A 72,089-nucleotide genomic window follows, 5' to 3' on the forward strand; every position below is an offset into this window, starting at 1 on the left:
TAGATGGACGGTAACTTTAGTGTTTAACCCCTCTGTGTCCAAGGACCAAACTTTTTTATAATATTTTCGGGCGCCCCAAGGTTTTTATTGTTTGTAAAACTTTAGTGGAGAGCTCTCAATTTGCCGGATTTTAGGTATATAAAGTGCCTTCAGAAAGTATTCACACCCCTTGACTTTTTCCACATTTTGTTATGTTAAAGCCTGAATTTAAAATGCATAAAATTCAGATTTATTTGGTCACTGGCCTACACACAATACCCCATAATGTCAAAATGGAATTATGTTTTACGAAGTCTTTACAAATGTAATTAAAAATGAAAAGCTGAAATGTCTTGAATCAGTAAGTATTCAACCCCTTTGTTATGGCAAGCCTGAAAAGGTTCAGGAGTAGAAATGCGCTTAACAAGTCACATAATAAGCAGTAGGAGTGCGTGGGTGAAATCACTGGGGAAGACAAGCCAGGAAAATACATATTACAATCTACAGTTGAAGTCTGAAGTTTACATACACCTTAGCCAAATACATTTAAACTCAGTTTTTCACAATTCCTGACATTTAATCCTAGTAAGAATTCCCTGTCTTAGGTGAGTTAGGATCACCACTTTATTTTAAGAATTTGTAATGCCAGAATAATAGTAGAGAGAATGATTTATTTCAGCTTTTATTTCTTTCATCACATTCCCAGTGGGTCAAAAGTTTACATACACTCAATTAGTATTTGGTAGTGTTGCCTTTAAATTGTTTAACTTGGGTCAAACGTTTAGGGTAGCCTTCCACAAGCTTCCCACAATAAGTTGGGTGAATTTTGGCCCATTCCTCCTGACAGAGCTGGTGTAACTGAGTCAGGTTTGTAGGCCTCCTTGCTCGCACACGCTTTTTCAGTTTTGCCCACACATTTTCTATAGGATTGAGGTCAGGGCTTTATGATGGCCACTCCAATACCTTGACTTTGTTGTCCTTAAGCCATTTTGCCACAACTTTGGAAGTATGCTTGGGGTCATTGTCCATTTGGAAGACCCATTTGTGACCAAGCTTTAACTTCCTGACTGATGTCTTGAGATGTTGCTTCAATATATCCACATAATTTTTATTCCTCATGATGCCATCTATTTTGTGAAGTGCACCAGTCCCTCCTGCAGCAAAGCACCCCAACAGCATAATGCTGCCACCCCCGTGCTTCACGGTTGGGATGGTGTTCTTTGGCTTGCAAGCAACCCCCTTTTTCCTCCAAACATAATGATGGTCATTATGGCCAAACAGTTCTATTTTTGTTTCATCAGACCAGAGGACATTTCTCCAAAAAGTATTATCTTTGTCCCCATGTGCAGTTGCAAACCGTAGTCTGGCTTTTTTATGGCGGTTTTGGAGCAGTGGCTTCTTCCTTGCTGTGCGGCCTTTCAGGTTATGTCGATATAGGACTCGTTTTACTGTGGATATAGATACTTTTGTACGTGTTTCCTCCAGCATCTTCACAAAGTCCTTTGCTGTTGTTCTGGGATTGATTTTCACATTTCGCACCAAAGTACGTTCATCTCTAGGAGACAGGACGCGTCTCCTTCCTGAGCGGTATGACGGCTGCATGGTCCCATGGTGTTTATACTTGCGTACTATTGTTTGTACAGATGAACGTGGTACCTTCAGGCGTTTGGAAATTGCTCAAGAGTGTGCAAAGCTGTCATCAAGGCAAAGGGTGGCTACTTTGAAGAATCTCAAATATAAAATATTTTTTGATTTGTTTAACACTTTTTTGGTTACTACATGATTCCATGTGTGTTATTTCATAGTTTTGATGTCATCACTATTATTCTACAATGTAGAAAATAGTAAATATTAAGAAAAACCCTTAAATGAGTAGCTGTGTCCAAACCTTTGACTGGTACTGTATATATGGATTTATTTTTACACATACACTATATATACAAAAGTATGTGGACACCCCATCAAATTAGTGGATTCGGCTATTTCAGTTGCACCCGTTGCTGACAGGTGTATAAAATCGAGCACACAGCCATGCAATCTCCATAGACAAACATTAGCAGTAGAATGGCTTTACTGAAGAGCTCAGTGACTTTCAACGTGGCACGGTCATAGGATGCAACATTTCCAACCAGCTCGCCGCCATTGGACTCTGGAGCAGTGGAAACACGATCTCTGGAGTGATGAATCACGCTTCACCATCTGGCAGTCCGACGGACAAATCTGGGTTTGGCGGATGCCAGGAGAACGCTACCTGCCCTAATGCATAGTGCCAACTGTAAAGTTTGGTGGAGGAGGAATAATGGTCTGGGGCTGTTTTTCGTGGTTCGGGCTAGGCCCCTTAGTTCCAGTGAAGGGAAATCTTAACGCTACCGCATACAATGACATTCTAGACGAGGCTGGTATAGCAGCAAAGGGGGAACCAACTCCATGTTAATGGCCATGATTTTGGAATGAGATGTTGGACCAGGAGGTGTAATGAGATGTTGGACCAGTAGGTGTAATGAGATGTTGGACCAGTAGGTGTAATGAGATGTTGGACCAGCAGGTGTAATGAGATGTTGGACCAGCAGGTGTAATGAGATGTTGGCCAGCAGTTGTAATGAGATGTTGGAACATCAGGTGTAATGAGATGTTGGCCAGCAGGTGTAATGAGATGTTGGCCAGCAGGTGTAATGAGATGTTGGACCAGCAGGTGTAATGAGATGTTGGACCAGTAGGTGTAATGAGATGTTGGACCAGCAGGTGTAATGAGATGTTGGACCAGCAGGTGTAATGAGATGTTGGACCAGCAGGTGTAATGAGATGTTGGACCAGCAGCAACGCTTCACTCTCAACAGTTTCCCGTGTGTATCAAGAATGGTCCACCACCTAAAGGACATCCAGCCAACTTGACACAACTGTGGGAAGAATTGGAGTCAACATGGGCCAGCAAGGACAGTGTAGAGAATCATTTAATAATCTAAACCAATGTGAAATATCTTTTCCATAACCAAAAATGTTGTATTCATAAAAAAAGGGCTTTGTAATTTAACAGAATGCAATGTTTCGACCTACACGAATCACAATATATAAAACATATAGTAACATTTTATGACAACAGCGTTGATATTTGCAGTTTGTTTGTAACACCAAATCATTTTCCTTTAATGCATTTAGTGGTTACACACTAACAACTAAAGGTTCTATATAGTGCCAAAAAAGGGTTCGCTATGGTTACAGCCCTTTTTGTGGCTATAAAGAACCCTTTGTTATGGTTCTTTATAGAACCTTTATAGAGAATGGTTCTATAAAGAACCTTCCTCAATCTCAAAGGTTCTTCGTAGATCCTTTTGAAGAACATTACATTTCTTTGGTATTCTGGTTAGCCATATACTATATTGTTAAAATTCCATAGGTGTTATATTTAACAGTTTAGTCATTTAGCAGACGCTCTCATCCAGAACAACATACAAGCACAATTAGGGCTAAGTGCCTTGCTCAAGGGCACATCGGCATATTTTTCACCTAGTCGGCTTTGGGATTCAAACCAGCGACCTTTCAGTTACTGACACTTAATGCTAGGCTACCTGCCGTGACAAGTTGCTCTCAACTAGCTCTCAAACTGCTGCGGGTCACTGTAGTGATGGAAAAACAAAGCTTCCTGAAGCAATGAGACTTTCCAACCAATTGTGTCAAATAGGTTAATTGCTCTGAGCTTCTTTATTCATTCACACAATGCACATTAGTGACATCTGCTGGTCAGCAATAAATAGCAATGTGTGATTATCAGATAGAGGTCTTTTTTTTCTCCACTGATTTTATCAAAACTCTGTGGTGGTAAGTCGTTGGCTTTAATAGCCTACAGTCAGTTCACATCTTTACATCATGCTTCGTTTTCTGCCTTCAAGTGGACTATTTAAAAAAAAATTGAATCTATGGCATTATTGAGGATGTTTAAGAGAGAAGCTTATACTATATTAAATAAAACAAATTATTTGAACAACAGTGCAGAAAGTGTGGTTTCACAAAACTATTTTCTAAATAGTGTCTCTTCAACGGGATTCGAACTCATACCCCCACATCCTGGAATGTTCCATAGTTCCCTACTCTATGTGCTAAGACACCAGTCAGTTGAAATTACTTGTACAAAATCCTAACTAAATGTATAAGTATGATATCCAGTAGTGGTCGGTGTTTGAAAGCAGCTCAATCGAAGAAAGCACCAGAACCACCAGGAAATCAGTGGGATCTCACATTTTGCAACATATGGTTTGAAAAAGCATGTGATCAAACGAAGCTTCGGACATCATTGATGACGTAATTCTGATAAAGTGATACACGCATCGGCACACTGATTCGAAGTTAGCTGCTTAGCGATTTCAACGCATGCCTTGGAGCTCCAGTATGAAACATAACATCACTAGATCACTGAGGAGAGAATTGAGAACCACTGACTTAGTCAACCGTTCTCAATTGACACAAGGCCATACGTGAGTCGTTCACAAGACACAGTCACTGGCCATAGTCCTACATAACTGTGTGTATTAACAGTCATTGCATAACACAACACATTAGATAAACGTCAATGGCACTCACTCACTGTTACACAAAAAGAGCTTTGAACAAACCACTCCGCAAAATATTCCAATGAGCCACCGCCCCTACATTTTAATTATCACTAAAACACAAATAACCCTTTTTGTGAACTGCAAAGAACCATTGAATGGCTTGAAGGGTTCTTTGAGTCATTATGGTTCCACATAGAACCATCACCCTTCCCAAAGAACCCTTGCGGAACCCTCTTTTCTTAGTGTGTACATTCTATACTTTTGAAGATTTCTACAATCTGAGTTCATATAGTTTAGTAATACCACTGTGGACATGTTTCTACAACCTTCTGAGTTCATATAGTTTAGTAATACCACTGTGGACATGTTTCTACAACCTTCTGAGTTCATATAGTTTAGTAATACCACTGTGGACATGTTTCTACAACCTTCTGAGTTCATATAGTTTAGTAATACCGCTGTGGACATGTTTCTACAACCTTCTGAGTTCATATAGTTTAGTAATACCACTGTGGACATGTTTCTACAACCTTCTGAGTTCATATAGTTTAGTAATACCACTGTGGACATGTTTCTACAACCTTCTGAGTTCATATAGTTTAGTAATTCCACTGTGGACATGTTTCTACAACCTTCTGAGTTCATATAGTTTAGTAATACCACTGTGGACATGTTTCTACAACCTTCTGAGTTGATATAGTTTAGTAATACCACTGTGGACATGTTTCAACAACCTTCTGAGTTCATATAGTTTAGTAATACCACTGTGGACATGTTTCTACAACCTGAGCTCATATAGTTTAGTAATACCACTGTGGACATGTTTCTACAAACTTCTGAGTTCATATAGTTTAGTAATACCACTGTGGACATGTTTCTACAACTTTCTGAGTTCATATAGTTTAGTAATACCACTGTGGACATGTTTCTACAACCTTCTAAGTTCATATAGTTTAGTAATACCACTGTGGACATGTTTCTACAACCTTCTGAATTCATACAGTTTTGTAATACCATTGTGGACATGTTTCTACAAACTTCTGAGTTCATATAGTTTAGTAATACCACTGTGGACATGTTTCTACAACCTTCTGAGTTCATATAGTTTAGTAATACCACTGTGGACATGTTTCTACAACCTTCTGAGTTCATATAGTTTAGTAATACCACTGTGGACATGTTTCTACAACCTTCTGGGTTCATATAGTTTAGTAATACCACTGTGGACATGTTTCTACAACATTCTGAGTTCATATAGTTTAGTAATACCACTGTGGACATGTTTCTACAACCTGAGTTCATATAGTTTAGTAATACCACGGTGGACATGTTTCTACAACCTTCTGAGTTCATATAGTTTAGTAATACCACTGTGGACATGTTTCTACAACCTTCTGGGTTCATATAGTTTAGTAATACCGCTGTGGACATGTTTCTACAACCTTCTGAGTTCATATAGTTTAGTAATACCACTGTGGACATGTTTCTACAACCTTCTGAGAACATATAGTTTAGTAATACCACTGTGGACATGTTTCTACAACCTTCTGAGTTCATATAGTTTAGTACTACCACTGTGGACATGTTTCTACAACCTTCTGAGTTCATATAGTTTAGTAATACCACTGTGGACATGTTTCTACAACCTTCTGAATTCATATAGTTTAGTAATACCACTGTGGACATGTTTCTACAACATTCTGAGTTCATATAGTTTAGTAATACCAGTGTGGACATGTTTCTACAACCTTCTGAGTTCATATAGTTTAGTAATACCACTGTGGACATGTTTCTACAACCTTCTGAGTTCATATAGTTTAGTAATACCACTGTGGACATGTTTCTACAACCTTCTGAGTTCATATAGTTTAGTAATACCACTGTGGACATGTTTCTACAACCTTCTGAGTTCATATAGTTTAGTAATACCACTGTGGACATGTTTCTACAACCTTCTGGGTTCATATAGTTTAGTAATACCACTGTGGACATGTTTCTACAACATTCTGAGTTCATATAGTTTAGTAATACCACTGTGGACATGTTTCTACAACCTGAGTTCATATAGTTTAGTAATACCACGGTGGACATGTTTCTACAACCTTCTGAGTTCATATAGTTTAGTAATACCACTGTGGACATGTTTCTACAACATTCTGAGTTCATATAGTTTAGTAATACCAGTGTGGACATGTTTCTACAACATTCTGAGTTCATATAGTTTAGTAATACCACTGTGGACATGTTTCTACAACCTTCTGAGTTCATATAGTTTAGTAATACCACTGTGGACATGTTTCTACAACCTTCTGAGTTCATATAGATTAGTAATACCACTGTGGACATGTTTCTACAACCTTCTGGGTTCATATAGTTTAGTAATACCGCTGTGGACATGTTTCTACAACCTTCTGAGTTCATATAGTTTAGTAATACCACTGTGGACATGTTTCTACAACCTTCTGAGTTCATATAGTTTAGTAATACCACTGTGGACATGTTTCTACAACCTTCTGAGTTCATATAGTTTAGTAATACAACTGTGGACATGTTTCTACAACCTTCTGAGTTCATATAGTTTAGTAATACCACTGTGGACATGTTTCTACAACCTTCTGAGTTCATATAGTTTAGTAATACCACTGTGGACATGTTTCTACAACCTTCTGAGTTCATAAAGTTTAGTAATACCACTGTGAACATGTTTCTACAACCTTCTGCGTTCATATAGTTTAGTAATACCACTGTGGACATGTTTCTACAACCTTCTGAGATCATATAGTTTAGTAATACCACTGTGGACATGTTTCTACAACCTTCTGAGTTCATATAGTTTAGTAATACCGCTGTGGACATGTTTCTACAACCTTCTGAGTTCATATAGTTTAGTAATACCACTGTGGACATGTTTCTACAACCTTCTGAGTTCATATAGTTTAGTAATACCACTGTGGACATGTTTCTACAACCTTCTGAGTTCATATAGTTTAGTAATACAACTGTGGACATGTTTCTACAACCTTCTGAGTTCATATAGTTTAGTAATACCACTGTGGACATGTTTCTACAACCTTCTGAGTTCATATAGTTTAGTAATACCACTGTGGACATGTTTCTACAACCTTCTGAGAACATATAGTTTAGTAATACCACTGTGAACATGTTTCTACAACCTTCTGCGTTCATATAGTTTAGTAATACCACTGTGGACATGTTTCTACAACCTTCTGAGATCATATAGTTTAGTAATACCACTGTGGACATGTTTCTACAACCTTCTGGGTTCATATAGTTTAGTAATACCACTGTGGACATGTTTCTACAACATTCTGAGTTCATATAGTTTAGTAATACCACTTTGGACATGTTTCTACAACCTGAGTTCATATAGTTTAGTAATACCACGGTGGACATGTTTCTACAACCTTCTGAGTTCATATAGTTTAGTAATACCACTGTGGACATGTTTCTACAACCTTCTGGGTTCATATAGTTTAGTAATACCGCTGTGGACATGTTTCTACAACCTTCTGAGTTCATATAGTTTAGTAATACCACTGTGGACATGTTTCTACAACCTTCTGAGAACATATATATTTTAGTAATACCACTGTGGACATGTTTCTACAACCTTCTGAGTTCATATAGTTTAGTACTACCACTGTGGACATGTTTCTACAACCTTCTGAGTTCATATAGTTTAGTAATACCACTGTGGACATGTTTCTACAACCTTCTGAGTTCATATAGTTTAGTAATACCACTGTGGACATGTTTCTACAACATTCTGAGTTCATATAGTTTAGTAATACCAGTGTGGACATGTTTCTACAACCTTCTGAGTTCATATAGTTTAGTAATACCACTGTGGACATGTTTCTACAACCTACTGAGTTCATATATTTTAGTAATACCACTGTGGACATGTTTCTACAACCTTCTGAGTTCATATAGTTTAGTAATACCACTGTGGACATGTTTCTACAACCTTCTGAGTTCATATAGTTTAGTAATACCACTGTGGACATGTTTCTACAACCTTCTGGGTTCATATAGTTTAGTAATACCACTGTAGACATGTTTCTACAACATTCTGAGTTCATATAGTTTAGTAATACCACTGTGGACATGTTTCTACAACCTGAGTTCATATAGTTTAGTAATACCACGGTGGACATGTTTCTACAACCTTCTGAGTTCATATAGTTTAGTAATACCACTGTGGACATGTTTCTACAACCTTCTGAGTTCATATAGTTTAGTAATACCACTGTGGACATGTTTCTACAACCTTCTGAGTTCATATAGATTAGTAATACCACTGTGGACATGTTTCTACAACCTTCTGGGTTCATATAGTTTAGTAATACCGCTGTGGACATGTTTCTACAACCTTCTGAGTTCATATAGTTTAGTAATACCACTGTGGACATGTTTCTACAACCTTCTGAGTTCATATAGTTTAGTAATACCACTGTGAACATGTTTCTACAACCTTCTGCGTTCATATAGTTTAGTAATACCACTGTGGACATGTTTCTACAACCTTCTGAGATCATATAGTTTAGTAATACCACTGTGGACATGTTTCTACAACCTTCTGAGTTCATATAGTTTAGTAATACCGCTGTGGACATGTTTCTACAACCTTCTGAGTTCATATAGTTTAGTAATACCACTGTGGACATGTTTCTACAACCTTCTGAGTTCATATAGTTTAGTAATACAACTGTGGACATGTTTCTACAACCTTCTGAGTTCATATAGTTTAGTAATACCACTGTGGACATGTTTCTACAACCTTCTGAGTTCATATAGTTTAGTAATACCACTCTGGACATGTTTCTACAACCTTCTGAGTTCATATAGTTTAGTAATACCACTGTGGACATGTTTCTACAACCTTCTGAGAACATATAGTTTAGTAATACCACTGTGAACATGTTTCTACAACCTTCTGCGTTCATATAGTTTAGTAATACCACTGTGGACATGTTTCTACAACCTTCTGAGATCATATAGTTTAGTAATACCACTGTGGACATGTTTCTACAACCTTCTGGGTTCATATAGTTTAGTAATACCACTGTGGACATGTTTCTACAACATTCTGAGTTCATATAGTTTAGTAATACCACTTTGGACATGTTTCTACAACCTGAGTTCATATAGTTTAGTAATACCACGGTGGACATGTTTCTACAACCTTCTGAGTTCATATAGTTTAGTAATACCACTCTGGACATGTTTCTACAACCTTCTGGGTTCATATAGTTTAGTAATACCGCTGTGGACATGTTTCTACAACCTTCTGAGTTCATATAGTTTAGTAATACCACTGTGGACATGTTTCTACAACCTTCTGAGTTCATATAGTTTAGTAATACCACTGTGGACATGTTTCTACAACCTTCTGAGTTCATATAGATTAGTAATACCACTGTGGACATGTTTCTACAACCTTCTGGGTTCATATAGTTTAGTAATACCGCTGTGGACATGTTTCTACAACCTTCTGAGTTCATATAGTTTAGTAATACCACTGTGGACATGTTTCTACAACCTTCTGAGTTCATATAGTTTAGTAATACCACTGTGGACATGTTTCTACAACCTTCTGAGTTCATATAGTTTAGTAATACAACTGTGGACATGTTTCTACAACCTTCTGAGTTCATATAGTTTAGTAATACCACTGTGGACATGTTTCTACAACCTTCTGAGTTCATATAGTTTAGTAATACCACTGTGGACATGTTTCTACAACCTTCTGAGTTCATATAGTTTAGTAATACAACTGTGGACATGTTTCTACAACCTTCTGAGTTCATATAGTTTAGTAATACCACTGTGGACATGTTTCTACAACCTTCTGAGTTCATATAGTTTAGTAATACCACTGTGGACATGTTTCTACAACCTTCTGGGTTCATATAGTTTAGTAATACCACTGTGGACATGTTTCTACAACATTCTGAGTTCATATAGTTTAGTAATACCACTTTGGACATGTTTCTACAACCTGAGTTCATATAGTTTAGTAATACCACGGTGGACATGTTTCTACAACCTTCTGAGTTCATATAGTTTAGTAATACCACTGTGGACATGTTTCTACAACCTTCTGGGTTCATATAGTTTAGTAATACCGCTGTGGACATGTTTCTACAACCTTCTGAGTTCATATAGTTTAGTAATACCACTGTGGACATGTTTCTACAACCTTCTGAGTTCATATAGTTTAGTAATACCACTGTGGACATGTTTCTACAACCTTCTGAGTTCATATAGATTAGTAATACCACTGTGGACATGTTTCTACAACCTTCTGGGTTCATATAGTTTAGTAATACCGCTGTGGACATGTTTCTACAACCTTCTGAGTTCATATAGTTTAGTAATACCACTGTGGACATGTTTCTACAACCTTCTGAGTTCATATAGTTTAGTAATACCACTGTGGACATGTTTCTACAACCTTCTGAGTTCATATAGTTTAGTAATACAACTGTGGACATGTTTCTACAACCTTCTGAGTTCATATAGTTTAGTAATACCACTGTGGACATGTTTCTACAACCTTCTGAGTTCATATAGTTTAGTAATACCACTGTGGACATGTTTCTACAACCTTCTGAGTTCATAAAGTTTAGTAATACCACTGTGAACATGTTTCTACAACCTTCTGCGTTCATATAGTTTAGTAATACCACTGTGGACATGTTTCTACAACCTTCTGAGATCATATAGTTTAGTAATACCACTGTGGACATGTTTCTACAACCTTCTGAGTTCATATAGTTTAGTAATACCGCTGTGGACATGTTTCTACAACCTTCTGAGTTCATATAGTTTAGTAATACCACTGTGGACATGTTTCTACAACCTTCTGAGTTCATATAGTTTAGTAATACCACTGTGGACATGTTTCTACAACCTTCTGAGTTCATATAGTTTAGTAATACAACTGTGGACATGTTTCTACAACCTTCTGAGTTCATATAGTTTAGTAATACCACTGTGGACATGTTTCTACAACCTTCTGAGTTCATATAGTTTAGTAATACCACTGTGGACATGTTTCTACAACCTTCTGAGAACATATAGTTTAGTAATACCACTGTGAACATGTTTCTACAACCTTCTGCGTTCATATAGTTTAGTAATACCACTGTGGACATGTTTCTACAACCTTCTGAGATCATATAGTTTAGTAATACCACTGTGGACATGTTTCTACAACCTTCTGGGTTCATATAGTTTAGTAATACCACTGTGGACATGTTTCTACAACATTCTGAGTTCATATAGTTTAGTAATACCACTTTGGACATGTTTCTACAACCTGAGTTCATATAGTTTAGTAATACCACGGTGGACATGTTTCTACAACCTTCTGAGTTCATATAGTTTAGTAATACCACTGTGGACATGTTTCTACAACCTTCTGGGTTCATATAGTTTAGTAATACCGCTGTGGACATGTTTCTACAACCTTCTGAGTTCATATAGTTTAGTAATACCACTGTGGACATGTTTCTACAACCTTCTGAGAACATATATATTTTAGTAATACCACTGTGGACATGTTTCTACAACCTTCTGAGTTCATATAGTTTAGTACTACCACTGTGGACATGTTTCTACAACCTTCTGAGTTCATATAGTTTAGTAATACCACTGTGGACATGTTTCTACAACCTTCTGAGTTCATATAGTTTAGTAATACCACTGTGGACATGTTTCTACAACATTCTGAGTTCATATAGTTTAGTAATACCAGTGTGGACATGTTTCTACAACCTTCTGAGTTCATATAGTTTAGTAATACCACTGTGGACATGTTTCTACAACCTACTGAGTTCATATATTTTAGTAATACCACTGTGGACATGTTTCTACAACCTTCTGAGTTCATATAGTTTAGTAATACCACTGTGGACATGTTTCTACAACCTTCTGAGTTCATATAGTTTAGTAATACCACTGTGGACATGTTTCTACAACCTTCTGGGTTCATATAGTTTAGTAATACCACTGTAGACATGTTTCTACAACATTCTGAGTTCATATAGTTTAGTAATACCACTGTGGACATGTTTCTACAACCTGAGTTCATATAGTTTAGTAATACCACGGTGGACATGTTTCTACAACCTTCTGAGTTCATATAGTTTAGTAATACCACTGTGGACATGTTTCTACAACCTTCTGAGTTCATATAGTTTAGTAATACCACTGTGGACATGTTTCTACAACCTTCTGAGTTCATATAGATTAGTAATACCACTGTGGACATGTTTCTACAACCTTCTGGGTTCATATAGTTTAGTAATACCGCTGTGGACATGTTTCTACAACCTTCTGAGTTCATATAGTTTAGTAATACCACTGTGGACATGTTTCTACAACCTTCTGAGTTCATATAGTTTAGTAATACCACTGTGAACATGTTTCTACAACCTTCTGCGTTAATATAGTTTAGTAATACCACTGTGGACATGTTTCTACAACCTTCTGAGATCATATAGTTTAGTAATACCACTGTGGACATGTTTCTACAACCTTCTGAGTTCATATAGTTTAGTAATACCGCTGTGGACATGTTTCTACAACCTTCTGAGTTCATATAGTTTAGTAATACCACTGTGGACATGTTTCTACAACCTTCTGAGTTCATATAGTTTAGTAATACAACTGTGGACATGTTTCTACAACCTTCTGAGTTCATATAGTTTAGTAATACCACTGTGGACATGTTTCTACAACCTTCTGAGTTCATATAGTTTAGTAATACCACTCTGGACATGTTTCTACAACCTTCTGAGTTCATATAGTTTAGTAATACCACTGTGGACATGTTTCTACAACCTTCTGAGAACATATAGTTTAGTAATACCACTGTGAACATGTTTCTACAACCTTCTGCGTTCATATAGTTTAGTAATACCACTGTGGACATGTTTCTACAACCTTCTGAGATCATATAGTTTAGTAATACCACTGTGGACATGTTTCTACAACCTTCTGGGTTCATATAGTTTAGTAATACCACTGTGGACATGTTTCTACAACATTCTGAGTTCATATAGTTTAGTAATACCACTTTGGACATGTTTCTACAACCTGAGTTCATATAGTTTAGTAATACCACGGTGGACATGTTTCTACAACCTTCTGAGTTCATATAGTTTAGTAATACCACTGTGGACATGTTTCTACAACCTTCTGGGTTCATATAGTTTAGTAATACCGCTGTGGACATGTTTCTACAACCTTCTGAGTTCATATAGTTTAGTAATACCACTGTGGACATGTTTCTACAACCTTCTGAGAACATATATATTTTAGTAATACCACTGTGGACATGTTTCTACAACCTTCTGAGTTCATATAGTTTAGTACTACCACTGTGGACATGTTTCTACAACCTTCTGAGTTCATATAGTTTAGTAATACCACTGTGGACATGTTTCTACAACCTTCTGAGTTCATATAGTTTAGTAATACCACTGTGGACATGATTCTACAACATTCTGAGTTCATATAGTTTAGTAATACCAGTGTGGACATGTTTCTACAACCTTCTGAGTTCATATAGTTTAGTAATACCACTGTGGACATGTTTCTACAACCTTCTGAGTTCATATAGTTTAGTAATACCACTGTGGACATGTTTCTACAACCTTCTGAGTTCATATAGTTTAGTAATACCACTGTGGACATGTTTCTACAACCTTCTGAGTTCATATAGTTTAGTAATACCACTGTGGACATGTTTCTACAACCTTCTGGGTTCATATAGTTTAGTAATACCACTCTAGACATGTTTCTACAACATTCTGAGTTCATATAGTTTAGTAATACCACTGTGGACATGTTTCTACAACCTGAGTTCATATAGTTTAGTAATACCACGGTGGACATGTTTCTACAACCTTCTGAGTTCATATAGTTTAGTAATACCACTGTGGACATGTTTCTACAACATTCTGAGTTCATATAGTTTAGTAATACCAGTGTGGACATGTTTCTACAACATTCTGAGTTCATATAGTTTAGTAATACCACTGTGGACATGTTTCTACAACCTTCTGAGTTCATATAGTTTAGTAATACCACTGTGGACATGTTTCTACAACCTTCTGAGTTCATATAGATTAGTAATACCACTGTGGACATGTTTCTACAACCTTCTGGGTTCATATAGTTTAGTAATACCGCTGTGGACATGTTTCTACAACCTTCTGAGTTCATATAGTTTAGTAATACCACTGTGGACATGTTTCTACAACCTTCTGAGTTCATATAGTTTAGTAATACCACTGTGGACATGTTTCTACAACCTTCTGAGTTCATATAGTTTAGTAATACAACTGTGGACATGTTTTTACAACCTTCTGAGTTCATATAGTTTAGTAATACCACTGTGGACATGTTTCTACAACCTTCTGAGTTCATATAGTTTAGTAATACCACTGTGGACATGTTTCTACAACCTTCTGAGTTCATATAGTTTAGTAATACCACTGTGGACATGTTTCTACAACCTTCTGAGTTCATATAGTTTAGTAATACCACTGTGGACATGTTTCTACAACCTTCTGAGTTCATATAGTTTAGTAATACCACTGTGGACATGTTTCTACAACCTTCTGAGTTCATATAGTTTAGTAATACCACTGTGGACATGTTTCTACAACCTTCTGAGTTCATATAGTTTAGTAATACCACTGTGAACATGTTTCTACAACCTTCTGCGTTCATATAGTTTAGTAATACCACTGTGGACATGTTTCTACAACCTTCTGAGATCATATAGTTTAGTAATACCACTGTGGACATGTTTCTACAACCTTCTGAGTTCATATAGTTTAGTAATACCACTGTGGACATGTTTCTACAACCTTCTGAGTTCATATAGTTTAGTAATACCACTGTGGACATGTTTCTACAACCTTCTGAGTTCATATAGTTTAGTAATACAACTATGGACATGTTTCTACAACCTTCTGAGTTCATATAGTTTAGTAATACCACTGTGGACATGTTTCTACAACCTTCTGAGTTCATATAGATTAGTAATACCACTGTGGACATGTTTCTACAACCTTCTGGGTTCATATAGTTTAGTAATACCGCTGTGGACATGTTTCTACAACCTTCTGAGTTCATATAGTTTAGTAATACCACTGTGGACATGTTTCTACAAACTTCTGAGTTCATATAGTTTAGTAATACCACTGTGGACATGTTTCTACAACCTTCTGAGTTCATATAGTTTAGTAATACAACTGTGGACATGTTTCTACAACCTTCTGAGTTCATATAGTTTAGTAATACCACTGTGGACATGTTTCTACAACCTTCTGAGTTCATATAGTTTAGTAATACCACTGTGGACATGTTTCTACAACCTTCTGAGTTCATATAGTTTAGTAATACCACTGTGGACATGTTTCTACAACCTTCTGAGTTCATATAGTTTAGTAATACCACTGTGGACATGTTTCTACAACCTTCTGAGTTCATATAGTTTAGTAATACCACTGTGGACATTTTTCTACAACCTTCTGAGTTCATATAGTTTAGTAATACCACTGTGGACATGTTTCTACAACCTTCTGCGTTCATATAGTTTAGTAATACCACTGTGAACATGTTTCTACAACCTTCTGCGTTCATATAGTTTAGTAATACCACTGTGGACATGTTTCTACAACCTTCTGAGATCATATAGTTTAGTAATACCACTGTGGACATGTTTCTACAACCTTCTGAGTTCATATAGTTTAGTAATACCACTGTGGACATGTTTCTACAACCTTCTGAGTTCATATAGTTTAGTAATACCACTGTGGACATGTTTCTACAACCTTCTGAGTTCATATAGTTTAGTAATACAACTGTGGACATGTTTCTACAACCTTCTGAGTTCATATAGTTTAGTAATACCACTGTGGACATGTTTCTACAACCTTCTGAGTTCATATAGTTTAGTAATACCACTGTGGACATGTTTCTACAACCTTCTGAGTTCATATAGTTTAGTAATACCACTGTGGACATGTTTCTACAACCTTCTGAGTTCATATAGTTTAGTAATACCACTGTGGACATGTTTCTACAACCTTCTGAGTTCATATAGTTTAGTAATACCACTGTGGACATGTTTCTACAACCTTCTGAGTTCATATAGTTTAGTAATACCACTGTGGACATGTTTCTACAACCTTCTGAGTTCATATAGTTTAGTAATACCACTGTGGACATGTTTCTACAACCTTCTGAGTTCATATAGTTTAGTAATACCACTGTGGACATGTTTCTACAACCTTCTGAGTTCATATAGTTTAGTAATACCACTGTGGACATGTTTCTACAACCTTCTGAGTTCATATAGTTTAGTAATACCACTGTGGACATGTTATCCATTCCAGAGGCTACTACCACTCAGAGAGCAGAGTATTCTGTTCCCAGCTGTCTGTCTATGAACAGTGACTTCTCCATGAATCGTCATGTCAATTCCAGTGGTGATGGATCAATTACCTTTGACCCAAGGTCCGTCACTAGTCAGAATAATATTACTAGTGAAGAGGAGAATATTCAAGATGTCATATAGATATGTTTTGTAATGTGTACCGTATTTTCCGCACTATAAGGCGCACCGGATTATAAGGCGCACCTTCAATGAATGGCCTATTTTAGAACTGTTTTCATATCTAGGGCGCACCGGATTATAAGGCGCATAGAATAGAAGATACATACTGACTGGGGTTGCGTTATGCATCCACTAGATGGAGCTGTGCTAATGGGAATGTCAACAAAACAGTCAGATTTGAACAGTTGGGCGACTAGGGCGACTAGGGCATCCAACCTGCCCGGCTCCCTCTCGCCATTATTATTATTTTGGGGTCTTTATACACACACAAGTGGTGTGGGACTGTGAGTAAGCACAGTACCGGTGTTTACTGACTACGGTAGCCGTAATGCTGCAAGCGGTGCGGCTTTGTAGTTTACCAGTCGTACTGAAACATTTCATTATTATTAAATAGTTTTTATTGGTTTTTCATACTGAAACATTTTGACAGAGCGCCTTGAGCGCCGTGTACAACCAGTATGGATCAACCAATTAACCAATTGATCCATATATAAGGCGCTCCGGATTATAAAGCGCACTGTCGTTTTTTGAGAAAATTAAAGGCTTTTAAGTGCGCCTTATAGTGCGGAAAATACAATAGTTTGTTTTAACAGTTTATTAGAGCAATTACTGCACCTTCTTTTGTCTCTGTAGTGGAAGGTCTACTCTGTTAGAGGATCAGTATTAACATCTACAATCTCTCTCTCCTTTATCTCTGTAGTGGAAGGTCTACTCTATTAGAGGATCAGTATTAACATCTACAATCTCTCTCTCTCCTTTATCTCTGTAGTGGATGGTCTACTCTGTTAGAGGATCAGTATTAACATCTACAATCTCTCTCTCCTTTATCTCTGTAGTGGAAGGTCTACTCTGTTAGAGGATCAGTCCAGGTGTGCAGTGTGTCAGCAAGTGCTGAGGGATCCAGTCTCTATCACCTGTGGACACAGGTTCTGCAGACAGTGCATCACCAGATACTGGGAGAAACCTGCTCCTTCAGGAGACTATGACTGTCCTCAGTGTAGAAAGAGATCCAGAACACGTCCTGTACTACAGCAGCTGAGTCAACCCAATAAAACAAGAGGCTCTGAAAACAGTAAGACCACTTGCACACGTGGGCCAAGTCAATACCTTAATATGAATAACAGTAGTTAACTACAATATTATGAGATAATAGAAGTTACTGTAGTTGTGGAAGGCCCACTTTTCATCCTGTCAATGAATGTTTCTGATACACATCATTTTTCCTCTTCCCTTGTAGTGGATGACAGCCTGCAGAGAGCTATAGTAAACCATAAAGACAGTCTGAAAAGGAGGTATGAATGTGTGATAGAAGGTATGGAAAAAGCAGGGAACCAAACTCCCCTCAACAGGATTTACACAGAGCTCTACATCACAGGAGAGAGTGAAGGGGTTAACAATGAACATGAGGTGTGGCAGCTAGAGACAGCATCCAGGACACCAACCTCACATGACACAGCAATCCACTGCAATGACATATTTAAACCCTTACCAGGCCAAGAGATAAGCATCAGAACTGTGCTGACGAAGGGCATCGCTGGCATCGGAAAAACAGTCTCCGTGCAGAAGTTCATCCTAGACTGGGCTGAAGAGAAGGCGAACCAAGATGTGGATATCATATTTGTGCTTCCTTTCCGGGAGCTGAACTTGATTAAAGATCTCCAGTACAGTCTTCTCAGACTTTTAAATGGCTTCCACACAGAACTAGACATAGGCAATGCAAAGAAACTCACTGCCTGTAAAGCTATGTTCATCTTTGATGGTTTGGATGAAAGCAGACTTCCATTGGATTTCCAGCACAATGAAAAGGTGTCTGATGTCACCCAGACATCGTCTGTCGATGTTCTGCTGACAAACCTCATCAAGGGGAATCTGCTTCCCTCTGCTCTCATATGGATAACCTCCCGACCAGCAGCAACCAATCAGATCCCCCCTAAGTGTGTTGACCAGGTGACAGAGGTACGAGGGTTCAATGACCCACAGAAGGAGGAGTTCTTCAGGAAGAGATTCAGTGATGAGGACCTGGCCAGCAGAATCATCTCACACATAAAGACATCAAGGAGCCTCCACATCATGTGCCACATGCCAGTCTTCTGTTGGATTTCTGCAGTAGTCCTTGAACACATGTTGAGTACAGACAAGACAGAAGAGATGCCCACGACTCTGACTGAGATGTCCATACACTTCCTGCTCATTCAGACCAGCCTGAAGAACCAGAAATATCATGGAAGAGATGAGATGGATCAACAGGAGCTCATGGAGTCAGATAAGGAAATTATTCTGAAGCTGGGGAAGCTGGCGTTTGAAAATCTGGAGAAGGGTAATCTCATGTTCTATGAAGAAGACCTGAAAGAGTGTGGCATTGATGTCAAAGAAGCCTCAGTGTACTCAGGGGTGTGCACACAAATCTTTAAAGAAGAGTCTGTGTTATTTCAGAGAGTGGTGTACTGCTTTGTTCATCTGAGCATTCAGGAGTTTCTCTCAGCTGTCTACATGTACCATTGTTACACAACCAAGAACATGGATGCACTGAAGCCCTTCCTCAAGAGAAAGTCTAGAGCTGCATCTGAAGAGCTAACCTTGCATGAGCTGCTGAAGAGTACCGTGGATAAAGCCTTGGAGAGCAAGAACGGACACCTGGACCTGTTTGTCCGCTTCCTTCATGGCATGTCACTGGAGTCCAATCAGAAACTCCTACGAGGTCTGGTGACACAGACAGAAAGCAGTCCAGACAGCGTCCAGAAAACAATCCGATCCCTTAAGGTGATGCAGAGGAAGAACATCTCCCCTGAGAGGTGCATCAATCTCTTCCACTGTCTGATAGAGATGAAAGACCATTCAGTACAGGAGGAAATCCAAGCGTACTTGAGGTCAGAGAAGAGATCCAAAAACCTCACACTTTCTCAGTGTTCAGCGCTGGCCTACATGCTACAGATATCAGAGGAGGTTCTGGATGTGTTTGACCTGAAGGTATACAAGACATCAGAGGAGGGTCGTAGGAGACTGCTCCCAGCTGTGAGAGGCTGCAGGAAAGCTCTGTAAGTATTCATGGAAATATCCCACACCAAAATACATTGTAGTTACAGCAGCATTTTTATTGGCTGACTGGCTCTGTAAGTACTCATGTGACTATCCCTCAGACCAAACTTTACTGTATGTAAGAACAACAATATTTTCATTGGCTGACTAAACTTTCTATCAGCTGAAAACTCTTAAACAAACTGTAATACAAACGGATCAGAAAAGTTGTAGCATTGAGACATCTATACACAGTGTTCACATTATTAGTGCAGGGGTAACAGTGTAAGCAGGGAAGCTAAATGTAACATTTTAATACAACCTGTCCCTCATGGTATTTACTCTGTTGACAGACTCACTGGCTGTAAACTCACAGACACATCCTGTGAAGTGTTGGCCTCAGCTCTCAGTTCAAACCCCTCACACCTGAGAGAGCTGGATCTGAGTAACAATGACCTGAAGGATTCAGGAGTGAAGCTGCTCTCTGCTGGACTGGGGAATCCCCACTGTAAACTGGAGACTCTGAGGTCAGTATTCCTGTAGTTGGTCAACAAGTGAGAACTGTTCACCAGATCCACATGTGTTTACCAGGCACACATAGTCCACACCATATGTGTTTGGACAGTGAAGCTTAGAGTTTTACATTTGGTGCTATGCTCCAGCATTTTGGATTTCAGATAGAATGTTTCACATTAGGCAACAGTACAGAATGTCAACTTTTATTTGAGGGTATTTTCATACATATCTGTGTTACTGTTTAGAAATGAAAGCACTTTATGTATCTAGTTCTCCCATTTGAAAAAGTCGTAATAATTTGGACATATTCACTTATATTGTATTAAAGTAGTCATAAGTTTAGTATTTGGTCACATATTCCTTACCTGCAGTGTTTACATCAAGCTTGTGATTCTACAAACTTGTTGAATACATTTGCAGTTTGTCTTGGTTGTGTTTTGGATGATGTTTTTCCTAATAGAAACTGAATGGTGAATAATGTCCTGTCATTTTGGAGTCACTTCACTTGTATTGTCAGTTAGAATAGAAGATGTTTCTGAACACTTCTACATTAATGTGGATGCTACCATGATTATGAATAATCATTAATAAATGGTGAATAATGATGAATGAAAAAGTTACAGAGGAACAAAGATCATACCCCCTCTGTTATTGGTAATGGTGAGAGGTTAGCATGTTTTGTTGTAGCCTCTGTTACTTTCTCATTCATAATTGTTCATGATTCATTCATGATTTGTATTAATCATGGCATTATCAGGATTAATTTAGTAGTGTTTAGAAACCTGTTATCTACTCACTTAGACAGAAAATTACTCCAGTCATCATACACCATTCAGTTACTATCGGGCAAAACATAACCCAAAACACACTGCAAATACAACCAACGAGTTTACAACCAAATACTCAACTTATGACTACGTTAATACACTATAAGTCAAATGGTCAGAATACGTTTGACTTCGTCAAATGGGGGGACTAGATACATAAAGTGCTTTTATTTCTAAATGGTGAAACAGATATGTATGAAAATACCCTCAAATAAAAGGTGACATTATATACTGTCACCTCATATAAAACATTTGATCTCAAATCCAAAATGCTGGAGTATAGAGCCACATTTAAAATGTTATCTTCACTGTCAAAATAGATATAGTGTGGACTGTATACTCAATACAATCTAAATCTGATACCTCACTGTCTGTCTTTGTCAAAAGGCTGATGTGTATGCGGTGAAGTCAGGCGCAGGACACTGAGGATAAGTAAAGGCGACTTTACTAACAAAATAGATACGCACAAATAAACGTCTCCAACACTGGAGGGAAAACACCATATGCGTAAATGACACGAAGAGCAAAATACCGACACATACATCCAAGACACGCGGACAATAACATACAAAGGCAAAGCATAAAACAGGTGAACTTATACGTGGCATAATCAATACAGAATACAAAACAGGTGTACCAACTAGACATGACCAAACAAACATCGAAAACATCAAGTGGTAGTAGCTAGTACTCCGGGGACGACGAACGCCGAAGCGTGCCCGAGCAAGGAGGAGGAGCAGCCTCGGCGGCATCCGTGACAGTCTTTTGACTGATACAGCTTTTTAAACTATTCTGGTCAGTCTACTCAAATATTTGTAATATGCATTTTTCTATCTACAAGCAATACTTTGATATTTTGTCATTTCTAATAAAGATACATTAATTTATGAATAGATATGTCAGGTTTCAGGACACTGATAAATCTGAATATGTTGAAAAAATATTCTGCCACTATTTTCACCGCCAAAGAATAGCAGTGTGATTTTAATATGATTTGACTCTTTGCAGGCTGTCAGGCTGTCTAGTCACAGAGGAAGGCTGTGCTTCTCTGGTCTCAGCTCTGAAGTCAAACCCCTCACACCTGAGAGAGCTGGATCTGAGTAACAATGACCTGAAGGATTCAGGAGTGAAGCTGCTCTCTGCTGGACTGGGGAATCCCCACTGTAAACTGGAGACTCTGAGGTCAGTATTTCTGTAGTTGGTTAACAAGTGATAACTGTTCACCAGATCCACATGTGTTTACCGGGCACACATAGTCCACACCATATGTGTTTGGACAGTGAAGCTTACAGTTTTACATTTGGTGCTATGCTCCAGCATTTTGGATTTGAGATATAATGTTTCATATTAGGCAACAGTACAGAATGTCACCTTTTATTTGAGGGAATTCATACATATCTGTGTTACTGTTTGGAAATGAAAGCACTTTATGTATCTAGTTCTCCCATTTGAAAAAGTCTTAATAATTTGGACATATTCACTTATATTGTATTAAAGTAGTCATAAGTTTAGTATTTGGTCCCATATTCCTTACCTGCAGTGATTACATTAAGCTAGTGATTCTACAAACTTGTTGAATACATTTGCAGTTTGTCTTGGTTGTGTTTTGGATGATGTTTTTCCCAATAGAAACTGAATGGTGAATAATGTCCTGTCATTTTGGAGTCACTTCACTTGTATTGTAAGTAAGAATAGAAGATGTTTCTGAACACTTCTACATTCATGTGGATGCTACCATGAGTATGAATAATCATGAATGAATTGTGAATGATGATGAATGAGAATGTTACAGAGGAACAAAGATCATACCCCCTCTGTTATTGGTAATGGTGAGAGGTTAGCATGTTTTGTTGTAGCCTCTGTAACTTTCTCATTCATAATTGTTCATGATTCATTCCTGATTTTTATTAAATCATGGCATTATCAGGATTAATTTAGTAGTGTTTAGAAACATTTACATTTACGTCATTTAGCAGACGCTCTTATCCAGAGCGACTTACAGTTAGTGAGTGCATACATAATTTTTTATTTAATTTTTTCATACTGGCCCCCTGTGGGAATCGAACCCACAACCCTAGCGTTCCAAACGCCATGCACTACCAACCAAACTACATCCTTGCCGGCCATTCCTTCCCCTACCCTGGACGACGCTGGGCCAATTGTGCGCCGCCCCATGGGTCTCCCGGTCGCGGCCGGCTACGACAGAGCCTGGATTCGAACCAGGATCTCTAGTGGCACAGCTACAGAAACCTGTTATCTACTCACTTAGACAGAAAATTACTCCAGTCATCATCCACCATTCAGTTACTATCGGGCAAAACATAACCCAAAACAAACTGCAAATACAACCAACGAGTTTACAACCAAATACTCAACTTTTGACTACGTTAATACACTATAAGTCAAATGGTCAGAATACGTTTGACTTTGTCAAATGGGGGGACTAGATACATAAAGTGCTTTCATTTCTAAATGGTGAAACAGATATGTATTAAAATACCCTCAAATAAAAGGTGACATTATATACTGTCACGTCATATGAAACATTTGATCTCAAATTCAAAATGCTGGAGTATAGAGTCACATTTAAAATGTTAGCTTCACTGTCAAAATAGATATGGTGTGGACTGTATACTCAATACAATCTAAATCTGATACCTCACTGTCTGTCTTTTGACTGATACTGCTTTTTAAACTGCTCTGGTCAGTCTACTCAAATATTTGTAATATGCATTTTTCTATCTACAAGCAATACTTTGATAATTTGTCATTTCTAATAATGATACATTAATTTATGAATAGATATGGCAGGTTTCAGGCCACTGATGTATCTGAATATGTTGAAAAAATATACTGCCACTATTTTCACCGCCAAAAAATAGCAGTGTGATTATAATATGATTTGACTCTTTGCAGGCTGTCAGGCTGTCTAGTCACAGAGGAAGGCTGTGCTTCTCTGGTCTCAGCTCTGAAGTCAAACCCCAAACACCTGAGAGAGCTGGATCTGAGCTACAATAACCCAGGAGACTCAGGAGTCAGACTGCTCTCTGCTGGACTGGAGGATCCACACTGCAGACTGGAGAAACTCAAGTATGTAGAGGGTTTATGTCAATGTTCATATCAGACATGTTGGAGTTATCAGGCTAGTTAAGACAAACATTCTGACCACCACTTGGACTAAATTATATAAAGACTGTGTGTGTGTCCAGTGTGTGTGTGGGTGTGTGTGTGTGTGTGTGTCCAGTGTGTGTGTGTGTGTGTCAAGTGTGTGTGTGTGTGTGTGTGTGTGTGTGTGTGTGTGTGTGTGTGTGTGCGCAGTGTGCAGTGTGTCCTGTGTGTGTGTGTGTCTGTGTGTGTGTGTGTCCAGTGTGTGTGTGTGTGTCCGGTGTGTGTGTGTGTGTTTGTCCTGTGTGTGTTTGTCCTGTGTGTGTGTGTGTCTGTGTGTGTCCAGTGTCTGTGTGTGTGTCATGTGTGTGTGTGTTTGTCCAGTGTGTGTGTGTGTGCACGTGTATCAGTACACACACTGGACACACACACACTGGACACACATACACACTGGACACACACACACACTGGACACACACACACACACACACACACACACACACACACACACACACACTGTAAACACACACACTGGACACATACACACAAAGGAAACACACACACAAAGGACGCACACACACACACACACACACTGGACAAACACACACACACTGGACACACACACACTCACACTGGACACACACACACACTAGACACAAACACACACACACTAGACATACACACACACACACTGGACACACACACAATGGACACACACACACACTGGACACACACACACACTGGACACACACGCACACACACACACACTGGACACACACACACACACACACTGGACACACACACACACACACACACACACTGGACACACAAACACAAAAACACACTGGACACACACACAAACACACACACACTTGACACACACACACACACACACACTGGACACACACACACACACACACACACACACACACACACACACACACTTGGACAAATGTATATACTTACTGTTTGTGTGTGTGTGTGTGTGTGAGTGTGTGTGTGTGTGTGTGTGTGTGTATGTGAGTTCAGGTGTATCCCTCAATGTCTGTCTGTTCTTTTGCTTACCGCTACAGTGTGGAACATGGTGGAGAGAACACAATGAAACCTGGACTTAGAAAATGTGAGTGTTGACTGCTGTGAAGAATATGACTAAGAATAAGTCTTAATTCAAGTGAAGTCAAAGTCAAAGACCACCATCATTACTTACTTGGTCATATTAAATATCAGCTGTAGTTCTACAGAAGCACAAATCAGGGACACCAAAGTTTACAAAGAGTTGCTTTGACAATGTGTGTGTCAGTGTTTGTGTGTGGCAAGTTCGTGTTACGTTAGAAATGTGTGTGTGTGTGTGTATCCAGTGTCTGTTTATGTGTGTGTTCAGGATGTGTGTGTGTGTGTGTGTGTGTGTGTTCAGGATGTGTGTGTCTGTGTGTGGTGTGTTTCTGTTACATATTAAATATGAAGGTGTGTGTGTTTGTTCTGGATGTGTGTATGTGTGTGTGTTCAGTGTAATTGTGTGTGTGTGTGTGTTCAGGATGTGTATGTTTGTGTGTGTGTGTGTGTGTGTGTGTGTTCAGGATGTGTGTGTGTGTCCAGTGTGTGTGTGTGTGTGTGTTCAGTGGGTGTGTGTGTGTGTAATTAATGGGAATAAGTGTGTTTTATATTACCATACAGTATAACATATGATCATTCAACAAATCTCAAGTTACCTTAACTTCTCCTTTTGATACCTAGAAACATCTACATTAAATGAATTAGTGAAAAGTGAGTTAACATTCTAATGTGAATGATGATGATTTCTAATATTTTGTCTGGTTTCATCCATCAGATGTCTGTGATCTCACACTGGACCTAAACACAGTAAACAGACTCCTCTCTCTGTCTGAGGAGAACAGAAAGGTGACAGGTAGGAGAGAGAAGCAGCCGTATCCTGATCACCCAGAGAGATTTGAGTTCTGTCCACAGTTGCTGTGTAGAGAGGGTCTGACTGGGCGCTGTTACTGGGAGGTAGAGTGGAGTGGGAGTGAGGCTGGTATAGGAGTGACATATAAAGGAATCAGCAGGAGAGGAGGGGGTAATGACTGTTGTCTTGGATACAATGACAAGTCCTGGAGTCTGACCTGCTCTGACAACAGTTACTCTGCCTGTCACAATAATAAGTCCACTACCATAGACGTCTCCTCCTCCAGCTCCCACAGAGTAGGAGTGTATCTGGACTGGCCAGCCGGCACTCTGTCCTTCTACAGAGTCTCCTCTGACACACTGACCCACCTGAACACATTCCACTCCACATTCACTGAGCCCCTCTATCCAGGGTTTAGGGTTCATGGTGACTCCTCAATGTCCCTGTAAATAATAACCTAGTAACACTGACACACACACACACACACACACTGGACACACACACACACAAACTGGACACACACACTGGACACACACACACACACACACTGGACTCACACAACCTGGATACACACACACACACTGGACACACACACACACTGGACACACACACGCACACTAAATACATACACTGAACACACACACACTGGACACACACACACACACACACACTGGACCCACACACACACACACACACTGGACACACACACGCACACTGGAAACACACACTGAACACACACACACTGGACACACACACACACACTGAACACACATGCACACACTCGACACACACACACACACACACACACACTGGACACACGCACGCACACTGGAGACACACACACACACACATACACACACACACACACACTGGACACACACACGCACACTGGATACACACACTGAACACACACACACTGGACACGCACACTGAACACACACACACACACACACACACACTGGACACACTTAACACACACACTGAACACACACACACACACTGAACACACACACACACACACACACACACACACTGGACACACTTAACACACACACTGAACACACACACACACACTGGACACACACACACTGGACAAACACACACAGGACACACACAACAACAACACACACACATAAACACACACACTGGACACACACATACACACTGCACACACACACACACTGGATACACACACACACACACACTGGACACACCCACACTGGACACAAACACACACTGGACACACACACACTGGATACACACACACACACACACACACACACACACACACACTGGACACACACACACACACACACACTGGACACACACTGGACACAAACACACACACTGGACACACACACACTGGACACACACACACACACTGGACACACACACTGGACACAAACACACACACACTGGACACACACACACAGGACACACACACACACACACTGGATAAACACACACACACACACACACTGGACACATAAAAACACACACACACACACACTGGACACAAACACACACACAGATACACAAAGGACACACACACACACACACACACACACTGAACACACACACACACACACTGAACACGTATACACACACACACTGGACACACACACACACATACACACACTGGATTCACACACACACACACACACACACACACTGGACACACACATACATACACATTGGACACACACACACTGAACACACACTTACTGAACACACACTGAACACACACACACACACTGAAAACACACACACTGAACACACACACAACACACACACACTGAACACACACACTGGGCACACACACACACACTGGACACACACACACATGACACACACACACGCACACACACTGGACACACACACACCCATTGGACACACACACACACACATAGGCAGGACACACACATACACACTGCACACACACACACACACTGGATACAAACACACACACTGGACATACCCACACTGGACACAAACACACACTGGACACACACACACTGGATACACACACACACACACTAGACACACACACACTGGACACACACACACACACTGGACACACACACACACACACACACACTGGACACAAACACACACACACTGGACACACACACACACACAGGACACACACACACACACCAAGGACACACACACTGGACACACACAAACACACACTGGACACACACACTGGACACACACACACACACATACACACACACACACTGGACACAAACACACACACACACACTGGACACACACATACATACACATTGGACACACACACACTGAACACACACACACTCGACACACACACACACACACTGAACACACAATCACACACACACACACACTGGACACACACACTGAACACACACACACTGAACACACAAACTGGGCACACACACACACTGAACACACACACACTGGACACACACACTGAACACAAACACACTGAACACACAAACTGGGCACACACACACTGAACACACACACACTGAACACACACACACACTGGACAAACACACACAGGACACACACACACACTGGACACACACACACAGGACACACACACCAACACACACACTCACACACTGAACACACACACACACTGAACACACACACATACTGGACACACACACATTGAACACACACACACACAGGACACACACACTGGACACACACACACACACACTGGACACATTTCCATGTGTTGTATTTTAATGAAAGGAAATCCCATATAGCCTACTGGATAGGACTTTGCTATGCCATCTTCTGTTTGGGTGTCTCAGGTCAGGTCTGAGCCATGATCATAATGTGTCTCTGTGTCTATTTCCAGCCCTGCCATTTCTACCTGTCCTGATCTAGTGTTTCACCCCTGACCTCCTCACACCGTCTCACTGTCCATGTCTGCTTTTAGCTCCCACCTCTACTTCACTGTGTTATAATGGACCTTATGCTTGTTATGTCACCTCTGTAACCAGTTATCAAACATACTGACCTTTCTGACCCTATCCCATGGCCCTGCTTTCTACAACTGAACATTTAAATTCCTCTATGAGTTTTGTTTAGTGTCCATTTACATATGTATGTATTTGTTGTATATTGGGGTTGTGCTGCAGAGCATCATGGGGGTTTGTATGTGTTGAGATGATCACGTTCCAGATAAATGGTTGAACTGATTCCTGCCTCCTGTCTCATCATTATTGAATTGTTATACAGACGTGGTTATGAAACCAACGAGACATAACAAAAGATTGGTGATGAGTAAGTCTGAATCTACAGGAACTATTCTGTCTGGAAGAAGTGGGTTTTTACAACTGTTTAAAACTGTTATTTTCTGTGGTCCAGTCTAGGCTAATGTTAGCACAGTTTATTGCTAGCAGAGGCAAGTGCATAGTCGAGCTAGCTAAGAAAGAGAGTTAACCAGTGGTGTAAAGTACTTCAGGAAAAATACTTTAAAGTACATAACAAACAGATTCAAGAAAAAGGGGACTATATTAAAACAATAGGAGAAGTACTACTACTTACAGCCACACAAAACATTGCACAAAGAGGACACGATGAGTCTGCAGAGTCTGATAATAAAGGGAACTTCATGGCAATCCTAGAAACAATAGCTAAGCATGACACAACTGTGGAAAAAAGGTTGACTTCCATTCATAATGCAAAATACACAAGCAAAGGGATTCAGAATGAGGTTCTGAGTTGTTTGGCAGACATGGTTCCAACAGAGATGATAGAAGAAGTGGAAGACAGTGAGGTCTTCAGCATAATGGCAGACGGAAAACAAAAGATGTTAAAAACAAAAGGATCAGATATCTCCAGTACTCAGGTACTATTTCAGTGGAGCTGTCCATGAGAGCTGTCTCCACTTTGAATCGGCTGATCCACTAGATGCAGCAGGGCTTACTGACTAAATCATACACATATCATAAAGTCATGGTCTTGAATACAAAAGCAACCTAGTAGGCCAAGCATATGACGGTGCTTCAGTTATGAGCGGCAGCATTCAGGCGTCCAGGCAACGCATTAAAGAACAAGCAAAGCCTTTTACCTCCACTGCAGTGCACACTGTCTAAACTTAGTTTTAGTGGATACAGTCAAAGCTGTCCCTGAGGTAGGACAGTTCTTCTCCTTACTAGAAAGACTGTATGTCTTCACATCTGGGTCATACATGTGCATCAAAAATGGCTTACAATTCATTGTGTTCCTTGTTCCACTCCATAACGTTTTTGGAGAAGCAACATTTCTATCAGAGATGCTACAGTCTTCATCACTTGACCTGTCAAAGGCTGTTGATTTAGTTGAAGCCTTAGTTCAAACTTTGAATGACTACAGGCATGAGTCATTTTCTGATGACCTATGGAATGAAGTGTTGAACACAGCTGAGCAATGTGATACTGCAATACAGCCCCCTGCAAAACCACCAAAAAAGCTAAGCTCTCAATTTAATGGAGACTGTCTACTCAGTACAGTAGGTCAGAGGTCAGATTCAGAAATAGATAAAGACAGTTTTCGTACAACCTTTTTCTACCCTGTCTTAGATCAGATGCTCAATGAGCTCAACAGACGGTTCTCTAGCAGAAACTGTGACATAATGAATGGCGTCAAAACTCTAAACCCCAAAAGTGATGCATTTCTCAAAGAGAAGTCCCTGTTTCCATTTGCTAGAATGTATGAATCAAATATTGAGGACTTGGGGCATGAACTACATCAGTTCAGAAGAATTTGACAAAGGAAAATCCAGAGTGGCATGCAGAGACCCTCCAGTGTAGTAGAGATAGCATTATTCATTCAGCCTTATAAAGAAGTTTTCTTTCAGCTCTTTAAACTGTGTAAAATATCTGTTTCAATCCCTGTTAGTACCGCTTCTTGTGAACATAGTTTTTCTGCTCTAAAGCTGGTGAAAACGTATCTTAGGTCCACAATGTCAGATGAGAGATGAAGCAATTTAGGTGTATTAAGTATTGAGTCAAGGAGGGCAAAGGCCTTGAATCTAGATGAATTTGCGGATCTTTTTGCAAGAAACCACAAAAACCGTAGAATACTGTTGATGTAACTGATACTGAATATGTAATGCAAATGTAAAAAATGTAGTGTAAATACAAATAATAAATAGTTGAATGATTATAAACATGGTCATTTGTCTATTGATGCCTGCAATGCAGTGACGAAAACGACATGACAACAATAATGTGTGATGTAACTGGCCCCTCTAACAGTACAACTGGCCCCAGCCTGGCCCCTCCCACTGGGAATGTTCTAGAACCACCACTGCTGCTACGGCTACATTGGCCCAGTTATTGTTGAATAATAATGAAGCTAGGTCGATTCAATTCAAATAATATAGCTGGTAACTTCAAAATACTTACAGCTGAAATACACTGCCGTTTTCTTTGTGAACATGGTGAGATGGAGGAAGCCGCATCCACATGTAGAGTTGTGGGGGAGGGGACCAGTTTCCCAAATAGACACTGGCTTTGGATCAGGTTTAAATTCCCCCCCACTAATGATCCTTGTTAGGTTTGGGGGAGGGGAAGCTGATCCTAGATCTGTATCTAGGGGAAACTTCACCCCAGCAAAGAGAGATGGGGGAAGAGGAGGAGAGAGAGCGTTGCTCTCAGGATTGACAGATCATGTACAAAATCTACCAGTAGGAAATTGGTGTCAGAATATAATATCTGACCTTTAGCAGTTCTAATGTCTTCATTTGCTCCATTTCATTAGTCTTGTTGATTGATTGCTGACATCTAGTTTCACAGGTGAGATGGTGTTGATGAAGAGCATCCATCCGTTTTAGTACTGCATTAATAGTAATGCATTCATAGACATATAGTTGATACTGGTGGTCCTACCCATCCCCCACTTCACTCCATTAACCCTACACTTGCTGCTCACATGGTGGTTTGTCTAAATGTATCTGACTTTAGGTCAGTTTTTAAGGTTCAGAAGGTAAAGATTGTGTTAGGCTGTGTCAGGAGCACTAGTGGTAGTGCTGCCGCTCCCAGATCACACATTGCCCTATATAAGTATATACTGTAGCAAGCTGAACCCAACACCTACCAACTACCACCTTCTGATCTCTTGGTGTAATTGATAAGCTGTTGGCTTGATAGTCGCTGGACTGGGGTTTGAGTTCCGGTTGGAGCTATCCCTTAATTCGTTACATTGGTGTCAGAAGTGGGATAGTGCCTGTGAGGCCATCAAAGAGGCATGTACACGTGAGAGACTTGCTATAAAGAAGTGTGGGGGCATGCTCTCCCCAAGGAAGGGGGTAATGTAGCGACCTTAATCCAACACCTAGCCACATCATCGAGAGGTTCGGACCTCTTGGCGTAGCGCTGGTTGGGTTCTGACTTCTAAACATGAAATAGACTTATTCATGTCACTGAGGGAGAGAGGGGAATGTATAACGTTTCCATTCTGTCAGGATATGTTATTGTTAGCCATCAGGGATCCTATGGGAGGAGAAGAGACACAGTCTGGTACAAGTCAACATGACAGCCGTGAGTTGGGGAGGAGTGAGCAATTTGGGGAGAGGTCAGGTTAGATGAAGTGAGGAAGAACATATATCACTAATCTTCTGGATAGCAACAGAGGTGTATTGGCTGTTCAGATGTGGAAGGAGGGGCTCAGCATAGGAGAAAGGGTTCAATACCAGTGCTTGTGTGAATATGTTCTTTGTCTTATGCAGCTGTATGATCCAATGGGTGAATAAACTTGGTTTGAGCTTTACTAAACGTCCCTGAGTTTTACTAGGTTCATTTAGAACCTAACACGCTTAAGGTGTTGGCTTGACAGTTGATGGACCCAGGTTCAAAACCCGTTTGGGGCTACCCACTGAATTCACTACAATATATTTGTTTGCCTACGGGCAGGGAGACCCGGGTTTGAGACGAAAGGGGAATTACACCGTTGCTGTTTGCATAAAAACACTACATTGGTGGAAGCAGTGGAATGGTGCCTTGGGAGAGGTGTGCACATTTCATGGGCGGGATCTGTACCCAGGTGTCCCATGGGAAAAACCAGTGTCTTGACCATTAGACCAAAAGGTAATACCCTTTTGAGCTGAGGGTGACACTGATTTTGAAGTTGAAGGCAGGACTACCTCATTACCAGATCATGAGACAGACTCATGTTTTCTACACACATGGGATAGTGTAAAAGGAACTTTGCCTAGGAAGACCCATGCTAGAAGTGTTAGGAGGTGGAAGTTAGAGAATTAGTCCAGTAACTGAAAGGTCATTGGTTTGAGTCCTGAGCCAGACAACAAAACGTGGGATTTGATCTGAACTGGCAGATCTGTGACCAACCCCTTCAGAAAGACAAATTCCCTTTGTTCCCTGTAACATGGACTAATAAAGTTGTACTGTACTGTACTGTGCTGCACTTTATTGAACAGAACCTGAGAGTCCAGCATGTCAGGGGATGGGGTGGGGGGTGGGGGGTGAGAGCAGCAGTGGGGGATGGGTAGCTAGTCCTTGATTGGCTGTAGACCTGGGAGCCACAACTGCCAAGAGAAATTCAAATCTACCCTTTTTATCAGCCAAGCCAACACACTGTTTTACACACCATTTTTGTGGACTGTTAATGTTTATATTTAAAATCAACACTGAGCTTTTCATGTTATAATCTGTTATTTATCAAATCTGATAGTAAGAAATTGAAACCATATACAATATGCACTAGAAATGGTTGTAATGAAAACCTGGGACACTCCTATAGACTTATGGAATTATGAGGGGGGGGGGGGGGGGGAATTATGTATTTCTGACAGATATCAAGTAATTTAGGATTTGAAGTCAATTCTTGCGTTGGAAACTGCAGTCTGGTTTGTTTGTCTGAGTGAACAGAGCAGTTGGGGGAAGGGAATACACATACAATGTTTCAATCTCCAACTGTCTTGTTTCACAGACTCCTGTGAGAGAGAATATAGTAGACGGTTGCTGTCAAAAAGTGATTGGTGAGTTTTCCTGTGTCCTGTGTTTATGACCTTTTAAGGACATCCTGTCCGGACGTTCTCTTCACTATTTACGGTGTGCTTATGTAACTTGATAGTGCAGCTGTTTCTTTGAAGTAAAGCACATTGATGGGGAATATATGATCTATTATGCTGTGAGAGAAAGAGCACATATTTACCTGATTTCTTTAATATTAATAGTTAACAATTAATATGATTAACAATAGCAGAGACATTTCTTAACTACCAATGCTGTGCTTTTGGTAAGGATGGTTCCCTCTAGCTCCCTGCAGCTGGTCTGGGCGTGTAGTCAAGGACATGGGATAGAGATCAACTGGAGGAACAGGTAGACCTGGATTGTTTAAATTTCTCGTTGTGTTAGGCTTGGTGGGGGACTCAGGTGCAGAGACGGACACACGGACAAAAGAGGGTGAATTAGGATGTTGTTTATTCAGCGTGTTTTGGCAGAGAAAAACAGTTCAGGGTGGAATAGCTTCAGACCGGGGTAGGAGCTGAGTGGGGTGGTGAGCCAGTAGTCCTGAGAGCTGGATGACGAGGATATCAGACAACAGATGAGCAGGTTGCGGCGTGGGAATGGCAGGCAGGCAGGCAGCAGGAACAGACGGGATCACAGGTGGTGTAGGAACGAACTGGCGCTGGAGAGGTGTCCAGCCCGGGTAGATAACTGCTGGTTGATTGATGACAATGAGCCGCAGCTGGAGGTAACGGAGCATGAGAGAGAATGGCCACGCCCCCTGACCTAGATCCTCTGACTGGGCTGCACAGCAGGGGGAGACAGACACAGACAACACACACACAGGGAAAAAAGGAAAAGGGAAACAAGCGGGGACAGGACCAACAGTGCCGGACCGTAACACGTTGCTTCCACACAGCCACAAGAAGAAAACATGGTGGCTCCTGATCTGCCAGGGAGAGGCGTGCTTGTATGAAAAGCAGAGATTGTTTTGGACAATTTGCAGAACTTATGAAGAGCTATTCAAATCCTGTTGACTCTGTATTAACTTCTGCCTGCAATTGCATAACTAAGGATATTTTACATATACTCAGAAGCCGTTGTCTGTGTCATTTTCTGAAGTTTAAAGTTTGTTTAAGAATAAGAGAATATCAGCACTGTGCAAAGAACCCTCTACAACATGTTTGAAATAAAAAGTAATGGCCTGGTGATTGATGTGTCGTGTATTGACCTAGTTGAACTTAAAGTTTGAACTGTTTGAAAAATGTGAAACAGTTGGGAATTGTTGTAGTGAACTTATGGAGCTGCTGTGTAGTGAGTTTGTGACCCCTTGTAGAATGAAAAAGTAATTTCTGGGTAGGTCTGCCTGAGTATAAGTAAGTGTTAGACTTGTCCTGTGAACACTACGAGCGACAAGAAACCTCAAGAGAGATCAACCACAGAAAACTCCAGAAAACACGTCTCCTAGACCAATTCTAGGTGTGTTGTGTCCTTCATGTCTGGGCCACAAGGACAAAACCATCGATGCCATTCTTTGTGATGCACCTGATTGTTTTAATGGTGGGATTGATATGAGTGGAGGCCAACCGGACGATTCAACAGTGAAGATTTTCACACACAGCTGTCTCAACAACCTTTTTCAGCCAAAAACCGGGAGTTTTTCTCCTGCGTTTCTCATGAGGGAATGTCTTAAGATAAGACTTGCTCTATGCCAGATCTAAAAGGCCCTGAATGGACCATCCCTGCCTGGGTACGCATTGGAAGAGGAAGTCTGTGGGCCAGATGATTTGAAAGTCACATGAATCTCTTCAGTAGCGTAGAGTCCAGACTCCAAAGTGACAATTTTAGGTTGTTCTGAATTCGACAGCGCAAATGCCACCAAATCTGTTAGTTCGTATGTATTTTCAAACGCTTGCACAGAGGTCAACTGCCTGTCTTTAGCTTCAAGTGGCGAGATTGGTTTAAGGTACTTGATATGATGAAACAAGTGCAACAGTTTTTCCACCATCGTGAACATTTACGAAGATGGTCCTTTCTGTCCTCAAGACAAAACTTGGGCTTATCGGCAAGAAGGTTGATCTATCATGGAAAAGAAAACATGCAAAACCTTGAAGGCCATGGAGAGCCTGGTGGAAGAGGCAACGTCTAAGTCCCTCACAGCTTGAAGACGGGGATTTGGAGACTGATGAGGGTGTCAGGTTACAAAAGGCCCCTGAAAAGGAGAAAAATGCTGATTCTGCTTTTTTTCTAAGAAAAACATGATTATAATAATTATTCATTTAAACATGTATTGTTTAGTAAGGTGCAGTATTGTGTAATAATACAGTTTATGATCCATATAAAGGTTTAGTAGTAAACATTAGTGTCATAGTTTTTTTTTTTTTTTTTATTGGTCATTTAGCAGACGCTCTTTTCCAGTGCGACTTAAAGGAGCAATTAGGGTTAAGTGCCTTGCTCAAGGGCACATCGACAGATTTTTCACCTAGTCGGCTCGGGGATTAGAACCAGCGACCTTTCGGTTACTGGCACAACGCTCTTACCCACTAAGCTACAATATTCAATATTGTTTAGTGAACTTTAATCACTAGTATATAAATGCTTCCATTTCTGTAGCAACATTTTAGAAGAAAATAAAAGGTTTGAAAGAAAATGGTATTTACCTTCAATGAATTACAGCTGTCTCTCTCTTTCTCTCTCTCTCTCTCCGTCCCTCTCCCATCTACAGTGGGGAAAAAAAGTATTTAGTCAGCCACCAATTGTGCAAGTTCTCCCACTTAAAAAGATGAGAGAGGCCTGTAATTTTCATCATAGGTACACGTCAACTATGACAGACAAATTAAGGAAAAAAAATCCAGAAAATCACATTGTAGGATTTTTAATGAATTTATTTGCAAATTATGGTGGAAAATAAGTATTTGGTCAATAACAAAAGTTTCTCAATACTTTGTTATATACCCTTTGTTGGCAATGACGCAGGTCAAACGTTTTCTGTAAGTCTTCACAAGGTTTTCACACACTGTTGCTGGTATTTTGGCCCATTCCTCCATGCAGATCTCCTCTAGAGCAGTGATGTTTTGGGGCTGTCGCTGGGCAACACGGACTTTCAACTCCCTCCAAAGATTTTCTATGGGGTTGAGATCTGGAGACTGGCTAGGCCACTCCAGGACCTTGAAATGCTTCTTACGAAGCCACTCCTTCGTTGCCCGGGCGGTGTGTTTGGGATCATTGTCATGCTGAAAGACCCAGCCACGTTTCATCTTCAATGTCCTTGCTGATGGAAGGAGGTTTTCACTCAAAATCTCACGATACATGGCCCCATTCATTCTTTCCTTTACACGGATCAGTCGTCCTGGTCCCTTTGCAGAAAAACAGCCCCAAAGCATGATGTTTCCACCCCCATGCTTCACAGTAGGTATGGTGTTCTTTGGGTGCAACTCAGCATTCTTTGTCCTCCAAACACGACGAGTTAAGTTTTTACCAAAAAGTTATATTTTGGTTTCATCTGACCATATGACATTCTCCCAATCCTCTTCTGGATCATCCAAATGCACTCTAGCAAACTTCAGACGGGCCTGGACATGTATTGGCTTAAGCAGGGGGACACGTCTGCACTGCACGATTTGAGTCCCTGGCGGCGTAGTGTGTTACTGATGGTAGGCTTTGTTACTTTGGTCCCAGCTCTCTGCAGGTCATTCACTAGGTCCCCCCGTGTGGTTCTGGGATTTTTGCTCACCGTTCTTGTGATCATTTTGACCCCACGGGGTGAGATCTTGCGTGGAGCCCCAGATCGAGGGAGATTATCAGTGGTCTTGATTATCAGTGGTCTTGTATGTCTTCCATTTCCTAATAATTGCTCCCACAGTTGATTTCTTCAAACCAAGCTGCTTACCTATTGCAGATTCAGTCTTCCCAGTCTGGTGCAGGTCTACAATTTGTTTCTGGTGTCCTTTGACAGCTCTTTGGTCTTGGCCATAGTGGAGTTTGGAGTGTGACTGTTTGAGGTTGTGGACAGGTGTCTTTTATACTGATAACAAGTTCAAACAGGTGCCATTAATACAGGTAACGAGTGGAGGACAGAGGAGCCTCTTAAAGAAGAAGTTACAGGTCTGTGAGGGCCAGCAATCTTGCTTGTTTGTAGGTGGCCAAATACTTATTTTCCACCATAATTTGCAAATAAATTAATAAAAAATCCTACAATGTGATTTTCTGGATTTTTTTTCCTTAATTTGTCTGTCATAGTTGACGTGTACATATGATGAAAATTACAGGCCTCTCTCGTCTTTTTAAGTGGGAGAACTTGCACAATTGGTGGCTGACTAAATACTTTTTTCCCCACTCTATCTATCTATCTATCTATCTATCTATCTATCTATCTATCTATCTATCTATCTATCTATCTATCTATCTATCTATCTATCTATCTATCTATCTATCTATCTATCTATCTATCTATCTATCTATCTATCTATCTATCTATCTATCTATCTATCTCTCTCTCTCTCTCTCTCTCTCTCTCTCTCTCTCTCTCTCTCTCTCTCTCTCTCTCTCTCTCTCTCTCTCTCTCTCTCTCTCTCTCTCTCTCTCTCTCTCTCTCTCTCTCTCTCTCTCTCTCTCTCTCTCTCTCTCTCTCTCTCTCGCTCTCTCTCTCTCTCTACACAAGAGCCACTGGTTCTTTGGGTTGTGTGTGAGCGTGTGTGGTGTTTCTTTAAAACAACTGTTTTGTAAACCTGTTTACCCTTTTAGAAAGAGTTCTCAGCTATCCATATTTTAAAGGTCAACAGTTTGCTCATCTATGGAGTCCCTTACACACAAGGGAACTATATGTACACGTGGGGTCCCCCAAGTGTCTTTGAAACTACTTTTTTTTTTTTTTTTACCTCTTTAACCTTTAACCTTTTAAAAAGAGTTCTCAGGGGGGGGCGTCCGGGGATGTCCGGGAGGCGTCCGAGGATGGAATGTCCAGTGGATGTCTCAGTCAATTAAAAACAAAAAAGGTAATTGTATTCTTTAAGATGTCCCGTTTTACTGCTGACCTAAACAGATCCATTTGACCCCATAAAAGAGCTTCCGTGGGATGTCTCAGTCAACCAAGAAAAAAGACCCAGAGGACCAGAAGTTCTGAAGACATACATCTTAAAGAGACTCCTTGAATAATCTACCTACATATGTATTTATCCTACTGTTTTTACCAAACAAATTTCTATTTTATGTGAAGTGTCTAATCAAGAGTGGACCACTGCCTCCACCTAGTGGATGTTCAGTTACATCACAGTTGTAGAAAATAATTACCGATCACGTTAGTATACTATTCTATATCCCTCTCTCAATGGATAACAATTCACTCAATGTATAACAATGGTTTTTTAAATATTTAACAGTATTTCAATATTTGGTTTTTGCAGACATTTTAAGACTGGATGACATACAATTTTCAGGTAATTAATATTATTATTTTATTTATTTGTTTTTTTTTAAGGGGGTAGATCAGCTTAATGTTGCAGATAGATTGTATCTTCTATCAATGTAATTGTCTGCATCACTTCCAGTCCCCCATGTTTTTATATATATATACACACACACATATTTACATTTACGTCATTTAGCAGACGCTCTTATCCAGAGTGAGTGAGTGCATACATTATTTATTTTTTCTTCTCCATACTGGCCCCCCGTGGGCATCGAACCCACAACCCTGGCGTTGCAAACGCCATGCTCTACCAACTGAGCTACATCCCTGACAGCCATTCCCTCCCCTACCCTGGACGACGCTGGGCAAATTGTGCACCGCCCCATGGGTCTCCCGGTCGCGGCCGGCTACGACAGAGCCTGGATTTGAACCAGGATCTCTAGTAGACCACTGCGCCACTCGGGATATAATACACATACACATACATATACACACATATATACATATATACACACATACACACACACATACAGTGAGGGAAAAAAGTATTTGATCCCCTGCTGATTTTGTGATTGACAGTTCTTTTGTGTTTCTTCCATTTGCGAATAATCGCACCAACTGTTGTTACCTTCTCACCAAGCTGCTTGGCGATGGTCTTGTAGCCCATTCCAGCCTTGTGTAGATCTACAATCTTGTCCCTGACATCCTTGGAGAGCTCTTTGGTCTTGGCCATGGTGGAGAGTTTGGAATCTGATTGATTGATTGCTTCTGTGGACAGGTGTCTTTTATACAGGTAACAAACTGAGAATGTGCACTTCCTAATATAAAAGGCTTATCAGGACTGATAAGAAGACAGGATGAAGTAGCATGCTGTGTCTCAACTAACAATGTTATGCACACTTTCTTTAGAAAAGGTGAAGGTTTGTCTGCCAGACCTACCAGGAGAATCTGGACATTTTCTGCGACTTGGAGACTATGTGGTGGTAAAGGATTAAGGAAGTCATTGATGGACAACACCCAAGTGGGAAGGTTAGTAATAGGTGTTGATGGCTACCTTGATGGAGGGCCAAGTAAGAGAGAGAGATTCCTAGATCTATATGGACCATTGGAGGACTTTTCTAACGCAGAGGAGGAAGGTGGCACCGCTTCGGCGGAGCATTGTTTTGTTTTGTCTGTGTGTTTTTGCAGCAGAGACTATTGGTACGCTGACAGAAGGACACAACAACAGAGAGATGGTGATAAATGGAGAAGGACTCTGCATGATCAGAGAACTAGTGAAGGAAGAAGGTTCATGCATCATCACACAGTCTACACCAACGGAGGTATGGATAGAGGGGAGATTGAACAGGTATCATGTCAACCGATGCTACAGATGGCTACGAGGAAACTGACGATCTGGATATGATAGTAGGTATATACACTGCTAAAGTGATAGTATTGAGAATGCATTGAGATAACGATCTGTATTAATTATCAGGATGAGGAAAGTCATATTTGAATTCTGAATGTTTATAATGTATGTTAATATAAGTATAACTTTCAGTCAACAGTCTCTTTTGTGTAGCTTCACTCCGTAGCCCACATACTAGTCTGTCTCTAATGATGTCATTTACAACAGCATTAAACTCACAGTGTTATGGTAGTTTCTTTAATGCAGCAGCAAACATTGTTACTGATTCTCCCTCTTCCTGATGTCTCCTGTGGAACCTGAACCTTTCAGCATTAACTAGTGGTTCTGGTGAAAAATGTCCTTTAAGTATCTCCACAATATCCCCATACGTCTTATTACCTGTTCTGTCTGGCTGTAGCAGGCTGCCTAGTAAATTAAATGTCTTTGGCCCCATTACACTAAAACATGTAGGCACAATGTTGTCCTCATCCATGTCATTTACAAGAACAAAATATTCAAACAGTTCTGTATATGAGCTCCACTGCTCAATAATTATTATTATCAAACTGTCCAATGTTTCCAACAATTCCAATAATTTTTTGTTTCTCAATAAGCTCCTGATTGTCACTCACTTCAATATTGTCCTCAACCAAAGCAATATTTTCCTCAGTCACGTGATCTTCATTCACTTCACTCACTGACGTTTCCTCCTAAATTCACTCCTTTAGCAGATTTAATTCAAAGGTTTGTCTTCACAGTTGAATAAATGTCCTTTCCTTTAATCAATGTATATTCCTATTTTTTAATCACGTTGTTTTCCCGCTCCGACGTCCGTCTCCAGTCCTTTTCTGACGTCCATGACAATATTAACTCTCTCTTAGCTAGCTAGACTATGCACTTGCCTCTGCTAGCAATACACTGTGCTAACATTAGCCTATTCTGGACCACAGAAAATAACCGTTTTAAACAGTTGTAAAAACCCGCTTCTTCCAGACAGAATAGTTCCTGTAGATTCAGACTTACTCATCACCAATCTTTTGTTATGTCTCGTAGGTTTCATAACCACGTCTGTATAACAATTCAATAATGATGAGACAGGAGACAGGAATCAGTTCAACCATTTATCTGGAACGTGATCATCTCAACACATACAAACCCCCATGATGCTCTGCAGCACAACCCCAATATACAACAAATACATAAGTAAATGGACACAAAACAAAACTCAGAGGAATTTAAATGTTCATTTCTAGAAAGTAGGGCCATGGGATAGGGTCAGAAAGGTCAGTATGTTTGATAACTGGTTCCAGAGGTGATATAACAAGCATAAGGTCCATTATAACACAGTGAAGTAGAGGTGGGAGCTAAAAGCAGACATGGACAGTGAGACGGTGTGAGGAGGTCAGGGGTGAAACACTAGATCAGGACAGGTAGAAATGGCAGGGCTGGAAATAGACACAGAGACACATTCTGATCATGGCTCAGACCTGACCTGAGACACCCAAACAGAAGATGCCATAGCAAAGTCCTGTCCAGTAGGCTATATGGGATTTCCCTTCATCAAAATCCAACACATGGAAATGTGTCCAGTGTGTGTGTGTGTGTGTGTCCAGTGTGTGTGTGTGTCCAGTGTGTGTGTGTTTGTCCAGTGTGTGTGTGTGTATCAAGTGTATTTGTGTGTGTGTGTCCAGTGTGTGTGTGTATCCAGTGTGTGTGTGTGTCCAGTGTGTGTGTGTTCAGTGTGTGTGTGTGTCCAGTGTGTGTGTGTGTGTGTATGTCCAGTGTGTGTGTAGAGGGGCTCAGTGAATATGTGTTCAGTGTGTGTGTGTGTGTCTAGTGTGTGTATGTGTGTCCCAAGTGTGTTTGTGTGTGTGTGTGTGTGTGTGTGTGTGTGTGTGTGTGTGTGTGTGTGTGTGTGTGTCCAGTGTATGTGTGTGTGTGTGTGTCCGGTGTGTGTGTTTGTTTATGTGGTTGTCCTGCGTGTGTGTGTCCAGTGTGTGTGTGTGTGTGTGTGTCCAGTGTGAGTGTGTCCAGTGTGTGTGTTTGTCCAGTGTGTGTGTGTGTGTGTGTATGTTTGTGTGTGTCCAGTGTGTGTGTGTGTGTCCAGTGTGTGTGTGTGTGTGTCCAGTGTGTGTCTGTGTCCAGTGTGTGTTCAGTGTGTGTGTGTGTGTGTGTGTACATTGTGTGTGTGTGTGTCTAGTGTGTGTGTGTGTGTGTGTGTCCAGTTTGTGTGTGTATGTCCAGTGTGAGTGTATCCAGTGTGTGTTTGTCCAGTGTGTGTGTGTGTGTGTGTGTGTGTATGTGTGTGTTTGTGTGTGTCCAGTGTGTGTGTGTCCAGTGTGTGTGTGTGTGTGTGTGTGTGTGTGTGTGTGTGTGTGTCCAGTGTATATGTGTGTGTATGTGTGTGTCCGGTGTGTGTGTCCAGTGTGTGTGTGTGTCCACTGTGTGTGTGTTTCCAGTGTGTGTGTCCAATTTGTTTTTGTGTCCAGTGTTTGTGTCCAGTGTGTGTGTTTTTCCAGTGTGTGTGTGTGTGTGTGTGTGTGTGTGTGTCCAGTGTGTGTGTGTGTGTGTGTGTGTCCAGTGTATGTGTGTGTGTATGTGTCCGGTGTGTGTGTGTGTGTGTGTATGTGTGTCCAGTGTGAGTGTGTCCAGTGTGTGTGTTTGTCCAGTGTGTGTGTGTGTGTGTGTGTATGTTTGTCCAGTGTGTGTGTGTGTGTGTGTGTCCAGTGTGTATGTCCAGTGTGTGGGTGTGTCCAGTGTGTGAGTGTGTCCAGTGTGTGTGTTTGTCCAGTGTGTGTGTGTTTGTCCAGTGTGTGTGTGTGTGTGTGTCCAGTGTGTGTGTGTGTCCAGTGTGTGTGTGTGTACAGTGTGAGTGTGTCCAGTGTGTGTGTGTGTGTGTGTGTGTGTGTATGTCCAGTGTGAGTGTGTCCAGTGTGTGTGTTTGTCCAGTGTGTGTGTGTGTCTAGTGTGTGTGTGTGTGTCCAGTGTATGTGTGTGTGTGTGTGTCCGGTGTGTGTGTGTGTGTGTGTGTGTCCAGTGTGTGTGTGTCCAGTGTGAGTGTGTCCAGTGTGTGTGTGTCCAGTGTGTGTGTGTGTGTGTATTTGTACAGTGTGTGTGTGTGTCCAGTGTGTGTGTGTGTATGTCCAGTGTAAGTGTGCCCAGTGTGTGTGTTTGTCCAGTGTGTGTGTGTGTGTGTGTGTGTGTGTCCAGTGTGTGTGTGTGTGTGTGTGTGTGTGTGTGTGTGTTTGTGTGTGTCCAGTGTGTGTGTGTGTCCAGTGTGTGTGTTCAGTGTGTGTGTGTGTGTGTGTGTTTGTGTGTGTCCACTGTGTGTGTGTGTTTATGTGTGTCCAGTGTGTGTGTCCAGTGTGTGTGTCCAGTGTGTGTGTGTGTCCAGTGTGTGTCTTTGTCCAGTGTGTGTGTGTGTGTGTGTGTGTGTGTGTCCAGTGTGTGTGTGTGTGTGTGTGTGTATGTGTGTGTGTTTGTGTGTGTCCAGTGTGTGTGTGTCCAGTGTGTGTGTGTCCAGTGTGTGTGTTCAGTGTGTGTGTGTGTGTGTGTGTGTGTGTGTGTGTTTGTTTGTGTCCAGTGTGTGTGTGTGTGTGTGTGTGTGTGTTTGTGTGTGTCCAGTGTGTGTGTTCAGTGTGTGTGTGTGTGTGTACAGTGTGTTTGTGTTTGTGTGTGTCCAGCGTGTGTGTTCAGTGTGTGTGTGTGTGTGTGTGAGTGATTGTTACCATGGTTATTATTTACAGGGACTCTGAAGTGTGTGTGTGTTTGTGTGTGTCCAGTGTGTATCCAGTGTGTGTGTGTGTGTGTGTGTGTCCAGTGTGTGTCTTTTTATGTGTGTGTGTGTGTGTCCAGTGTGTGTGTGTGTGTCCAGTGTGTGTGTGTGTGTGTGTGTGTGTCCAGTGTGTGTGTGTGTCCAGTGTGTGTGTGTGTGTGTGTGTGTCAGTGTTACCATGGTTATTATTTACAGGGACACTGAGGAGTCAACAACAAGAACCCTAAACCCTGGATAGAGGGGCTCAGTGAATGTGGAGTGGAATGTGTTCAGGTGGGTCAGTGTGTCAGAGGAGACTCTGTAGAAGGACAGAGTGCCGGCTGGCCAGTCCAGATACACTCCTACTCTGTGGGACCCGGAGGAGGGGACGTCTATGGTAGTGGACTTATTATTGTGCCAGGCAGAGTAACTGTTGTCAGAGCAGAACAGACTCCAGGACTTGTCATTACATCCAATCACACAGTCAATACCCCATCCTCTCCTGCTGATTCCTTTATATGTCACTCCTATATCAGCCCCTCTCCCACTCCACTCTACCTCCCAGTAACAGCGCCCAGTCAGACCCTCTCTACACAGCACCTGTTCACAGACCTCAAATCTCTCTGGGTGATCAGGATACGGCTGCTTCTCTCTCCTACGTGTCACCTTTCTGTTCTCCTCAGACAGAGAGAGGAATCTGTTTACTGTGTTTAGGTCCAGTGAGAGATCACAGACATCTGATGGATGAAACCAGACACAAAATTAGAATTCATCATCATCCTGAACACACACACAAACACACACACATCCTGAACACACACACACACACACACACACACACACACACACACACACACACACACACACACACACACACACACAAACACACACATCCTGAACACACACACACTGGACACACACACACACACACACACACGGAACACACACACACACCTGTATGCATGCAAGCATTCACACACACACACACACATTTCTAATGTAACACGAACACGCCACACACAGACACACACATTGTCAAAGCAACTCTTTGTAAACTTTGGTGTCCCTGATTTGTGCTTCTGTAGAACTACAGCTGATATTTAAAATGACCAAGTAAGTAATGATGGTGGTCTTTGACTTTGACTTCACTTGAATTAAGACTTATTCTTAGTCATATTCTTCACAGCAGTCAACACTCACATTTTCTAAGTCCAGGTTTCATTGTGTTCTCTCCACCATGTTCCACACTGTAGCGGTAAGCAGAAGAACAGACAGTCATTGAGGAATACACCTGAACTCACACACACACACACACACACACAAACACACACACACACACACACTAACAGTCAGCACATAACTTTGTCCAAGTGTGTGTGTGTCCAGTGTGTGTGTCCACTGTGTGTGTGTGTGTGTGTGTGTCCAGCGTGTGTGTGTCTGTGTGTCATTGAGTGATACACATGCACAAACACACATTAGACAGACACACACACACAACACACACACAAACAGTCAGCATATAACTTCGTGTGTGTCCAGTGTGTGTGTGTGTGTGTGTCCAGCGTGTGTGTGTGTGTCCAGTGTGTGTGTGTGTCCAGCGTACGTGTCTGTGTGTGTCCAGTTTGTCTTCTGTGTGTGTCCAGTGGGTGTGTGTGTCCAGTGTGTGTGTCCAATGCATGCGTGTCCAGTGTGTGTGTGTGTGTGTCCAGTGTCTGTGTGTCCAGTGTGTGTGTGTCTCCAGTGTGTGTGTGTGTCCAGTGTGTGTGTGTGTCCAGTGTGTGTGTGTCCCGTGTGTGTGTGTGTGTGTCCAGTGTGTGTATCCAGTGTGTGTGTCCAATGCGTGTATGTGTGTGTCCAGCATGTGTGTGTGTATGTGTGTGTGTCCAGTGTTTGTGTGTGTGTCTAATGTGTGTGTGTGTGTGTGTGTGTGTCCAGTTTGTGTGTGTGTGTGTGTCCAGTTTGTGTGTGTGTGTGTCCAGTGTCTGTATGTCCAGTGTGTGTGCGTGTGTGTGTCAAGGATGTGTCTAATGTGTGTGTGTGTGTGTGTGTCCGTGTGTCCAGTGTGTGTGTGTCCAGTGTGTGTGTGTGTGTGTGTCCAGTGTGTGTGTGTGTGTGTCTAGTGTGTGTGTGTGTGTCCAGTGTGTGTGTGTGTCCAGTTTGTGTGTGTGTGTGTGTGTGTGTGTCCAGTGTGTGTGTGTCCAGTGTGTGTGTGTGTGTGTGTGTGTCAAGTGTGTGTGTGTGTGTGTGTGTGTCAAGGATGTGTCCAATGTGAGTGTGTGTGTCTCTGTGTGTCAAGTGTGTGTGTGTGTTTATGTGTATGTGTGTCCAGTGTGTGTGTGTGTGTCCAGTGTGTGTGTGTGTCCAGTGTGTGTGTGTGTGTCCTGTGTGTGTGTGTGTGTCCAGTGTGTGTGTGTGTGTCCGGTGTGTGTGTGTGTTTGTCCAGTGTGTGTGTGTGTGTCCTGTGTGTGTGTGTTTGTCCTGTGTGTGTGTGTTTGTGTCCAGTGTGTGTGTCCAATGTGTGTGTCAAGTGTGTGTGTGTGTGTGTCCAGTGTGTGTGTGTGTGTGTGTGTGTGTGTGTGTCCTGTGTGTGTGTGTGTGTGTGTGTGTGTGTGTCCAGTGTGAGTGTGTATATAATGTCACCTTTTATTTGAGGTATTTTAATTCATATCTGTTTCACCGTTTAGAAATGAAAGCACTTTATGAATCTTGTCCCCCCATTTGACGAAGTCATAAGTATTCTGACCAATTCACTTATAGTGTATTAAAGTAGTCAACGTTTAGTATTTGGTCCCATATTCGTTGAATGCAATGCCTACATCAAGCCTGTGACTGCCATGATTGAGAAAGATCATGAATGAATCATGAGTAATAATGCGTGAGAAAGTTACAGAGGCTACAACAAAACATGCTAACCTCTCACCATTAACCTCAAATAAACGGTGACATTATATACTGTCACCAAATACCAATAACAGAGGGGGTATGACTGTCCAAACACATATTGTGTGGACTATGTGTGCCTGGTAAACACATGTGGATCTGGTGAACAGTTATCACTTCTTGACCAACTACAGGAATACTGACCTCAGTGTCTCCAGTTTACAGTGTGGATTCCCCAGTCCAGCAGAGAGCAGCTTCACTCCTGAATCCTTCAGGTCATTGTTACTCAGATCCAGCTCTCTCAGGTGTGATGGGTTTGACCTCAGAGCTGAGACCAGAGAAGCACAGCCTTCCTCTGTGACTAGACAGCCTGACAGCCTGCAAAGAGTCAAATCATATTAAAATCACACTGTTATTTTTTGATGGTGAAAATATAATTTTTCAACATTTTCAGATAAATCAGAGTCCTGACACCTGCCATATCTATTCATATATTTATATATACACCACCAGTCAAAAGTTTAAACACACCAACTAATTCAAGGGGTTTTCTTTATTTTTACATTGTAGAATAATAGAAAAGACATCAAAACTATGAAATAACACATATGGAATCATTTAGTAACCAAAAAAGTGTTAAACAAATATATGTCAAAATATATTTTATATTTGAGATTCTTCAAACAGCCACCCTTTGCCTTGATGACAGCTTTGCACACTCTTGGCATTCTCTCAACCAACTTCATGAGGTAGTCACCTGGAATGCATTTCAATTAACAGGTGGGCCTTCTTAAAAGTTAATTTTTGGAATTTCTTTCCTTGTTAATGCGTTTCAGCCAATCAGTTGTGTTGTGACAAGGTATACAGAAGATAGCCCTATTTGGTAAAAGACCAAGTCCATATTATGGCAAGAACAGCTCAAATAAGCAAAGAGAAATGACAGTCCATCATTACTTTAAGATATGAAGGTCAGTCAATACGGAACATTTCAAGAACATTGAAAGATTATTCAAGTGCAGTCGCAAAAAACATCAAGCGCTATGATGAAACTGGCTCTCATGAGGACAGCCACAGGAATGGAAGTTACCTCTGCTGCAGATGATAAGTTCATTAGAGTTACCAGCCTCAGAAATTGCAGCCCAAATAAATGCTTCACAGAGTTCAAGTCACAGACACATCTCAACATCAACTGTTCAGAGGAGACTGTGTGAATCAGGCTTTCATGGTCGAATTGCTGCAAAGAAACCACTACTAAAGGACACCAATAATAAGAAGAGACTTGCTTGGGCCAAGAAACACGAGCAATGGACATTAGACCTGTGGACATTTGTCCTTTGGTCTGGAGTCCAAATGGGAGATTTTTGGTTCCAACCGCCGTGTATTTGTGAGACGCGGTGTGGGTGAACGGATGATCTCCGCATGTGTAGTTCCCACCGTAAAGCATGGAGGAGGAGGTGTTATGGTGTGGGGGTGCTTTGCTGGTGACACTGTCTGTGATTAATTTAGAATTCAAGACACACTTAACCAGCATGGCTACCACAGCATTCTGCAGCGATACGCCATCCCATCTGGTTTGGGCTTAGTGGGACTATCATTTGTTTTTCAACAGGAAAATGACCCAACACACCTCCAGGCTGTGTAAGGGCTATTCTACCGAGAAGGAGAGTGATGGAGTGCTGCATCAGATGACATGGCCTCCACAATCACCCGACCTCAACCCAATTCAGATGGTTTGGGATGAGTCGGACGGCAGAGTGAAGGAAAAGCAGCCAACAAGTGCTCAGCATATGTGGGAACTCCTTCAAGACTGTTGGAAAAGCATTCCAGGTGAAGCTGGTTGAGAGAATGCCAAGAGTGTGCAAAGCTGTCATCAAGGCAAAGTGTGGTTATTTGAAGAATTTCGTTTAACACTTTTTTGGTTACTACATGATTCCAGATGTGTTATTTCATAGTTTTGATGTCTTCACTATTATTCTACAATGTAGAAAATAGTAAAAATAAAGACAAACCCTTGAATGAGTAGGTGTGTCCAAACTTTTGACTGGTACTGTATATACATTAATTAATGTATCATTATTAACAGTAGATAACATGTTTCTAAACACTACTAAATTAATCATTATGTGTGTGTGTCTGTGTGTCCAGGGTGTGTGTGTGTCCATTGTGTGTGTGTGTGTGTGTGTGTGTCCAGTGTGTGTGTGTCCTGTATGTGTGTCCAGTGTGTGTGTGTTCATTGTGTGATACAGGAATACTGACCTCAGAGTCTCCAGTTTACAGTGGGGATTCCCCAGTCCAGCAGAGAGCAGCTTCACTCCTGAATCCTTCAGGTCATTGTTACTCAGATCCAGCTCTCTCAGGTGTGAGGGGTTTGACTTCAGAGCTGAGACCAGAGAAGCACAGCCTTTCTCTGTGACTAGACAGCCTGACAGCCTGCAAAGAGTCAAATCATATTAAAACCACACTGCTATTCTTTGGTGGTGAAAATAGTGGCAGTATATTTTTTCAACATTTTCAGATATATCAGTGTCCTGAAACTTAACATATTTATTCATAAATGAATGAATGTATCTTTATTAGAAATGACAAATTATCATAATGTTGCTTGTAGATAGAAACATGTATAATACAAATATTTGAGTCGACTGACCAGAGCAGTTTAAAAAGCAGTATCAGTCAAAAGACAGAAAGTGAGGTATCAGATTTAGATTGTATTGAGTATACAGTCCACACTATATCTATTTTGACAGTGAAGATAACATTTTAAATGTGGCTCTATACATTTAGGATTTGAGATCAAATGTTTCATATGAGGTGACAGTATATAATGTCACCTTTTATTTGAGGGTATTTTCATACATATCTGTTTCACTGTTTAGAAATGAAAGCACTTTATGTATCTAGTCCCCCTATTTGAAGAAGTCATAAGTATTCTGACAAATTCACTTATAGTGTATTAAAGTAGCCAAAAGTTTAGATTTTGGTCCCAAACTCGTTGGTTGCATTTGCAGTTTGTTTTGGTTGTGTTTTGGGTTATGTTTTGCCCAACAGTAACTGAATGGTGGATGATGACTAGATTAATCTTCTGTCTAAGTGAGTAGATAACATGTTTCTAAACACTACTAAATTAATCTTAATGATGCCATGATTAAGAACAATTATGAATGAATCATGAATAATAATGAGTGAGAAAGTTACAGAGGCTACAACAAAACATGCTAACCTCTCACCATTACCAATAACAGAGGGGGTATGATCCTTGTTCCTCTGTAACTTTCTCATTCATCATCATTCACGATTCATTCATCATTATTCATAATCATGGTAGCATCCACATGAATGTAGAAGTGTTCAGAAACATCTTCTATTCTTACTGACAATACAAGTGAAGTGACTCCAAAATGACAGGACATTATTCACCATTCAGTTTCTATTAGGAAAAACATCATCTAAAACACAACCAAGACAATCTGCAAATGCATTCAACAAGTTTGTAGAATCACAAGCTTGATGTAATCACTACAGGTAAGGAATATGGGACCAAATACTAAACTTCTGACTAAATGAATTTGTCCAAATAATTATGACTTCTTCAAACGGGAGAACTAGACACATAAAATGCTTTCCTATCTAAACGGAAAAACAGATATGTATGAAAAACCTAAAATAAAAGGTGACATTCTGTACTGTTGCCTAATATGAAACATTATATCTAAAATCCAAAATGCTGGAGCATAGATCCAAATTTAAAACTGTAAACGTCACTGTCCAAACACATATTGTGTGGACTATGTGTGCCTGGTAAACACATGTGGATCTGGTGAACAGTTATCACTTGTTGACCAACTACAGGAATACTGACCTCAGAGTCTCCAGTTTACAGTGGGGATTCCCCAGTCCAGCAGAGAGCAGCTCCACTCCTGAATCCTTCAGGTCATTGTTACTCAGGTCCAGCTCTCTCAGGTGTGAGGGGTTTGACTTCAGAGCTGAGACCAGAGAAGCACAGCCTTCCGCTGTGACTCCACAGCCTGACAGCCTGACAGAGATATCATCATGATTTCACAAACACACTGTAAATTTAACACCAGTAGTGTAGAAGGACAATGGCAGATGCATTTGGTTTATTCTCTTAAACAACATATAGATTCATCTTCCGACTCCTAGAATTGTATGGTCATATTGTTATACTAATGTGAAAATCAATGCATTTATTCAATATGTTTTTCAATAGAATATTATATACATATTATAATACATATTTTACTCTAAACTTAATATTTCTTCCTGATGATTAGTTCTTATATGTCATTTGATGTACTCACAGAGCAGCTCTGGAGGCTTTGACCACTGGAAGCAGCCTCAGAAGACCTTCCTCTGATCTGGAGTATTTCTTCAGGTCAAACACATCCAGCTCCTTTTCTGAAGTCAGCAACACAAAGACCAGAGCTGACCACTGTGCAGGTGAAAGTTCTTCTTTTGAGAGACTTCCTGATCTCAGGTAGCTTTGGATCTCCTCCACTAGAGAATGGTCATTCAGTTCATTCAGACAGTGGAACAGATTGATGCACCTCTCTGGAGAGGGATTCTTCCTGATCTTCACCTTGATGTACTTGACTGTTTCTTCATGGCTCTGTGAGCTGCTTCTTGTCTTTGTCAGTAGACCTCGTAAGAGCTTCTGATTGGACTCCAGTGAGAGGCCCAAAAGGAAGCGGAGGAACAGGTCCAGGTTTCCTGTCTCACTTTGTAAGGCTTTATCCACAGCACTCTTGTACAAAGTAACTTTACGCCTGTGTCTGATCCTCACAGAAAAGTTGCTGGCCGTTGATTGAGATTCATCCATTAGATTCTCATTGTTGTTGATGAATGAGAGGAACACATATACAGCAGCCAGAAACTCCTGAATGCTCAGATGCACGAAGCAGTACACCTTGTCCTGGTACAGCCCACATTCCTCTTTAAAGAGCTGTGTGCACAATCCTGAGTACACTGAGGCTTCATTGACATCAATGCCAGCCTCTTTTAGGTCTTCTTCATAGAAAATCAGATTGCCATTCACAAGCTGTTGAAAAGCCAGTTTTCCCAGTGACAGAATGCTCTCTTTATTCCAGTGTGGACCTGTCTCTTCTTTCCCAAGATACTTTTCATTCTTCTGTTCAGTATGAAACACCACAAGGTGTGAGTACATCTCAGTCAGAGTCTTGGGCATCTCTTCTCTCTTATGTTTCAGCATGTGTTCAAGGACTATTGCAGAAATCCAACAGAAGACTGGAATGTGGCACATGATGTGGAGGCTCCTTGATGTCTTTATGTGTGAGATGATTCTGCTGGCCAGGTCCTGATCACTGAATCTCTTCCTGAAGTACTCCTCCTTCTGTGGGTCATTGAACCCTCGTACCTCTGTCACCTGGTCAACACACCCTGAAGGGATCTTATTGGCTGCTGCAGGTCGGGTAGTTATCCAGAGGAGAGCAGAGGGAAGCAGATTTCCCTTGATGAGATTTGTCAGCAGAACTTCCACTGAGGTTGACTTTGTGACATCACAACAGATCTTGTTCTTCTGGAAGTCTAGGGGCAGTCGGCACTCATCCAGACCATCAAAGATGAACAGAACTTTGTACTTGTTGTAGTTGGAGATTCTTGATTCTTTGGTTTCGATTGAGAAGTGATTGAGAAGTTCAATGAAAGTGTGTTTTTCCTCTTTCATCAAATTCAGCTCCCGGAAAGGGAATGAAAATACAAATTGGACATCCTGATTTGCTTTTCTTTCAGCCCAGTCCAGAATGAACTTCTGCACAGAGACTGTTTTTCCAATGCCAGCGACTCCCTTTGTCAGCACAGTTCTGATAGGTTTGTCTTGTCCAGTTAAGGGTTTGAAGATGTCGTTACATTTGATTGCAGTCTCTGGTCTTGCTTGTTTCCTGGTTGTTGTCTCAATCTGTCTCAGCTCATGTTCATTATTGACCTCTCCTGTTCCACCCTCTGTGATGTAGAGCTCTGTGTAGATCTTATTGAGAAGTGTTGGGTTTCCTTGTTTAGCGATCCCCTCAAATACACATTGAAACTTCTTCTTTAGATTAGATTTGAGTTCACGTTGAAGAATCAAAGCACACTCATCTGAATCTAGAAATAACACAGAGGATATTAATATTACATCTGTTTTAATGCCTACAGTATTGTAAGACTGTCTTATAAAGTTTATAAATTATAATCATTTATTCTCTTGTCTGTATAAATCTGTACATGTTTTAATAATGCATTACACACTGGTGTGACTGATTTATATCATTATTTGTATTATTGATGGCATTAATCATGTTCTCTCTCTCTCTCTCTCTCTCTCTCTCTCTCTCTCTCTCTCTCTCTCTCTCTCTCTCTCTCTCTCTCTCTCTCTCTCTCTCCCTCTTCTCTGTCTAAATTAATTAACACAACACATCCCTGCTGCTACTTAATGAGGTCACTAGATGTTGTGTTAAGGCTGCTACAATATCATTGAGTTACACAGCTACTTTAGCTGTACTTTAGCTACAGCTTTTAAATGTTCTAAAACAGCATTCAACATGAGGCAGACAGCTCTTACTTTTCTCCAGTGTGTCAGCAAGCTCCTTCTGGTTCATTTTCCTCAGGACGTGCAATGTGATCTTCAGAGCCCCCTCTCTGGCACTGATCTCCTGCTTCTCATCTTCAGCATCCACCACTTCCTTATCCTGCTTCTGACGCTCAAAGCCTTCTGGGAGTTCTGGACTAAGAATCCTCTTGAACATCTTCAGCTCCTTCTTCACAAATGTCATAATATTCTCTTCAAGCAACTGAAATAAATCAAGTAAATAAGTTAAGCAAGAGACTAAATGCTTTCTCATTAACACATTAATGAATGATTGACATATCAACTTTACTTGAGGTAAACAAAAACAAATGTACATAACAGGACCACATACACTGAATATGGAGGCCAGTTCTGTTTGATGACTCTGGGAAGACTGACCACTGAGAATCTCTGACTCTGATCTCTGATGTTGGTTTCTGTGGACAAAACATGAGATTACATTTCCTCATCCAGGGAGTACACACACACACACACACACACACACACACACACACACACACACACACACACACACACACACACACACACACACACACACACACACACACACACACACACACACACAGGGAGGGAATGTTGTGTTACTTTAATATTGATTCAGGACTATGAAAATTGAAAAAAGAATTAGCCTATGGATTATGAAAACAACAAAAATAAATGGTAAAATGGGAGAGGGCAAATGTCTAGAGACAGTGTTGTTTAACTCACTGACCATGACCCATGAGTTCTTATTACCTTTGTTCACTAGAAAAGTCTCCCTCTATGAAGTATATAGGATGACCCATAGACCAGTCACTCTTCATGGACACACAGCTGGGTACCAGGTAGTTGAGGTAATAACTAGACTATATACAAGGAGTACCAGTACTGAGTCAATGTGCAGGGGTACCAGGTAGTTCAGGTAATAACTATACTATATACAAGGAGTACCAGTACTGAGTCAATGTGCAGGGGTACCAGGTTGTTGAGGTAATATTTACATGTAGGTAGGGGTAAAAGTGACTAGGCAATCAGGATAGAGATTACATCTCCTCATCCAGGGAGTGCACACACACACACACACACACACACAAACACACACACTCAAAGGGAATGTTGTGTTAGTTTAATATTGTTTCAGGACTATGAAAATGGAAAAAAGGATTAGCCTATGGATTATGAAAACAACAAAAAGAAATGGGAAAATGGGAGAGGAGAAATGACTAGAGACAGTGTTGTTTAACTCACTGACCATGACCCATGAGTTCTTCTTACCTTTGTTCAGTAGAAAAGTCTCCCACTCTAAACATTATAGGTATACCCATAGACTTGTCACTCTTCATGGACACACAGCTGGGTACAGGGGAGGCTGGTCTCTCCTGCTTGATTGGGCTTCAACACAACAGAGACAAACATTACATCTCTCATCTACTCTGAGCTCAGATGGGGAAACAAGAGTTTCATTCCAAAACGCTATATATCAATTTTCAGAAATGTTCATCAATTAGCTTTTATTGTTTGAAGAAATGATGAAAGAGATTGGTGTGTTTTTTCACTATCTAATCATGGCATGGGGTTGTTCAACGACAGACATGTATTTGTTTAAAATCTATCACTTGATGGTTTCATTTCAGAGAGACAAATAATCATGTTTTCTTGCAAAATGCTATATATCTGCCTCACTCTCTGAGAAATAAGTAGTACTGCTAGGTTTTACACAGTAATAATATATATCTACCTCACTCTGAGAGAAATCAGTAGTACTGCTAGGTTTTACACAGTAATAATATCTCTGCCTCACTCTCAGAGAAATCAGCAGTACTGCTAGGTTTTACACAGTAATAATATATACCTGCCTTACTCTCAGAGAAATAAGTAGTACTGCTAGGTTTTACACAGTAATAATATATACCTGCCTCACTCTCAGAGAAATAAGTAGTACTGCTAGGTTTTACACAGTAATAATATATCTGCCTCACTCTCAGAGAAATAAGTAGTACTGCTAGGTTTTACACAGTAATAATATATCTGCCTCACTCTCAGAGGAATCAGTAGTACTGCTAGGTTTTACACAGTCAAATGTAACAAATAACTACATTCTTAGTAAAGAACTTTACAAATGATAAATTGTTCAATATTTAAAAATAACAATTCAATATAGTAATATGAGATCAGTATGTAAAACATTTCCATTCAACATTGTAGTCATTTAGCAGATGCTCTTATCCAGGGCCTGGTTTCCCAAAAGCATCTTAAGGCTACTAAGTTCATCGTTAGAACCTTCGTAGATGCATCGTTAAATCTCCAAGCTTGAAAGAGAGCGACCCGGATCTATGTATTTTACTGGTTTGTGACTCACTGACTCCGCCCCGGTTAGAGGGGAAAAAAGCAGCCCAAGAGTTAACACACACAAGTCGGGGAGAGTTTGAGAGGCAGGTTTAGGGTACCCTCCTGACCAAGGGGGGGGGGCAAAGTGACTGGGAATATGGTTGAATACAAACAGTGTAGTTATTCCCTCCGTAAGGCAATCAAACAGGCAAAATGTCAGTACAGAGACAAAGTGGAGTCGCAATTCAATGGCTCAGACACGAGACGTATATGGCAGGGTCTACAGACAATCACTGATTACAAAGGGAAAACCAGCCATGTCGCGGACACCGACGTCTTCCTCCCAGACAAGCTAAACACCTTCTTCGCCCGCTTTGAGGATAACACAGTGCCACCGACGTGGCCCGCTCACAAGGACTGTGGGCTCTCCTTCTCCGTGGCCGACGTGAGTAAGACATTTAAGTGTGTTAACCCTCGCAAGGCTGCCGGGCCAGACGGCATCCCTAGCCGCATCCTCAGAGCATGTTTACGGACATATTCAATCTCTCCCTATCCCAATCTGCTGTCCCCACTTGCTTCAAGATGTCCACCATTGTTCCTGTACCCAAGAAAGCAAAGGTAACTGAACTAAATGACTATCGCCCCTTAGCACTCACTTCTGTCATCATGAAGTGCTTTGAGAGGCTGGTTAAGGATCACATCACCTCTACCTTACCTGACACCCTAGACCTCTGAATGCTCGGCTATGAAAAGCCAACTGACATTTACTCCTGAGGTGCTGACGTGTTGCACCCTCTATAACCACAGTGATTATTATTTGACCCTGCTGGTCATCTATGAACATTTGAAAATCTTGAAGAATGATCTGACCTTATAATCTCCCCCCAGCACAGCCAGAAGAGGACTGGCCACCCCTCAGAGCCTGGTTCCTCTCTAGGTTTCTTCCGAGGTTCCTGCCTTTCTAGGGAGTTTTTCCTAGCCACCGTGCCTCTACATTGCTTGCTCTTTGGGGTTTTAGACTGGGTTTCTATATAAGCACTTTGTGACAACTGCTGATGTAAAAAAAAAAATTCTGGGAATGCATATGCAGACCAGGCCAGGGTTTGGGGTTTGAGAAGTCAATGAGAGGTAAAAATGACTTCCTTAGTTGTCAATTTTGAAAATGTTCTGTCTTAAGTAGTTGAACAAACTGACACATTTTCATGTTAGTCAAAAACAACTTTATATCGAAGGAGTGCCATTAGACCCAATGACGTATTTCTGTACATGCGCATCAAATCAAATCAAATTATATTTCTCACATGCTCCGAATACAACAGTTGTACACTTTACCGTGAAATGCTTACTTACGAGCCCTTTCCCAACAATGCAGAGTTAAAAAGTCACAAAAATTAGCTAAATAAAAAAAGGAAATATTAACACAATGAAATAACAATAATGAGGCTATAAGGAGTACCACTACTGAGTCAATGTGCAGGGGTACCAGGTAGTTGAGGTAATAACTAGACTATATACAAGGAGTACCAGTACTGAGTCAATGTGCAGGGGTACCAGGTAGTTCAGGTAATAACTAGACTATATACAAGGAGTATCAGTACTGAGTCAATGTGCAGGGGTACCAGGTAGTTGAGGTAATATGTAGATGTAGATAGGGGTAAAAGTGACTAGGCAATCAGGATAGAGATTACATCTCCTCATCCAGGGAGTGCACACACACACACACACACACACACACACACACACACACACACACTCAAAGGGAATGTTGTGTTAGTTTAATATTGTTTCAGGACTATGAAAATGGAAAAAAGGATTAGCCTATGGATTATGAAAACAACAAAAAGAAATGGGAAAATGGGAGAGGAGAAATGACTAGAGACAGTGTTGTTTAACTCACTGACCATGACCCATGAGTTCTTCTTACCTTTGTTCACTAGAAAAGTCTCCCACTCTAAACATTATAGGTATACCCATAGACTTGTCACTCTTCATGGACACACAGCTGGGTACAGGGGAGGCTGGTCTCTCCTGCTTGATTGGGCTTCAACACAACAGAGACAAACATTACATCTCTCATCTACTCTGAGCTCAGATGGGGAAAGAAGAGTTTCATTCCAAAACGCTATATATCCATTTTCAGAAATGTTGGTAAATTAGATTTTAATGTTTAAAGAAATTATTAAACCACTACAAGGCTTTATAAAGGTGTCTAAAGTGTGTAATTTCCACTTTAAAATGTCAGACTTGATTTTCCCTGATGAAAAATGTATGAACCCCTTCAGAAAATATCCCTTAATTATATAATCCACCTAAAAATGCACATTTGCTATTGCTGCAGGATTATTTTCCTGCTGTGAGAAACTGGGTCAAATTAAGAAATGGCATCTGTAAATCCATTCATCTTAAGGTAGCTAGGTGAGACAACCACATATCACAGTCAAATATACAGGATACGAACATTACATTCCAGCTAAACAATGGTTTTAAATCACATCTAAAATCTACAATAGTTACATTGAAGGTACCCATTAGTAATCATTTCTGATGAAAAAACACAAAAGTGATTTTTTTCCCTCCTATATAGCATTTTGGAATATAAATTCTTAAACAATATTTTCAGCTCACCTCTTAGTTTTGGTGTCATGTCCCGCAAAGAGACTCATTTTAGAGGCAGGGCCCCCCTCCTCTCTCTCCCCAGAGAGACTCATTTTAGACCACTGACCCCTAAACAGAGATGCAGCATGTTGGTTGTGGTGAACACAGTGACAACTAATTATTGAATGTCAATTGTTCTCTTTTATTCATGATCTCTCAGAAATAAAACTGTTTACTAATAGATACATCCAAACAGTCAGGTGATTTAATGCAATTACTTTCTCTAGCCCAATGACTACTCAAAATCCACCCACAAGGCCTGAAAACTAGGCCAAAACATAGCCCCTGATAGGCCTACATCTTATTTCAGACAGCCTCCAGTAGCCTGGGCAAGATGTAGTCAAGATGTAAGCTGAATGATTTAGCAGCTTGCTTAGTTCAAAATGACAGATTCATTTATTTAACATGAATAGCAAGACGATTTTGAGGTAGGAAGTGCTTCTGTTGCCCAGTAGCCTGCTGGAATAGGCTACTGAGAATGGGGTCGTAATTTCAGTAAATGAATCAAATTTTAATAATATGGATATGAACTGAATAGGTCCATGCTTGTCAACAACAGCCAGGTATTTTTTTTTTACCTGTAGCCTAATCTGGCTGACTGTTACCTTCAATCTAATGCATTCTAACATCTGATCAGCAATTGCGATAGAACTGTGACCATGGTGACACTTGATAACTTCCAATTGAATTAACTAAACACGGCCATTAATAATTACATAATAACACAAGGCTACAACAACAATAAACTGAAGTTAAAGGCTATTTATTACATCTGTTTGCCAGCTCCAGGTTGGCTACACAAGTGGCACAAAATGATTTGCAACGACTCCAGTCATTTCAACATATTTATAGTATAAAATGGCAGGCTACAGTAGCCTAGACAGGCATAACAATGAATAGGCTACTTGATGGTCAACAGATCTATCATTCTCCACATTTAATGTCAGTTTCATTGTGTAGTTTTTCTCATAACAGAAGCACATGATGGAGTTCCATAACTTCCATTTCAAATTTCCACTCGAGACCCAAGAACAGAGCATGTGTAACAACCTCCGCATGATATGGTTTTCCATAAGCAAAGTCGACATTAGAATGCAGTTTAAACCACCTCCGACAGAATGTATCTAACGTGCTCTAGAGCGCCTAAAGTAGTTTTCCTGTGATTTGTCACCTTATTTCTTGATGTGCATCAGTTCTACAGCGTTAATATGTTTCATGGAATAAGGGTTGTAAAATAGGTGTCTCCATAATGACAATGATAATAGCCTACCTGATAACACATAGACCTACTGATTAGTTTCCACTTTGAAAACTGCTGTCTGTCAGCAACTCAGCTCAAGTAGCAGTTCTACTAACTAGTAATATCTCATTCCAGGTATTCATTATCTTACTCTGTCCATTAGAATAGATTATTGTTCAGAAATACTTACTTTATTTTTCAGTTCTCTCCATATAGTGTTTTCTGCTCTGTCATCTCCAAATGGATCCTGTACTTTCAGTTTCATTTCAGCCGTCCCCACCCTGATAATCAAGTGTTTTATTGGTATCTTCCACTAGATGGCAGTAAAACCCTGCTGTACCAGCCACCACGTTTACATGCACACCAATATCCCGTTATTATTCAGGATACTTCAGTATTCTGTTTTTGAGTTGATGCATGTTCACATCTTATCCCTGTTACAGATGTTTCTGAGGTCTGCTCAGGCTCAGTTTCACAAATCATATGTGATTATGTTTTCATCTGATTATCAAAAATATCCCTTCAAAAAGTAGGCCACCAGTTTGATCCACCGTAATAATGTATTTAGCTGATTCTCTGTACAGGAGCGTATAGCCTACTTGCTACTTTCACCCCTAATTTAGATACGTTTCTGCTTATAATTAGCGACATTTGGTCGGCCATTTGTTTGTCAACTATAGTTTGATACATGCAGCTTCTCTTCTGTTATAACGTGTGCCCCAGAAGACTAAATAAAGTAGTGCTCAGCAGAATAATGTCGTACATTGACAGAATGAATTCATTAGTAATCTAGTTAAAACTGCTAAAGTTCAGCGTTTCGTTTAGGGACCGGGAGAAAACGCAATAACTCCAAAACAGTGGAAAGATTGGTACTGTGCAAAATGTCCAAATGTCATCAGTTTGAACGGTTTAATAACGTTGATAAGGTTGAAAATACTGTTTGCATAACAGTGTCAAAGATAACACCTTACAGTCTCATTCACATTATCTCAAGAGATACTGAAATGAATAACATTTATCCACCCCTGTTCCCCAGACAAAATGAACATTTGTTGTATCATTTAAATGCAAGAAGTCCATCATTCTGCAGCAGTTCATATTATATTAGGTTACAGGCCTACAGTCAGTGTCCAGATTTCAGTTACTATTCCATTTAACCCATATGAAAATGCATCAAATTCCCTTTCAGGATCCATATTTTGGTATTTTTAAGGTAAATGATGAAGACCGCTGTCTATCGAAACATTGGATATCAGGTTATTACATTATTTCATCTGAGCTCATAGAGTGAGACTCTCATTTTATTTTACAAGTGTTCTACTCTGCTACCCAGCACCTCTCCTAAACAGGTGTTCTCCTCTGTTAGCCAGTACCTCTCCTAAACAGGTGTTCTCCTCTGTTACCCAGCACCTCTCCTAAACAGGTGTTCTCCTCTGTTAGCCAGCACCTCTCCTAAACAGGTGTTCTACTCTGCTAGCCAGCACCTCTCCTAAACAGGTGTTCTCCTCTGTTAGCCAGCACCTCTCCTAAACAGGTGTTCTCCTCTGTTAGCCAGCACCTCTCCTAAACAGGTGTTCTCCTCTGTTAGTCAGCACCTCTCCTAAACAGGTGTTCCACTCTGTTAGCCAGCACCTCTCCTAAACAGGTGTTCTACTCTGCTAGCCAGCACCTCTCATAAACAGGTGTTCTACTCTGTTAGCCAGCACCTCTCCTAAACAGGTGTTCTACTCTGTTAGCCAGCACCTCTCCTAAACAGGTGTTCTACTCTGCTAGCCAGCACCTCTCCTAAACAGGTGTTCTACTCTGCTAGCCAGCACCTCTCCTAAACAGGTGTTCTACTCTGCTAGCCAGCACCTCTCCTAAACAGGTGTTCTACTCTGTTAGCCAGCACCTCTCCTAAACAGGTGTTCTCCTCTGCTACCCAGCACCTCTCCTAAACAGGTGTTCTACTCTGCTACCCAGCACCTCTCCTAAACAGGTGTTCTACTCTGCTACCCAGCACCTCTCCTAAACAGGTGTTCTCCTCTGTTACCCAGCACCTCTCCTAAACAGGTGTTCTACTCTGTTAGCCAGCACCTCTCCTAAACAGGTGTTCTACTCTGTTAGCCAGCACCTCTCCTAAACAGGTGTTCTACTCTGTTACCCAGCACCTCTCCTAAACAGGTGTTCTACTCTGTTACCCAGCACCTCCCCTAAACAGGTGTTCTACTCTGCTACCCAGCACCTCTCCTAAACAGGTGTTCTCCTCTGTTAGCCAGCACCTCTCCTAAACAGGTGTTCTCCTCTGTTAGCCAGCACCTCTCCTAAACAGGTGTTCTACTCTGTTACCCAGCACCTCTCCTAAACAGGTGTTCTACTCTGCTACCCAGCACCTCTCCTAAACAGGTGTTATACTCTGTTAGCAAGCACCTCTCCTAAACAGGTGTTCTCCTCTGCTACCCAGCACCTCTCCTAAACAGGTGTTCTACTCTGTTAGCCAGCACCTCTCCTAAACAGGTGTGTGTTTCTTTTGCCTCCAGTTTAAGGTAAAGGACACCTGACTTTATATTTAAAGCCTTTTGGAATCCACATTTTACACCAATAAGAAGTTATATTTCCTGGGGCCAGAAAAGGCTCTGCATGGTAGGAATGGCCCAGCAGCTCTCCAACACTAGTTTGGTGAATTCCAAATGTTCCCTTTATTCTAGATTATTAACCTGAAATACTCACTTTACTTTCAAACTGCGTTGTAGTTTAGAGATTAAACTATGAGCTGCTCTGTCATCTCAAAATGGCCCCTGTACAGATACTTTGTTATTTTCAGTTTCAACTGCAATCATGGCCTCACCCCTTTATATACCAATAGTAACCAGAGGGTGGCGCTAACAGTCAGTTGCATGTGATTGCAGTAACTCCTGACAATGTGCCAAATCCTGCTTCCTTTTTTTTTATAGTCATTCTTCAAGACATCTCTTATATTATTTTAGCTAAACTTATAATTTACTAGAAACCAGGTATAGTTAAGTGTTTTTTTCTCTCCAAAATATGATTTACTGTAGGCCTATAATAATTGTTAACAGTGCTCAAATAAACTGTCTTAAAATATTTGATGATTAGTTGAATCAGGTGTGTAAATGCTGGGCAAGAACAAAAGGATTGAGAAACCCTGAGATAAACATCAAACCATATCATTGAAAAGCTCCTGCACCATCTTCACCAGACGTTTTGCTGATAACAAAACCCAAGAACTGAGCATGTGTAAAAACCTTCGCATGATATGGTTTTCCATAAGCAAAGTCGACATTAGAATGCAGTTTAAACCACCTCCGACAGAATGTATCTAACGTGCTCTAGAGAGCCTTAATGACAATATAAATAACATGTATAATAGTCTCCCTTATATCTCATTCCAGGTATTCATTCTCTTACTCTGTCCATTAGAATAGATTATTGTTCAGATTATTGTTCAGAAATACTTACTTTATTTTTCAGTTCTCTCCATATAGTGTTTTCTGCTCTGTCATCTCCATATGGATCCTGTACATTCAGTTTCAGCTCAGCCGTCTCCCCACCCTGATAATAAAGTGTTTTGTTGGTATCTTCCACTAGATGGCAGTAAACCCCTGCTGTACCAGCCACCAAGTTTACATGCACACCAATATCCCGTTATTATTCAGGATACTTCAGTATTCTGTTTTTGAGTTGATGCATGTTCACATCTTATCCCTGTTACAGATGTTTCTGAGGTCTGCTCAGGCTCAGTTTCACATATCATGTGTGATTATGTTTTCATCTGATTGTCAAACAAATCACTTCAAAAAGTAGGCCACCTGTGCAGTTTCATCCAGTCAGCCAGATCCTGTGCAAAATGTCAAAATGTCATCGGTTTGAACGGTTTAATAAGGTTGATAAGGTTGAAAATACTGTTTGCGTAATATTGTCAAAGATAACACCTTACAGTCTCATTCACATTATCTCAAGAGATACTGAAATGAATAACCTTTATCCACCCCTGTTCCCCAGACAAAATTAACATTTGTTGTATCATTTAAATGCCAGAAATCCATAATTCTGCAGGAGTTCATATTATATTAGGTTACAGGCCTACAGTCAGTGTCCAGATTTCAGTTACTATTCCATTTAACCCATATGAAAATGCATAAAATTCCCTTTCAGGATCCATATTTTGGTATTTTTAAGGTAAATGATGAAGACCGCTGTCTGTTGAAACGTTGGTCATCAGGTTATTACATTATTTCATATGAGCTCATAGAGTGAGACACTCCTTTTATTTTACAAGTGTTCTCCTCTGTTAGCCAGCACCTCTCCTAAACAGGTGTTCTACTCTGTTAGCCAGCACCTCTCCTAAACAGGTGTTCTACTCTGCTAGCCAGCACCTCTCCTAAACAGGTGTTCTACTCTGCTACCCAGCACCTCTCCTAAACAGGTGTTCTACTCTGTTAGCCAGCACCTCTCCTAAACAGGTGTTCTACTCTGCTACCCAGCACCTCTCCTAAACAGGTGTTCTACTCTGCTACCCAGCACATCTCCTAAACAGGTGTTCTACTCTGCTAGCCAGCACCTCTCCTAAACAGGTGTTCTACTCTGCTACCCAGCACCTCTCCTAAACAGGTGTTCTCCTCTGCTACCCAGCACCTCTCCTAAACAGGTGTTCTACTCTGTTAGCCAGCACCTCTCCTAAACAGGTGTTCTCCTCTGTTAGCCAGCACCTCTCCTAAACAGGTGTTCTACTCTGCTAGCCAGCACCTCTCCTAAACAGGTGTTCTACTCTGTTAGCCAGCACCTCTCCTAAACAGGTGTTCTCCTCTGTTAGCCAGCACCTCTCCTAAACAGGTGTTCTCCTGTGTTACCCAGCACCTCTCCTAAACAGGTGTGCGTTTCTTTTGCCTCCAGTTTAAGGTAAAGGACACCTGACTTTATCTTTAAAGCCTTTTGGAATCCACATTTTCCACTAAATAAGAAGTGATATTTCCTGAGGCCAGAAAAGGCTCTGCATGGTAGGAATGGCCCAGCAGCACTCCAACACTAGTTTGGTGAATTCCAAATGTTCCCTTTATTCTAGATTATTAACCTGAAATACTCACTTTACTTTCAAACTGCGTTGCAATTTAGAGATTAAACTATGAGCTGCTCTGTCATCTCAAAATGGCCCCTGTACAGATACTTTGTTATTTTCAGTTTCAACTGCAGTCATGGCCTCACCCCTTTATATACCAATAGTAACCAGAGGGTGGCGCTAACAGTCAGTTGCATGTGACATCTCTTACATTATTTTAGCTAAACTTATAATTTACTCGAAACCAGGTTTAGTTGTGTTTTTTTCTCTCTGAAATATGATTTCAGAGAGAAATGTCCTATGTCCTCTTCTGCCTCTTCCTCTGTTTTGCCTTCCACCACGCATCCTTGCTCCTCTTCTTCCTCCTCTTGGCTGTTGACTCCGTTCGTTTCCTGGTCCATCCATTATTGGAAAATTGCAACTCTGTGTTGTGGTCTGTCTATATATGCTTGCCAATTGATTCTTCATAAGATGCACCTTTGAGCAATTTAGACAACTGGTTGATTGTTGGTTGAACTAACACTTTACATTCCTTCATGAGTGAGGGTTAATTTCACCTGCACGATTCAGCAATTTACGTTTTTGTACAAAAGGTCTAATAGAAATGTGTAAAACTATGCTTGACAGTTTATGACAAATAGTTCAACAATTTTGCATGTAATGGCTTATGCAAGGAACTAATGCCTAGATGTTTTGAGGGGTAAGACTATTCAACAGAGAACCATCTACTATATTTTGATCAACATGACATGAGCAATTGAAAATGTGGAAAAAAGCTGACACTTGTACATTATCAATTGCAATATGTACAAAAGCAATTGCAATTTGTTCAAAGGAATAAGAAATTGCTTTAATGATGTGCACAAGTGACTAGATGATTTGGAATTTGTACAAGTAGTATCAAGAATTGCACTTTTGATCTAAGAAATGCACCAAAGCGACTGAGAAAAACTGTAATATCATTAATTGAACTGATTTGCCATGAACAGATCTGTGAGGTCTTAATTTAAAGGTACTATATAAACCATATGGTTATTTAAATGGGGTTGAACATTCATCCCATCAGATTGTGTAAAGGATTTTATGAGTTCAGAAAAATACTGACTTGGAAGCATCTCTCTGACCTCACCCTGCTGAAACACACCCACATAGCTACAGTTATATGCTTTTCTGTTTTTACCCACTTTTACAGCCAATGTGTGCACTGGCATCCATATGAATCAGTGGAAAATACAGACTAGTTAGCCATCTCCCAATAGATGGACCCCACGCAGAACTTTCAGCAATGCAGCATCTTCAGTAAGCGAGTATTCCAGACACTCTCTTCTTATGAACCAGTTGCTATTAAATGAAGGTTTTTGGACAGAAAACCTGCGGCTACGGTAGGATTCTAGGCTAATCTGGGCTGGCACCTCTGTTCCAAGATAGTCAGGAACAGTCGGAGGTGGAGGGGGCTGTGGAGCCATTATCCTGGCGGTGCTTGTGGAAGGGTGGGTAGGCTCTGCACACGGAGCTAACTGGAGCTCGGCAGCATCATCACTGTTGGGCTTGCCGGCGGCCTCGCTGGTTTGATGATGCTGCTGCTGCTCATCACTCTCCTTTGGCTTTGTTTGGCTACTTTTTGTCCCATTGTCTGAAGAAGCCTATTGTGGTGAAACGTCAGGAGTACGTTTTTTTTTGTTGAAACTTTTAAATGAGCCACATGGATGCTAACTGGGGACAGCTAAAACTAGACAAATACACCTTTTTATTTTTGTATTTTGGGGACCAAATAAATGTATACCAACAGTGGACAATTCCCAGCAAAAGCATGGAGCTCCAACTCTCTAGTGGAGAATAGAGGGAGTATTCCCCTTGGAGAATCCAGAGTGGCTCACTGAAGAAAAACATATTGGAGAATAACAACAATCTCAATCTGAAGCTTTAAAGAAAAAAGGGGAATTCCTCTGAAAATCAGGAACACCATTCTTCCTCCTGCCCCACCTATTGTCCCTGTATGAATATTAGTTGGCATCTAATTGAAGAACATACTGCTTTATAGATCCCAGCCTGACAAACAATTGTTTGGGCCTTACTTTGAGCACTTTGCACTGTGCCTCCTCCATTGAGTCTCCATGTGTCAAGCAGTACAGAGAAACGCCCTCTAGATGACAGCAGAGGCCTGCTCTTGGATCTACCCTGTCTAACCACCAGTTTAGTGACCTTGTTCCATCAATATGTCCATACTACTTCACAACCGATTTGAGGTCTTGACCAGCAATGTCCCATTGGGCCCAACCAAGCCGAGAGTGAGGTTCTAGAAAGAGGACTGACTTTCATACCAACTCCTAAACAGGTGGACTACGGGGAGCTCCGGAGGGATCTACACTTCTATCATAGAAGATTTAAGTTATTACATCATTTTGATTATGAAACAGATTTTCCTCATAAACTATTTCCAAACCCCTCACATTGGGAACCTCAGTTGGAGTCAGTGTCAGAAACTATACAGACTGTTATACGTAGGGATGTGGCTTCCTTTTCACAATTCAGAACCAGACCTGTATATCAGCTTAACCTTACACATCTTTCAAAAAATCAAGCTCTAGAAACATTGAACATCAGAATATAGTGATTAAACCAGCAGATAAGGGGGCTCAGATTGTTGTAATGGATAAAGTGAATATCTTCTTGAAGCCAATAGCCAATAGTATAATGGTAAACACTATGTTCCATTGTCCCACTCAACACAACCGGAAAACACAAAGATGAATCCAGGAGATAGTGAGTAAATTATATGAGGATAAGTACATTACAGATAAACAGATGGTCTATCTTTTTGGGGCAGATTCTCCAAGGCCTAGGCAGTTTTACTTACTGCCTAAAATACATATCTCCTGAGACGTTGGCGGTTTCCCTACGGCTGACCAATAGTAAGTGATTGTGTCTCAGAATCTTCCTGTATTGCTGATTATATTGACTTTTATATCAACCCTCTATCCCAGAAACACCCCAGGTATGTTAAGGATAGTTATGAATGCAGGGTTTATTACTATTGTATTACTCTTTATATTAACTTAGCTACTGACTTGTTCTATTGTTGTTGTCAAGAGGTTAACCTGCTAGTCAGCATTTCATTGTACTGTTAACTCCACGTATATGACAAATAAACCAACTTGAACTTAGAAGGGAAGGAGGAGGACAGCCAGAAAGGGAGGGGAAAAGATGGCCAGCTAAATTACAGTATGTGTCCTCAAATGTTATGTCACATCTCACATTAGCTGGAAGAACTGACAAATGAGATGAATAGAGGTCTTATAACTTATTCCATTCTACAGGTCCATTGTTTTTTATCATGTCTCTTTATATTCATATACCCTGGGGACCATGTAGCTGTATTGAAATCACCTTGTTTTATAACCTTCTTTGTTGCTCAGTGGTACTTCAATTGGCCGGACCATGCCCAATTATTTCACACGGTAATGCTCCAGCATCCACTCAGAGCTTATGCATCTAATGCATTCCTCAAATACTGCAGAGTTGTTAAGCAAGTCCCATCTTCATCCACATTTATTTGCTTATTTGTAAGATGAAACCTGAGGGGATCGCTGTAGTGTGTCATAAATGCATCCAAAATGGTTCTGAGGTCCTCAACAATGCTATTCTGTACCGTAACTGGGATGCAGTGTTCTTCGCTGATGTTCTAAATAAAAATAAAAAATATTATTTTTGAGACCTTCAATTAGCTTTTTTTTCTTCTTCTTCTGAAAACCAGATTTTTACAATAAACGTTCATCAAATAAAACCCAGACTTTCCTCTCCTTTCTGTTTCTCGGAGGTGGAAACTGAGCGTGAATGCGCATGTGTCAATTGAATATCCAATGACGTAGGCCTAGGTGTCCAAATACTCATGGTCCAATCAAATCACACAATCTACTGATGGCGAGTCAACCAATCAAAATGTCGCAGATCATTACAGGCGTAAACTAAACTAAAAATTTGGTGCATAACTTTATTGACTTTATTGGCACATTTTCTGTCCAGAGATTTTGAGAAATAACAACCAGGAAAGATAAATCATAGAAATATATGTTTATTTTACATATTACAATAATTGTATAGTCTAGATTTAATTTACAAACAGACACATTCACTACATTAGTTCCATTATTCACTTAATTACTGATTATTTATTTTCAGTAAACTCTTATTCTATAACCTTTATTGTTTTAACATTCACACTGCTAGTTTTACACATTATATATATATATATATATATATATATATATATATATATATATATATATATATATATATATATATATATATATTCCCTTCTATATATATATACACACACTAACGTTCAAAAGTTTGGGCTCACTTAGAAATGTCCTTGTTTTCGAAAGAAAAGCAATTTTTCTGTCCATTAAAATAACATCAAATTGATCAGAAATAGTGTAGACGTTGTTAATGTTGTAAATGGCTATTGTAGCTGGAAACGGCTGATTCTTTAATGCAATATCTACATAGACGTACAGAGGCCCATTATCAGCAACCATCAGTCCTGTGTTCTAATGGCACGTTGTGGTTGCTAATCCAAGTTTATCATTTTAAAAAGGCTAATTGATCATTAGAAAACCCTTTTGCAATTATGTTAGCACAGCTGAAAACTGTTGTGCTGGTTAAAGAAGCAATACAACTGGCCTTCTTGAGACTAGTTGAGTATCTGGAGCATCAGCAATAGTGGGTTTGATTACAGGCTCAAAATGGCCAGAAACAAATAACTTTCTTCTGAAACTCATCAGTCTATTCTTGTTCTGAGAAATGAAGGCTATTCCATGCGAGAAATTGCCAAAGAAACTGAAGATCTCGTACAACGCTGTGTACTACTCCCTTCACAGAACAGCGCAAACTGGCTCTAACCAGAATAGAAAGAGGAGTGGGAGGCCCCGGTGCACAACTGATCAAGAGGACAAAATACATTAGAGTGTCTAGTTCGAGAAACAGGCGCCTCACAGGTCCTCAACTGGCAGCTTCATGAAATAGTACCCGCAAAACACCAGTCTCAACGTCAACAGTGAAGAGGCGACTCCGGGATGCTGACCTTCTACGCAGAGTTGCAAAGAAAAAGCCATATCTAAGACTGGCCAATAAAAAGAAAAGACTAAGATGGGCAAAAGAACACAGACACTGGACTTTTTCTTTGTAACTCTGCCTAGGTCAGCATCCCGGAGTCGCCTCTTCACTGTTGACGTTGAGACTGGTGCTTTGCGGGTATTAGGGGTTTTATTTACTCCACCCAACACAAACACATTAATATATATACAAAAGGGATGTAACCCAAACAAAGAGGGAGGTATAACCTCTACACGGGATGAGAATGCACAATACTTAGTATGTAAACTGTAATACAATGTACTCACCAGACCAACGGACATGGGACAATAATGGACAAGGACAATGGGGAACAGAGGGCACATATATACACATACTAACCAGGGGGAATGGGAACCAGGTGTGGTAATTAGACAAGACAGTCCGGGGTTGGTGGTAATGATCCATGTCAGTGGCGCCTAGAAAGCCGGTGACGTAGACCTCCGGAGCTGGTGAACGGAATGAGCAGCAGTACCGGGGGGATCCGTGACACTAACATTCTATTTATGATTGGGATAGTTCAGTAAAACAACAATATATCTTCCAAATGGCATTTCCCATATACAGTGCAGTCGGAAAGTATTCAGACCCCTTTTTCCACATAGTTAAGTTACAGCCTTATTCTAAAATGAATTTAAAAAATATATATATCAATATACACACAATACCCCATAATGATGAAGCGAAAAAACAGGTTTAGAAATGTTTGCAAATGTATTAAAAATAAAAAACTGAAATGCTTTATTTACATAAGTATTCAGACCCTTTACTATGAGACTCGGAATTGAGCTCAGGTGCATCCTGTTTCCATTGATCATCCTTGAGATGTCTTTACAACTTGATTGGAGTCCACCTGTGGTAAATTCAATTGATTGGACATGATTTGGAAAGGCACACACACACCTGTCTATATAAGGTCCCACAGTTGACAGTGCATGTCAGAGCAAAAACCAAGCCATGAGGTCGAAGGAATTGTCTGTTGAGCTCCGAGACAGGATTGTTTCGAGGCACAGATCTGGGGAAGGGTACCAAAACATTTCTGCAGCACTGAAGGTCCCCAAGAACACAGTGGCCTTCATCATTCTTAAATGGAAGAAGTTTGGAACCACCAAGACTCTTCCTAGAGCTGGCCACCCAGCCAAACTGAGCAATCGGGGGAGA

The 72,089-nt window shown here is 40.7% G+C and overlaps 3 protein-coding genes across 3 annotated transcripts; 1 reads left to right on the forward strand and 2 right to left on the reverse strand.

Annotated features, from left to right (window-relative positions):
• Positions 1 to 18,023: 18,023 nt before the first annotated feature.
• Positions 18,024 to 27,002, forward strand: LOC311119807 (NLR family CARD domain-containing protein 3-like; the record flags this gene model as incomplete). The annotated part of the gene is made up of 7 exons (XM_084194460.1): positions 18,024 to 18,259; positions 18,425 to 20,222; positions 20,556 to 20,729; positions 22,554 to 22,727; positions 24,462 to 24,635; positions 25,724 to 25,770; positions 26,479 to 27,002. Coding segments are annotated over 7 exons (3,127 nt in total), but the record flags the coding sequence as incomplete, so codon positions are not given.
• An 18,140-nt stretch (positions 27,003 to 45,142) lies between these two features.
• Positions 45,143 to 47,892, reverse strand: LOC311119804 (stonustoxin subunit beta-like; the record flags this gene model as incomplete). Its single annotated transcript, XM_084194457.1, has 2 exons — positions 45,143 to 45,793; positions 47,880 to 47,892. The coding sequence occupies 2 exons, from the start codon at positions 47,890 to 47,892 to the stop codon at positions 45,267 to 45,269; spliced, it is 540 nt and encodes a 179-aa protein (XP_084050583.1). The 3' UTR covers positions 45,143 to 45,266.
• Positions 47,893 to 51,779: 3,887 nt separating this feature from the next.
• On the reverse strand, positions 51,780 to 55,352 carry LOC311119805 (NLR family CARD domain-containing protein 3-like; the record flags this gene model as incomplete). The annotated part of the gene is made up of 5 exons (XM_084194458.1): positions 55,273 to 55,352; positions 54,869 to 54,953; positions 54,511 to 54,739; positions 52,256 to 54,053; positions 51,780 to 51,969 (listed from the first exon to the last, which is right to left on the reverse strand). Exons 1-5 carry the CDS (start codon positions 55,338 to 55,340, stop codon positions 51,780 to 51,782), a joined length of 2,370 nt encoding a protein of 789 aa, XP_084050584.1. The 5' UTR covers positions 55,341 to 55,352.
• Between the last annotated feature and the right edge of the window lie 16,737 nt (positions 55,353 to 72,089).

This window comes from Coregonus lavaretus, assembly GCF_964263955.1.
Source record: "Coregonus lavaretus genome assembly, contig: HAP1_SCAFFOLD_1211, whole genome shotgun sequence".
Taxonomy (NCBI): Eukaryota; Metazoa; Chordata; class Actinopteri; order Salmoniformes; family Salmonidae; genus Coregonus; species Coregonus lavaretus.